The sequence below is a fragment of the Prionailurus viverrinus genome, chromosome B3 (assembly GCF_022837055.1).
Source record: "Prionailurus viverrinus isolate Anna chromosome B3, UM_Priviv_1.0, whole genome shotgun sequence".
Taxonomy (NCBI): Eukaryota; Metazoa; Chordata; class Mammalia; order Carnivora; family Felidae; genus Prionailurus; species Prionailurus viverrinus.
The window spans coordinates 31,817,667-31,888,802 of NC_062566.1; the positions used below are offsets into that span (position 1 = coordinate 31,817,667).

General features: G+C 49.7%; 1 protein-coding gene across 1 annotated transcript; it reads right to left on the reverse strand.

Annotated features, from left to right (window-relative positions):
- Nucleotides 1–9,415: 9,415 nt before the first annotated feature.
- On the reverse strand, nt 9,416–43,534 carry NOX5 (NADPH oxidase 5). Its single transcript, XM_047861782.1, has 16 exons — nt 43,485–43,534; nt 37,957–38,080; nt 36,161–36,311; nt 31,222–31,432; nt 29,104–29,338; nt 27,150–27,303; nt 26,787–26,965; nt 25,668–25,850; nt 24,058–24,190; nt 20,681–20,817; nt 16,304–16,348; nt 15,779–15,903; nt 15,419–15,503; nt 14,649–14,748; nt 10,887–11,053; nt 9,416–9,874 (listed from the first exon to the last, which is right to left on the reverse strand). Exons 1-16 carry the CDS (start codon nt 43,532–43,534, stop codon nt 9,743–9,745), a joined length of 2,211 nt encoding a protein of 736 aa, XP_047717738.1. The 3' UTR covers nt 9,416–9,742.
- Between the last annotated feature and the right edge of the window lie 27,602 nt (nt 43,535–71,136).

Consider the following 71,136-nt stretch of genomic DNA (forward strand, 5'->3'; position numbering starts at 1 on the left):
AGGTCTTAACCGGTAGTCCTGTGACACGCAGGCCCCTCCCCACCCCCAGCAGGCCCCTCCCCACCCTACGCAGGCCCCTCCCCATCCCACACAGGCCCCTCCCACTGCTGCCCAGGCTGTGGGGACCACACACGGGCCTTGAGTCAAAGGCAGCGGATCCCCTGGCTGGAGGCAAGGAGGCGAGCCCAGCCACTCAGATACTTTCTCTCTCTCTCTCTCTCTCTCTCTCTCTCTCTCTCTCTCCTAAAGTAAGGAGAGAGACAACAGCCCCTGTGCAAGAGGTCCTGATACCAGATGGGGCCTGAAGGGAGCAGAGAGCTGAGGCCTCTCACTCCTGACTTGGGTCCATCCTCTCTGGTTCCATCCTGACCATCAACTTCCCTTTTACTAGGGCTGGTTTGAGTGGGTTTTGTGTCTCGCCTTGAATGCCATTGGTGTGGGAAGGCTTGGCCTCCACCCTTTACCCTTCACCCCTCACCCCTTCACCCACCTCTTACCTGCTTCCCAATCTATCCCCCGCCTCCACCTTGCTCCGGGTTCTCCTCCCCCAACTGGTCTCCCTGCATTGGCTCTCCTGCCTCCATTTCATTTCCGCATGTGGACAGTGATCTTTCTAACATGACCCTGGCATGCCCTTGCTCTAAGTCTTTGAGTGGCTCCTCATGGCTCGGCCTTTCGGACCCAGCTCCACCGCTGCCCTCCTGCTCTGCCAGCTACCCCCCCCCAACCCCTCCCCCCCCTGCCGCCCTCCACCACCCCGAGACACACAGTCCCACGGGGAAGCCTGTGCACGTACTTGGACCTGTATGCATGAATATCCACTTCCCTCCACCCCCGTTTCCCACTCCTCTTTCAAGACCAAGGCCTGGGTTCATCTCACCCCACCCTGACCTTGGTTCCCTCCTCTGGCCATCACAGCACTTTATGAGGACCTCCCCTGGTATCTGCTTCATTGTATTGGGACCACACTTGCTGTCCTTGTCAGCTGGCACAAGGCAGGCATTCAACAAATGCTTCTAGAATGAATGAATGAATGAATGAATGAATGATTTTCAAATGGTGAGCCAGCAGGCCTCAGATGATTCGATAGGGTTTTGTTGGGGGAAGAGGGCACGAGGAGGGGGTTTTCCTTCCTGGGAGATTAGCCTCAGTCTAGCCTGGGTGGACAGCCAGGTTCTTTTTTGTTTGTTTGTTTATTTATTTTTGAGAGGGAGAGAGAGAGAGAGAGAGAGCACAAGTGAGGGAGGGGCAGAGAGAGGGAGAGAGGATCCCAAGCAGGCTTTGCATTGTCAGCACAGAGCCCAACGCAAGGCTCGAACTCACGAACTGTGAGATTAGGGCCCGAGCTGAAATCAAGAGTCGGACACTTAACTGACTGAGGCACCCAGGCGCCCCTTGCCGGGTTCTTTTTGAGGCCCTCTTGCCTCCTAAAGCCCACCCCATCTCCCTGCTCATCTGGGGACATGGGGACAGGCTATTTGAAACTGGCCTTCTTGTCCTCAACACTGAATTGAAACCCCCAGGAGAATTTTGCTGTGTTCGTCTTCTGGAGAAGAGGAGCACAGAGCCGAAGGGCAGAGGCTGCAAAATGTGGCTCAGATTTGATAAACAGGCAGGAGGTTTCAGAAGCAATCAGGGGAGAAAAGAACATACATTATTCCTGGAATTCACAATGAACCGCTAATGAGCTAGAGGAGCTATGATCTGATCTTGTCCTGCCTCCTACAGCCCAGGACTGCTGGGTGTGGGACGGGACGCAGGGAGGGGCGCTGTCTGCCGCACCAGCATCCACACGGCCTGGCCAGGGCACCCCCCAGGACGGGAGGGGTGGGGCGGTGGCGTTTGCTGACCCCTGGGAGCCTGGTGGCCCTCCCTGGGATGGGAGGGTGTTTATTAGCCCTCCAAAGGTGGCCGGTCATAAACGACCTAAAGACAAGGACTACAGGTGCTTCCTGACAGCAGTGCCGGAAGAGTGTCCTCCCTAGAACCCAACAGTGCTGGCACCCTGTCCTTGGACCCCTAGCCTCCAGAACTGCAAGAAATAAATCATGTGGTTTATAAGCCCCCAGTCCGTGCTGTTTTGTTACAGCAGCTCAAACAACCAACAGTTATTGAAATGTACTACATGCAGAGGACTGTTTTAAGCAGCTCTCACACATTACCTCATTTAATCCTTACCATTGTCCTATCTAATAGGTACCATTATTATGATTGTGCCCATTTTACAGATGAGGAAACCGAGAGCAGAGACCTTGACCCTTCTGTCCACTGTTGAACTCCAGCACCCAGAATGGTAGGAATTCAACACACTCGTCTGTTTAACGGCACCATGATGTGCTCTAATGGGGGGCTCGGGGCCAACAACCTCCCGGATGATGGCCCAGTGGGACCTGGGAAACGGACTGAGGCTCTGATGCCATTCAAGAGGTCTGCCCCTGCCTCCTGCCCTCTTTTCATCCACGCTTATTTTTCAAGGCCACTTATATGCAGCACTTTCACAAAGAGAGTTATCAGATTTAGGTTTGGCTCCTGAGTAGATTATAATTACAATTTAAATCAGGGATAACCTATGCAGAAAAACCACGGCAAAGTAACAAAAATCACAAAGAGAAGCAAACAATGTGCTGTAATAATTTTCTCATTCGTTCATTCATTCATTCATTCATTCGTTCACTCACTCAAGGAGCATTCAGTGGGTTCAGCCCTGGGATGCAGAGATGAGAGTGATTTAGGTCCCGCTTCCAGTGGGAGGAGGCAGTGAAGGATAGCAAAGGCCTGGGGCCAGCAGGTGAGGAGAGCGGGCTCCAGGCCAGAGGCCTGCCCCCCACATCTCTCTTCTCTCTGCTCTGAGGGGACCTTTCCCCAGAGCTGGTCCAGCCTAGAGTGCAGCCTAAAGCCGAGAAAAGCAAGTCAGTGGACCTTGTCCCAGGCCTTGGGGCTAGCTGACCCCTTTCTGTGTCCCTCTGTCCTCCCCCCTCCCTCTGTGATAGCTGGCAGAGGGCTCCAGGCTCCTGGCCTGGCTGCACACTCATGCACCTGCTCACTCACGCGGAGCCATCTACAGACAGCCCGGCCTCTTCCCCCATCTGCCCACGCAGCTCTGCGGGGTGATTGATGGGGCTGCTCTCGCTCTGGGTCCCAGAGAGCTCCTTTTGAATAATAACTTGGCAAAATTACTCTCTTTTTTTTGCTCTCCCTATTTCTGATTCATTTGTTCTTTCTAAGTCATTCATCTTTTTTGAGTCAGAGGAAGAATGAGGAAGAGGAGGAGGAGGAGTCACAGGTGCGAGGGGCCAGGAGCCCCGCCTCCTCCTGTCACCGACTGCACCCGAGACAACGGCACCTCTCCCGCTAGGATGTCTCTATTACACCTGACCTCTGCCCGTGGGAGAAAAGCCAGTGTGGGAGGTAAGGGAGGTGGGGGAGGGAGGGGCCTTTCTGGACTGCTGAAGCCCCACCTTGAAGGCAGCCGCCTGCTCTATTCACATGCAAGTTCTCCTGACACACTTGGGGTTTTCTCACCCTCAAAGGGGAGCAGCAAAGAAGGTAGGAAGGAGAGATGGGGGTTCAAGTGGGTCCTGTCAGCTTCCCAACACCTTCACTGGCCACCTGCCATGTGCCAAGCTCCAGAAAGACAGACAAACCGATTCTATTCCTGCCCCCAAGGGGTTCGCGGGCTAGTACACAGGTAAGCACAACACCTGCGGTACATGGTCTAGTGGAAGTAAGTCCTGTGCAAGCATATGGAGGAGACTATTTATTCTGTGACAAGAGGGACTAGCAAGGCAGTCGTCACAGATGGGCGGGTGATGAGCTCTTCCGAAGCCTCAGTCTAAAGGTGGGGGAGGATGCTCCAATGGGGGGAGGAAATAGCTTCTTTCTTTTACCAAAAAATGTGCCCTTTGCTCCTCTGCCACACAGAAACTCACTGCCTCTTTCTCTTTATTTTGTTTTCTCCAGCAGGCTGCACGCACACAACTGGGATGGTTCGAGTATGGCCCCAAATGTCCGTGGGCACGATCAGGGAGCCTGTTTGGGGCCATTTGCCGCATGGCTACGGTTGGGAGGCTGGAAGTTTCCTTGAGAGTCAAGTCTCCTTCCAGCCATCTCTGCCATTCAGCTTGAGTATTTTTCCCCCTGGGAAGGATTTCCCCATAAAATAAATGTCTCGTCTGAATTAATCTTATTTTTCAAAGGAGGGAGTCGTCATATTGTAAAGACAGATCATAAAAAGATGCATCAATCTGTCAGGAAGGCTGGTTACTATGAGTATTTGTTTAGCAGAAACAGTGTGCCCCATCCCCACCCCAGACATCTGGCCGGAGAGGCTGGGCTATTGCTGGGCCCAGCCCCATGCGGGCAACTTCTCCTGAGTGCCCCAGGCCTCTGCAGTCTTTGCGGACCAGCCCCAGGCCCGGAAGGGGCCTGGCTAGGGTGCCCAGGTTGGCATATTGTGGCAGCCTAACTTTTCAGAAGAGGCCTGGAGCGCCCCCCACTGGAGGGGCCAGTCCCACTGCCCAGACATGTCCCAGGCACTTTCATTCGGGAGCTAATGGTCTTTGGGATCTTAAGGATACTCCAGACAGTCTCTCCATTTTGTTTACACTTGGGAAAAAAAAAAAAAAAAGATTATATAGGCCTTAACCTCAGGTCATAGATTAAAAAGTAAACCGGTTAGGGGCACTTGGGTGGCTCTGTTGGTTAAGCGTCCGACTTCAGTTCAGGTCATGATCTCACAGTGAGTTCAAGCCCCGCATGGGGCTCTCTGCTGTCAGCACAGAGCCCTCTTCAGATCCTATGTCCCCCTCTCTCTGCCCCTCCTTCACTCGCGTTCTGTCTCTGTCTCTCAAAAATAAACATAGAAGGGGTGCCCGGGTGGCTCAGTCGGTTGAGCGGCCGGCTTCGGCTCAGGTCATGATCTCACAGTCCGTGAGTTCGAGCCCCGCGTCGGGCTCTGTGCTGACCGCTCAGAGCCTGGAGCCTGTTTCAGATTCTGTGTCTCCCTCTCTCTGCCCCTCCCCCGTTCATGCTCTGCCTCTCTCTGTCTCAAAAATAAACGTTAAAAAAAAAAATTAAAAAATAAACATAGAAAAAACGTTTTTTAAAAAGTAGCACAACCACACAAGCAATTCCTGAACAGCATGATGTAAAATTTATATACCATAATATAAAACGTACACGGATAATACATGAAATACGAAAGAGAAAAAGGCAAAAGTCCTCCTTCGCCTCCTCTACAGCTGACCACTGTGAATGTTTGCTTATCTCCTAACTCTTTTGACGCATTTCTACTGATGTATCCCCTGCTCCCCACGCATACACGGGGTATTTTGGGTTACATGAAGTTGTTCTTTTTTCTTTTACTTAATATTCTTTTATAAAAAATAAAAGAATAGGGGCGCCTGGGTGGCTCAGTCGGTTAAGCGGCCGACTTCAGCTCGGGTCATGATCTCGCAGTCCATGAGTTCGAGCCCCGCATCGGGCTCTGTGCTGACAGCTCAGAGCCTGGAGCCCGTTTCAGATTCTGTGTCTCCCTCTCTCTGACCCTCCCCTGTTCATGCTCTGTGTCTCCCTGTCTCAAAAATAAATAAAACGTTAAAAAAAAAAAAAAAGAATAAAACCTACAGACATTTATCATAGAAACTTCAAACTTTATGGAGGGTAAAAGTTTTTTAAAAAAGATAAAACGTAAATAAAAAAAAGATAAAAAGCAAAAAAAAAAAAAGAAAGTAAAAAAAATCATAAAAAAAAGAAAATCCTTCCTGTTCCTCATTCCTACTCCCCAAAGCAGATACAAATACATATATATATGTGTGTGTGTGTATATATATATATATATATATATATATATTTGTGCATCTTTTAAAGAAATATATTTTATGTATACACCAGTATTTAAAAAATATTCACATTCATTCTGGGGTGCCTAGCTGGCTCAGGCAGCTGAGCGTCTGACTCCTGATTTCGGCTCAGGTCAAAATCATGACCCCAGGGTCATGGGCTTAGCCCCATGTCGGGCTCAGTGCTGAGTCAGAAGCCTGCTTGAGATTCTCTCTTTCCCTCTGCTCTTCTCCCCTGCTCCAGCTCTCTCTCTCTCAAAATAATTTTTAAAAATATATTCATCCTTTCTGTGTCCATTTTATAGATGAGGAAGTGACAGCTCAGAGAGGTCACAGGGCTTATCCAAGGTCACACAGCCGACTGGGACAGAGGCAAATGTGGAAACCAATGTCCTGACTGTGGCGGGCGGAGGCCCTTTCACTGCACGTCTCCAAGGTGTTTGCCCAGAGCCAGTCTCTCCTGGTGTCTCTAATCCCTCCCTAATCTTGACTTTGTGTGCAAGGCTGGTGACACCTCTCAATATTGCCCGTGTCACCGTCCCCTCCCGTGAGCGCCTGTTGGCTCTCGGTGTATTAATAGACTGCACTTGTGCCTCTCGTCCGGGTGGGCCTGTCTAATCGCTTCACGAACGCCTGCCGTCTCTGTCAGAGCTGTCCTCAGTGCAGAGTGGCCTCGTGGAGCCTGACAAAGTGATTCATTCAGTGGGCTTTTGTTTCCCAGACTACAAATGACACTTATATGCAGAGGACCCTTCTTCCCAAGGATAATTCCAGTTCAGTAAGCCCTTGGCCTTGTGGGAGCTGACATGCGGGGTAGGCCTTTTGCCCCTCCCTCTGTGCTAGATTCTGGGGCCACAGGCCTGACCTTGGGGAGCTCACAGGTTGATGGAGGAGGACAGCACACACCTATATATAATCCGCCCTTTACCGCAGTTCGCCTGTGTTCCCTCTGTTCTCTTTGTGTGTGTCTGCCTTAGCCCTCTGAGACCCAGATGTGTCTATGGAGAACAGTCAGCCAGCCATATGGACACATTCGTTTCTTGTTGATAGCAGGATGGCCCCCATCTGGACGTCCGGCAACATCCAGATGGACACGCTACCCATCGATCCTGCCACCTACAGTGATAGAAGGTGGCAGAGCCTCAGGGCCTACAGGCTCTCTCCACTTACAGATGGAAAAGTGGGAAGCCCAGAACCTGGACAGCAAGGACCAGGAAGGGAGCGCTACGTGGGGGGTGTGGCAGGGGAAGGAGGGTCTGTGTATGCCTTCGAGTGTTGGGGTTAGGGGCCGGCAGCTAGAGGAACTCTGATCCTGAAACTGAATTCTCCTGACTTCACAGAACTGCCCAAGTCTGGGTCTGAAGACTGGAGCCCGAGCTTCGGGGTGGGGCGCGGTCTCCCCCGGCCTTTGATTCACTGCCACTCCGGAACCGGTCTCCTTCCCGGCAAACAAAACCTCCGCGATCTCTGATTCTGCAGCGCCCTCCAGTGGGTAACGGGAGTATGTCTGCAGAGAAAGTCTTAGGACTCCACGTGGTAGGTCATTACTGGATTTTAGAATCTATATGCAAGTTCCTCCACCTGCTCCCCACCCTCTGCGTGAGAGAAAATTCTAAAAGGACAGTTGGCTGTTTGTATGGAGGAGTGGAGAAGGGAAAGTCCCATGCTAAACAGACTCTGCTCTGCCAATTTTCCAAATGACTGTGGTCCATTCTTATTGCATCCCCCAGCCCTAAGTCAGCACACCCTCTTAATTAACTTCTAACTCCAGATAGTGCCTGTTTCCCCCCCAAGCCTTCGCAAGTTTGATGAAACTTGGGGGGGAAACCCTAAACCAGCAGGGGGAAATGGGTTCCAAGACTCTGCGACCTCAGTGAGATAACACAACTCCTCCAGATCCGAGTTTCTCCGTGTGAGCTGCGTGTGTACCCCAAGCGTGTTGGAAATTAAACCTGGCCACACGTGGAGGGGCCCCCAACACCAGGTCTCCCAGCTGTGGGGGCTCCCAGCCAGAGAGGGGCTCAGTGAGGCTCCCCTCCTCCCCACCTTCCCTCCCAATGCGGTTGCCTTCCTTCCCTGCAGGTGCTTGGTCCCTCCTCCTCTCCTCCTCTTCCTCTTCCGCCTCCTGCCTCCTGCTTCTGGGGTCTTGCCCCTCACCTCCTGTCTGCCTCAGTCCTCACGGAGCATACTGCCCTCTCCCCCAGTGGGCCCTTCAACTCCTTCAGCCACCATCCCCTTCTCTCGTGGCTGCTTTGTGAAGAGAACTTTTCCCACCCGCTTTGTTTCCTTGTCACCCATGTGATGCCTCCATCGTCCTCTCCCCTCAGCTGCTGCACACCCCCTCCCCATGCCTGTGTCCCAGCTCCCTCCCTGGATGCCCAGACCTTTTATAAGGGGTGTCATCGTCACGGGTGTCACCCAGCTCCTTTACCTGTTCTCCCTCGGGGTCTTCCGACCCACACGAAAGAAAAGCACTTTCCATGGGAACGTGCCGGACCCCTGGAAGGCAGCTTTGGGGAGGAGGGTTTTAGGCTCTCACGGAAGAGAGAGAACTAGAAGGGCAGGCCGCAACACGGAGGACTCCCAGGAACTGTGGGGTTCACAGGGGCTTGCTGTGCGGGGCAGGTGGAAAACAGCTCAGATCCGAGGGGGTGAGGCCAGCCCACCCTCCCTTGCCCTCAGCCCAGGGCCTCCCTTCCACAAAGTGTCTTCTAGGAGAACTTTGGCATTTGCTGTTTCTGCCAGGTACTCTGGCCACACAGTGACAGAGGGGCCACGAGAAGATGCCGAGATAAAGAGACGGGCAGGGAGGGAAGACACGTGTCCTGAGTACGGACGGTACGGATGGTGATGTCTCCTCTTACTCTCACAACAACTGTGACCGGGGGCGCCATTTTTCAGATGAAGAATCCGACTCAGAGGGGTTCCCAGGGCTACACCACTGGGCCATGTCTGAACTGAGCCTCTGGGAGCCACCTACCCAGTGTCCAGGCACGCAGCCTTGCCATGTCCCCCGCCCCCCCCCCCCCCCCAGACTGTCACCTTCCTATTTCTCTAATGACTCCATGCATGGAGAGAAGGGAGAAACTGACATGTGGAACAAGGGAGGGGCACGGAGGGACACACGCAGGGGAGAGGTAGAGAGAGGCAGGGAGAGAAAGGCGGGGGACGGCAAAGGCACACAGATGGGGAGACAGTGACCTAGAGAGAAGTGGAAATAAGCTGCTTATCTCTTCCTAAGGGAATGAATGGATTTGTAATAAAATATGCCTTCCAGGTCTCATCCCCAGAACTTCGCAATCAGAATTTCTGGGAGTGGGGCCCAGGAGTCTGCGTGGAAAGAAAGCTCCTCTGAACAGCAAAGCGTGCTTTGAAGTGCATCCAAAAGACAAGATGCATTGATGGGTGGAGACAGAACGGGGCAGACGGATAATATGCAGTAAAGCAAATACAGCGGCATGTTAACAGAGGAATCCAGCAAGTGGGTAACCCCGTTCACTGTACGATCCGTTTAGCTGTCTGTATGTTTGAAAATTTTCATAAGAAACTGTTGGGATAAAATCCTGAATGACTGTGCTGATTAGGCAGGTCTGGGACCACTTGTTGTAGGGGAAGGCTTCCTCGGAGGACTTTGGGAGGAGCAGTCGCCTGGCAAGCGCCCTCTGCACCCCCCTCCGCGGCACCTTGGGTCTGATCAGTTTCTCAGCAATCCCAGAATGCACAGCGGCCCCCGCGCAGGCCACTGCCCTGTCCCCTGGGTGCTGAAGGAAGTCCATCTGCCCCTGGGCCCTCCTGTGCCGGGTGTGGAGCAGGACTAGGCAGGCCCTCTGAGGCTGGCCCCTGCGGGGCACAGAAGCAATGTGATCAAATCGGCTGGCGGGGTGAGTTTGGCAGAGGTGAGGCTAGAAGTTCTCTTGGAAGAATCTGAAGCTGAAGTGCTCACAATGGCCCTTGAGCACCTTGGCCAGAGCTGGGGAGCCACAGAAGAAGACCTGCACCTTGCCCTTCTTCTCAGCAGCCACTTTCTGGAACACCTGGAGCCCACACGGGGTTAGGAGAGAGGGAGGGAGAGTAGGCCTGTGGACCTGCTCAGGTACCCACCCACCTGGTGCTGACAACATAATGGTGGGGCGGGATGGCCTTCTGTCCCCACGAGGAAATCCAAGGCACAGCCGCGTGGCTTCAGAGCAGAGTCCAACGTGCAGCCATTAATTTAGGGGCCATTTGCTCACCCCCCAGCCTGACCCAGACCCCAGGAAGGGGCTGGGCCGGAACGACCCAGTTCTTCCACTCCCAGAGCGTGCCTGCGGGGAGACTGCAGGGCTGGAGGGCAACCCCAGAGCATGCTGAACCCCGACTGCTCAGACCTCACACTAGTTCTCCCCTGGTCACATGCCTCCATTGAAATGTCTCTTTCCTAAAGTCCAGCTTTTCCCCCAGTGAGGACCCTTCCCCACCCCACATTCTGCTTAAGGAGGCCACTGCTGAAAGTCCTCTTGGGTGGCCAAGCACCGGCAGCGTCCTGCTCCCTCACTGGGGACAATTGTCTCCAGCACTTTGAAAAGCAGTCCCTTCTGGCACCTCATGCAAACTCTGCACCTGATTGGAAAGTACTCAGCAGGAAAAATCTGAAAACCAATCTGAGAAATCAAATAGAAAGACCGTAAATGTCTGTGCCTTTGGGTCTCATTCTTTTCCATTTGTACCAGAAACAGTAAGACATGGTGCTACTTCTCCAAGACCCTTGTCTTCTCAGGCCTTCTGAGCCTCCCTTCATAGGGAGTTAGGGCTGGGGGAGGCCTAGGAGGTCATATAGGCTAACGTCTCTGAACAGATGGGGAAAGTGAGGCTAATAACACAAGGTAAGCTAGTGATGGCACCAGAACGTAGGTCCCCTGCCTCCCTTTCTGGCTCTGGGATCCTGGTTGGACTCTGAATGCTGGCCATGCTTGGTCCCTAGCTTCCCGGCCCTAATCTCCCAGCCACTGTCTTAGGCTCTCAGCCCCACTGGGCCCTGCAGGCTGTGGGGCCCTCGCTGGCCTTTACCTTCCTCCAGTCAGGCCGCCCAGGCTGGGTGCGTGTCTGGAGGCCCGTGATGGAGTCCTTCTTCTCCTTCTTGGCCAGGAGGTCGAGGGCCATCTGCAGGCCAATGGCCTTCATGTCATTCTTGCCCAGTGCAGAGGTCATGTACATATGCAGCTCCAGGAAGGGGCCTGTGTGGCAGGGGGAGAAGGTGGCACTGAGGAGCTCGCGCCCGTGATGAGGACAGGGTAGGACACCAGCCCCTAGTCCTGGGGCTTGGATAGAGACCAAGAGTGCTCTGAACTCACACCTTCAGCCCACTGCGCTCGCCCGTGACCTCCAAGGGACCAGTGCTTTAGAAAGGAAAGGTGGTCCACTGCTGGAGTGGAGCCTACTCTGTGCATGGCCTACACAAGTGACTGTCCATCCACTCTCTGATGTGCGCCCCACAGCCACCCCAGGAGTAGATGGGGAAATGAATCCCAGGACAGCACAGCACAGCAGTCCTTGGGCTCTGAGCTCATGCCCTTTCCTGCCTCATGGTGTCTGCTTAGTCTGCTTGGGGACACAGGCCAGGCACACCTGGAAATGTAACTGAGAACAAAAGGTCAAGGGTTATATGAGTGGCAAATGCTACTGGTCTACAGGAAATGGATGGGGCAGACTGAGCCGCTTCCTGAGAGGGTTGGGCGGCGGGGGTGGGGGGTGGGGGGTGGTGCTGGGATAGGTCTTGAGAGAGGACCAAGATTCCAAGGTGGGGGGAGGGGATGAATAGAGGGCATCCTAAGAAGGGGGACCAGGTGAGCCGAGGATGAGAGGCCCGAACAGATGTGGTGTTTGTGGGGCATGATGTGACTGCCTGCCTGGAACACAGGATCCTTGAATGGGAGCAAACGCGAGATGGGACTGGGCACCCACTGAGACCAGAAGGTGAAGGGGCTTGAATTCCCAGCCAGCAAAAGGGGGAAGGGAGTGGGTGTTGGAGCAGGGCATGATGGGATGAGAACAGCACCCCAGAAAGGGGAGCCAGAGGACAGGAGGGACAGGGCAGAGTTTGGCCTGGACCTGCCTGGACACTGGTGAGTGCCCACAGCTCAGTGCCTGCAACAGGACAGGTTTGCTGAGACACCGATCCCTTGAGCTCTCAGGGCAACTGGAGATCCCTGGTGGGCACCTCTGGGCTCAAGCACCTTCCTCCGTTTCCCCCGACATGGCGTACAAATGTTCTCATTTCCCAAGAGTGCCACGATGGGGAAAAGGCTGGCGAATGATGCCTTCCACCTGTGCGTTAGTCCAAGCTAATGACAGGCCCCGATTTAGGACGCTGGGTCCACAAGCTGATGATCACTTCATCCTTCTCTCCCAAGACTAAAGGTTTCACACCATGCCGGCTGGCTGTCTACTGTCTTGCGAGATATACCATTAGCCTGCTTTTCCTTTGGCTCAAGGTCTCAGTCACTGTTAAAATGCAAATGGCCCTAGGAGAGATTCCACATTTTATTTCACATATCACTCCAGTTGAGTAGGGCTGGGTGGTGTGGGAGGGAAGAAGATGTACCATAGGGGACGCTCATCTGAGAGAGCCCCGACCCTTCTTCCCCCCTCCCTGAGACTCCCCATCCCCCTGCGAGGGGTAAGGGGGAGCGACACCATGGTGGGAGGGAGAAGAAGGGGCTCTGGAGAATGACCTGACATGGTTTTCATCCTCTCCAAACAGTCGTGTAGGAGACAGTCAGGCTGTTTCTGGGACACTCTCTTAAGGAAACACTTGAACTATGTGCACACACATATTAATTGCAGCTTTAAATATATATATATATATATATACACACACATATATACATATACATATATACATATACATATATATACATATACATATATATATACGCTCCACTAATTATATATATCTATATCTATATCTATATATCTATATATATATAGAATATATATATATAGATAGATATATATAGTGGAGCATCAGGAATAAATATAGTGTCTAGTAGCCGAAGCATGGCAAACCGTTAACTGGATCATTCGTTATACAGCCATTAAATGCTGCTGTTAGTGGTGACGCTGAAGCTTTTCTTTCCAGGAGGTAACTTTACTGGTGCCGGCACAGCTCACTTGGGTTTGCACCTGAGCCCCGAACGCCATGGGGCGTGGTTTTTTATGTAGTTGCTACTTCTTTGTCTCCCGTATCTGGTAACGTACAAACGCGCAGTCTGATTAAGTGGTCTCAGGTTACAAGGTCATGAGGGATGTCACGTATGCACATAGCCAGCTTGGCCCGAGTTTTCCTTTTTTATCCTCCCAGCAGCCCTATGGGGTAGGCGCTAGTTGTATCCATGTTTTTTTTTTGTTTTGTTTTTTGTTTTTCACATGAGAAACATAAGCAAGGCAATACCATGCCCAGGATTCTACAGCGATTACAGGATAGAATAAAAATTAAACCCAAACAGAATGTTCGAAGCCGAAGCTACAGAAACTAAACACGATGAACCACAAATTCTAGGACTCAAAGCTTGGTAAATAATTAAAGACGAAATCAGAAGTCGCGGGCTTCAGCTGCCGTTAATGAGAAGCCTTGGAAGAAATGTGAGGTAATAAAGTTGTTGACTCAAGGGGCTTCGAGAACGCAGAGCACCAGGTTGGCTGTTACCCTTTGTTTATACAGATTACGAAGAAGCAAACGGCAAATATTTATAAACCAGTAACCAGGAAACTTAAATGAAATCTAAACTTTCCCCCTAGCTCGTCATCATAAAAGTGAGTTTCTAATGAATTAATATACATAAAAGCATTTAGAGCAAAGTCGAGGCTCTATAAATATTTGCTATAATTGTTATTTACAAGAAAGAGCGAAGAGCTTTACTGTAACATTCTAAAGTTTGCCGATTCCATGGCAAACACTGTTGACTTGTGCTTTATGGCTTTGAATATTTGTTGTAGTAAGCTTCGTCTGTTTAAGCATTTCTTATAGAAAACTGCATCTGAGTACTTGAACTTATAAACTGTTTTTCATAGGAATTTGAATTCGCTCATGGCAGCTCTAGGATAATTAAACAGCCAAATAAAATCTGGTTCCACTGACCTCAACCAGTGTAAGAAAAACCCGCCAGTTTTCTAAAGTTAGAAACATATCTAAAGGTATTCCTCCTCATGTTAGTTATTCCATAAGGAAAACGAAACCGTCAGGCTTTGCACTGACAGTGCAGAGCCTGCTTGGGATTCTCTTTCTCTCCCTCTCTCTCTGCCCCTACCCCGTTCATGCTCTCTCTTTCTCAAAATAAACAAACAAACATACAAATATATATCTTTTAAAAATATAAGAAAATATATCAGGGGGTCCTTTTTAAATTTTTCTAAATATATTTTTTTAATGTTTATTTTTGAGAGAGAGAGACAGACCGAACGTGAGTGGGGGAGGGGCAGGGAGAGGGAGACACAGAACCTGAAGCAGGCTCCAGGCTCTGAGCTTGAACCCCCGAACCATGAGATCATGACCTGAGCCAAAGTCGGACGCTTAAGGACTGAGCCACCCAGGCGCCCCAGGAGGTCCTTTTTTAAAAGACCGTGTGCATAGCCTGATGGGATTATGAATACATTTTTCTCCTCTTTTTTTGGTTTCACAAATGTTACATTTTAGTCGGGGGGGGGGAGTCATCCTCCCCCATTCTCCCCCATTTTGCATAGAAATGGAATAATCTAGACACGCTCTTAAAAAGACCCTGAGCCTGAACCGCCACCCTGCTGCCACGCTCCTCAGCCCCGTCCTTCCCCTACCCTCTCGTGTCTCCTCGGCCTGGTCCAGCTCCAGTTTGGTCAGCAGGCTCACAAACCACTCGAAAGACCGCTGGTCTCGATTGATCCAGATGAAGTCCACCTAGGGGGAGGGGCCCTTCTGCTCAGAGCTGGTGCTGCCTTGCTCACAGCACGCTCACACCTGTGGTCCCCACTGCGGGACGACCACCTGGGGGTCGGCAGGGCACACGTTATCACCCCCATTTAATGGAGGGGGAAACTGAGGGTTGCAGAGGTAGGAACCTTGCCCAGGTCACAGGGCAGCGTGCGATCAGGACCCAGGTTCCTGACTGCCGGCTCGGGGTTTTCTGTAATGATCTATTTGTTTATAGCAAGCAGGGTTCTGAAATAGGAAGCTTAGGAAGAAGCCAACAGAACATTAGTTAATTATTTTTTAGAAACTCTTTTCAGTGGTCTATAGAAAATAATGAATTTTCAAAAGGCAAACGTTTTCATTTTTAAAACCACCACCAGGCAATGGTAAACACATCATGGCTGTAACTGGATCCCAGGTGCCTGACTTTCGGGCTCCCAGGTCTTTAGTGGGATTCCATCTTCAGGGCCCGCAATGCCTCTCAGAAGTGACAGGGGAAGGCCTGGACGCTCAGGAGGCACCATAGGGACCAGTGGATCCAAGCAGGGGAGAGAGCCATCTGTCCCTTCCCCTCATCTGCAGCAGAGAGCCCACTGTGGTTCAGGGAGGTTTCCGGGACACAGGGCCCAGAGGCCTGCCTGGAGGAGGTGGCGCTCACCTTGTGGAGCTTCATGTCCTCATCCTGGACGTTGTCCATCCAGGAGTGCTGGCAGCTGGGGCAGATGTGCTTCCTCTTCTGGTGCCTGGGGGGAGGTGATGAGGGATTTTGAATTTGGGGTGAGTATAAGACTTCTCAGGACCCCAAAGAACAGTGCAGGGGGCAGGGGAAAAGGGTGGGGTGGCAGGGCCCAGCCTGTGAGGAAGCGGAGGGATGAGAGCCAAAAGAGAGAGGGAGGGGGAGCAGGGGAGGAAAGAGAAACAAGGGTGAAAGGAGAGGAGGGAAGCGCAAGGGGGAGGGAAGAGAGGAGAGAGGAGAGTGTCTCTGGACTCTGTCCTGGGATGCAGCCCACCCGCCCACCTGTACATGATGCTCTGCAGGATGGAAGCGAAGGGGGTGATGCCGATGCCTGCTCCGATGAGCACCGCATGCTCAGAGGCAAAGATCCTGCGGGTGGGGGTTCCGTAAGGGCCGTCGATATAGCACTGTGAACAAACAGGAGGGCATTCGAGGGGAGGGCTGGAGGCATGGGGGAGAGCTGAACCCCAAGGCTTCAGCATCTCCCTTTTACATGCAGGCAGTCACCTCCCGGGCTGGAGCCCAGATCGAAGTGGCTCCCACTGCACTGCCTGGAGCCCAAATCTGGGAGAGCCCTGGAATATTAGAAGGCAGAACTGGTGAGAGTGGGACCCAGCCAGCATCCCTATGTGCACCTGCAAGGGGACGGGTTCGATCCCCTTCTCTGGGTACCGGGAAGTCAGGCCCTGGGGACTTGAGGGACTGGGGTACCCGGGGCCACGGCAAGCCCTCCCTGCAGGCAGAGGCTTCATATCCTCTGGTTGCGGCAGGGATTCTCGGTCATGTCCACCTGCTGGAGCCTCCTACCTTGATGTTGCAAAACAGATGGTTCTCAGAGGACATCTCGGAGACCTGCGATGAGCAGAGAGTTGTGGGTCTCTGGGAGTGGAGGGGTCAGGCGATTCTCAGAGGCATCCTGGCCTCTGCCAGTCTGGGCACCTTCACAAAAGGGGAATTGCTTTTTCTGCCCCGAGCATGGCAGGGAGCATGGAGTGTGCCGGTAACCCGGCTCTTCAGGAAAAGAAAACAACAACACGCTCCTGACTCCGTCTGGAGATTTCTGGTAGAAACACTGCCATCACGGCGGCCACCATAATGACTGTGTCTAAGAACCGGCTCTCAAAGCTCCTGAAAATCTAACAGTTGGCTCTTGTGATCCAATACAGACCAGCTCCAGTGGGTGACTGGAGAACACTCCCTCCCCCTATCTCCAGCCACTACTATACCTTTCGCGTCTCCAAACACACCCCCTGGCCTTGACCATTCTTTTCCCTCAGCTGAGAACAACACCCTTTCCTCTTCCCCAGCTGGCAAATTCCTATGCATCTTCCAGAGTCCAGCTCATCTAAAGTAGCTGCTCCTTCTTGAAGTTCTGCCCGGCTTCGCCAGGCAGAAAAGCCAGTGGCTGGCCTGGCTCATGGCTCCACTCTGCCCTTGGGACCCTGTCCTGGGCTTGCTGATGGGAGCCACTGGGGGCAGGGAGGAGGCTTCTTCTGTCTGCTCTGCCTGATTCCTCCAGGCCTGAGCACATGACAGACCGGATTTGGGAGGTCAGCGCACTTCCTCCCACAAGGTGAAGGAAGTAGAACCCCCCCACCCCCCCACCCCAAAACAGGCGATAGGGGCCTGTGATAGTTCCCTGTCTGCTGCTGGAGGGCAGAGTTAGGAGTGACCTTCACAATTACCCAGAGCAATGCCTCACTTGACAGAAAAGGAGCCCAGTCTAAGAGTGGGAACAAGCTCAGGGAACAAGCCTGGGTCTCCTGCTGACCGTCCAGTGCCCGTCACACTACAGCATGCTGCTTCTTTGTCCGGGGGCCACTGAATGCTGTGTCCCCCACGGTGTCAGACTTCAACTACTTGTGTAGGAGGTACCCTGGACGAGAGCTACTCTCCTTTCCGTGGTCTTTAAACCTTCCAATTGCAAGGAGAAAGCCCACATCGCGGTTAGTAATCTTTAACGTGCTATGCTTACCAAGCCCACCTCTTTCTTTTTCTTGTACTAAAGCAAGAAAGAGAAAGAGCATGAGAGAGAGAGAGAGAGAGAGAGAGAGAAGGAGAAAGAGCAGCAGAGTGTGGCTTCAGGCTCAGAGCATCAGCAGGCAGGAACATCTGGCCAGAATTGATTAAGATCGGCTTTTATTGATTTTACTTTTTTTTTCCTAATTTTTTTTTTTCCTTAATGTTTTTGTTTTTTTGAGAGAGACACAGAGTGTGAGTGGGGAAGGGGCAGAGAGAGGGAGACACAGAATCCGAAGCAGGCTCCAGGCTCTGAGCTGTCAGCACAGAGGCCGTCGCGGGGCTCAAACCCACGAACTGTGAGATCATACCTGAGATGAAGTCGGACGCTCAACCGACTGAGCCACCCAGGCGCTCCTTGATTTTACTTTGAGAGTTACCTTCTGATTATGGCACACGATACTAGTTTACCATTCAAGATAGCAATCTACAGCGTCCTTTTAAATGCAAGCAAGTTTATCGGGACACCTGGGTGGCTCAGTCGGTTAAGCGTCCGACTTCGGCTCAGGTCATGATCTCGCCACTTGTGGGCGCGAGACCCGCGTCGGGCTCTGTGTTGACAGCTCAGAGCCTGGAGCCTGCTTCGGATTCTGTGTCTCCCTCTCTCTGCCCCTCCCCTGATCACACTCAGTCTCTCTCTCCCTCAAAACTAAATAAACATTAAAAAAAAAATGTTTTTTAAATACAAGTAAGTTTAAAGTCATGTTGGGGTGTGAGAAGAGAGACCAGGTAGGAAATATTCCCAGTGAGGAGCGAACACGGCAGAAGTTAGGAAGGCAGTGTGCACATGCCTGGCTGCAGGAGCACCACATAATATGCACGGCTTCGTGCGTGTGGCTGCCCTTAAGGACCTCTCTCCTGAGTCCATGGATCCACCACCCCTGGGGACACAAAGGCCGGCTCTCCCGCCTCCAGCCCCAGCTTCCTGAGCCTTACCAGACCCCACTCAGATGTGGTTCTCCGCTGTGCCTGAGCCGATTCCTCTGTCCCTGTGGGCACTGGGTCTGGGTCCCCATGCTGTGGAGTCCCCCTGGGCCTGTACGATGTCAGCTCCACGATGGCATCCTTGCTGGAGGCCACAGCTCCCTGCACCGCGGCTCCGGACTGGACGGGCTGGCACTGAAAACTCTGTTTGGTTTCGAAGTGGAAATGGCTTTATTATTTAAATCATGAAACTAGGGTGCCTGGGTGGCTCAGGTGGTTGAGCATCCAACTCTTGATTTCGGCTCAGGTCATGATCTCGTGGGTTCGTGAGTTCGAGCCCCACGTCAGGCTCTGTGCTGACAGTGTGGAGCCTGCTCGGGATTCTCTTGCCCTCTCTCTCTGCCCCTCCCCTGCTCAAGCTCTTTCTCTCTCTCTCTCAAAATAAATAAACATTTAAAAAAATTTAAATCATGAAATCAATACATGTTAGTTTTTAAAGATTCACATGTTACAGAACTATAAAGAATAAGGTGAAAAAGTACCCTGAATAAAGTGGAATCACTTCTCTAAACACTTTTTTCTATGTCCTTCCAGACTTTTACTCTCTCTCTCTCTTTTACATAAATGAAACATATTGCTTTGTAACCTGCCTTTTCCACTCATTACATCTTGACTAGCTTTCCGTGCTAATGCATGTACATTTACATAATCTTTTTTAAGGAACTTCCTATTCCGTGATAAGGGTGATCAGTAATTTATTTAGCTACATCCCTAGTGTTGGACAATTTTGATTATCCCCATTTTCTCATTAGTGTTAATTAACAACCACCATATAGAAGATAACATCTTTCCCATCTCTGTCCCTTTACCCTGATTTATTTTTCTTCATGGCACGTATTATCACCTGACACATTATGTCTGTATTTTGTTTGTTTATTGTCTACCTCTCCCTCTGGAAGGGAAGCAGGCACTGCATCTCTGTTGCTTACGGATTTATCTCCAGCATCTAGAATAGTACTTGGAAAACAGGAGGTGCTGTGCTCAATAAATATTTGCTAAATGCAGGAACAAGGTGATTAATGTACTTCCTGTGCAGCTACCCAATTAGCTTTTTAGGACAAATCCCTGAAAATGGAATGGCTGGGCCTGTGGGTACACATATTTAAAATGTTGACACATGTGGCCAGACTGCCTGCCAGAAAGATTATGCCAATCTATTCTATGGCGGTGGTACCTTAAGGTCCTAAAGAAACACAGTCTTTAACGTATCTACCCACAGATTCCTGGTGTGCATGACTCTCCCGGTTTTCAAAGCCAGCTTCCTCCTTCAGAAAGGTTCCCCTGATTAAGAACAGAGAACGTTCTGCTTGTTTCTACTGACCCCTTCATCTCCCAAAGCTTTGCTCTGGGCATCTTTCTAGAGGGCTTCGTGATCTGGCCTGGCAGGATTCCGCCTGGTTTTTCTCCCCTCGGAGTTTAAATTCCACAGGGGCACGACAGGGCTGAGCCAGGCCCGGGGCTGCTTTTCCTTTGACCTTCAGCAGGGGCTTCCCCACATTAACATGTCTCCCAACTGAGCCGTACAGCCTACTAGGTGTGGGTTCAGGCGCCTTAGCCTCCTTTGTCCATTCTCACTGTCATCTCGCTGCCCTCCTCCAAAACCTCCCCGAGTCAGTATTCGTTCCAGACACTGGCAACTTGTCAGCTTCGTGGGTTCATCAGGGCTCAAAAGATAACAGTGCTGCCGCTGATGCTGCTGATGCTGATGGTGAATGGTCCACGTGGACCGTGCGGTCCCGTTAGCTCAGGGCTTTCCCTGCATTCATTCCATCATTGGCCCTTAAAAAGCATCACGTGAGAAAGGGAGGCCAAGGACGGGAACCACCTGCAGTTAGTCCATTGATGACTAAGCTAAAGTTCGAGTAAGCGAAGGGACATACAAGGCCGTGCAGTCACAAGGTGCTGGAGCAGGGACGTGGAGGCGGGGTTTTCCGATCTCAATCTCCCCTCTCTTTCTATTGTCCACCTGGCTTCTAACGGAGGACTTGGGACTCGGGAGGTCCTGGGGCGGGTGGGCTGTTGGATCACACTGTCCACAGTTGCCTCGCCCCCTGTGCTGCCTTCCAGCCAGTGTATACAGCCGTTGCTCAATGATTGATGTTCACCATTGAGAACATCAGCAACTCGGTCCCCACTGGGTTTGACTCCACAGTGGACCCTTCCTCCCCTGAAGCAACCTACCTGGGGCTTCCTCTGGCTCCTTCTCATCCTCAAACTCCTTGACAGCCGTTTGGAGTCCACAGGGTCTGATGTCTTGAAGGACTCATACAGCCTGTTTGTCCACTGCCCTTGGGACCGGACGTGTAGCCAGATGGTGTCTGAGCAAGAGACAGGACAGGGGGAGAGGGGGTCAGCGCCGGCCTCCAGCAGGGAGCAGGCCCGTCTCACCTGAGGGACTGGGGCTGGGCATCTACTGCTCAAGCTCCAGACTGAATGTCCTTCTGCGGGCCCAAACTAGCAGTCCCAGCCCTGGGACTTGGAAATCTCATCTCTCTGGTGCAGATATTGTAGTCTTCGTCCATGAAGTCAACTTAAGCCGTCTGCTCTGCCAAGACCAGGGTCAGAGCGGCCCTGAGCACACTAGAAGCTCCGTGGGGGAGGGGGCCCTGCCTCCTCCATCAGGCCAGGGTCTCACCAAGGTGGCGACCACTCCCTCCCACATTCAACCAGGTGCTTGTCAACGGCTCTGCACACAGTAGGTGTTCAGCCTGTGGCACGAACAATGGCTTTCATTGTGCCCAGTACCTGGGATGTAGCTTCTCTGCTGAGGGGTGACCGGCAGAAAGGTGGTGTGGGTGGCCACCCCTCTGCTGAAGGGTATCAGAGAGAATCCACAACATTTGAACAAGGAGGCCCCCCCCCGAGAGATCTCCTGCTCAGGCATTCTTACCCTTTAAACAATTTCTTTAAACCATGGGGGCGCCTGGGTGGCTCAGTGGGTTAAGCGTCCGATTTGATTTCAGCTCAGGTCATGATCTCACTGTTCATGAGTTTGAGCCCCACATCAGGCTCTGTGCTGACCCTGCAGAGACTGCTTGGGATTCTCTCTCTCTCTCCCTCTCTCTCTTGCTTGCACTTTCTCTGTCTCTCTCAAAATAAAGAAATAAACTTAAAAAACATTTTAAACCATGGACTCTCTTGGCAGTCCTGTGAATACAACGGAGAGACTCCTTCTCAGAGAAAGGTTTTTTAAATACACAAAGTCACACACATGGAAATCACAAATGAAACAGCATGTATTTGTTTGCCAAAAAACCCAAAAAACCAAAAAACAAGCACACACCCCCCCCCAAATGTGTGATTGAAGAATACGTCTGCTTCTTTGCCAACACAGGACTATGAGGTCCCGCCAGAATTGCGTGGCTACGGAAACCTGACGTCGTTGATGAGCATAAAGGATATCCCGAGGTGCCGGCAACCATGACAATGCGATCTCAAAGAACCTTGTGATTTTTATTTTGAAAGAGTCACAGGTATTGTTAATGCTTCTGTGGCTGGCTGTGGGCATTCACAATCGAAGAAGATGCTAAGGTTCAGTTAATTCTCCGAGGCTTCCTCTCCCTTGATCCTACAAGTGCCAGGGGGGCTGGGCTGTGCCTTGTTTACACAACACACTCTGAGGCGCCCCACACAGTGAGTGCATGTGTGGGGGGAGGTGGGGGGCCTCCCTAAACGCTGGGAGAATGCAATCAGTTACTACTGGCGACCTGAATCCACCCCTGATTTCTGTGAGCCAGCTCCGTAAACCAACTTGGAGTATGTACCAGCCCTCATACGGACTCACTCAGCCCACCACAGGAGGCTCAGGGCCCGAGAGACAGGCAGGTCCCAAGCAAACGTCCTGAAGAAACCCCATTCGAGAATCGGCCAAGTCAATGGCACATCCATCTAGTGTATGTGGTCATTTTAATCATACTGGTATCACTATACTGGAATACTATGCAGCCATGCAAAGGGAAGTTCTTATTTATTTTTTTTGTGTTTTTAAAAATGGTTATTTATTTATTAGAAAAATTTTTTTAACGTTTATTCATTTTTGAGAGACAGAGAAACAGAGCACAAGCCAGGGAGGGGTAGAAAGAGAGGGAGACACAGAATCCGAAGCAGGCTCCAGGCTCTGAGCCCGATGCAGGGCTTGAACTCACGGACCGTGAGATCATGACCTGAGCTGAAACCGGACACTCAACCGATTGGCCCACCCAGGCGCCCCTTGGAAAGTTTGTTTTTTTTTTTTTTTAAAGAACTGACATGCAAAGACTTTTATGACATACTGCTCACAGAGAAAAGGCGGGCTGCAAAACAGTGTGAAGAATGTGACCCCGTGTAGGCAAAACCATCTCCACATCTATAGAACCACGTGGGTATATAAAGACAGATCTGGAAGACTGTTCACCAGAAGACTGACAAGGGCTTTCTCTGGATGGAATTGTTTGAGGGATTTTAATTTTCTTCTGTGCATATTCCTATACGGTTTGAATTTTCTGAGAGCAGATCTCTTTTGGAGAAACAGAACAGGAAAGAAAAATAGGAAGAAAAGAACCTTCCCCCTCCTGCCTCCGCCCCCACCTTTGCCCCGTTGTACATCCAAGCCACCACTCAGGTGACTCCGGGGCAGGTGGTACGTAGCCTCACATGAGGAACCCTTGCCTGGGGTCTGAACTGTGGGGGCTGGGCCACGGGTCCTGTTGGGCCGGCGCTGGGAGGCATCCTAAATGGAACTAAAGTTTTTAATAGGGATGGGTCAGAGGACACAGGCAACCAGGACCCTTCATTCCTCATGAAGCCGAGCAAGGGTCAGGCAAGCCATTCGCTGCCAGAATTACCACTTAAGGTGGAAAGGCTATCTCTGGCCTAGGAAGAGGGCACAGGTCTGGGTGCCGGCTCAACAACAGTCCAGGACCAGAAGGATGGCACGTACATGGGTGGAGGCCAGAGGTCCACTGGGTGAAGGGAGGATCAGCTGAGCAGTTCCACGGGTGTGCTGGTGACCCAGAGAGAGATGGGAGTGGTCCAGGGATGGGGAAGAAGGATTGGAGGGATTCTGCTGCCTTGGGGCTCCACAGAGATGGGGGAAGCCTGGCTTCCCGCCACAGCGCCCTTGAGAACTCCCTGGCTCCTCTGAGTTCACTCCTTCTCTGCCTCAGACCCCTGCGGGCTCCCAAGTGCTGGCACCAACCGTCCCCATTCAGAGTCCCTCTCGGCCCCACCCGGGCTCTAGCCAGCTTTGCCAGCCACCTTGTCTGCCTTCCACCTCTTCTCTGACCCTCTCTCCTGCCTCCCCGCCCTGTCCTTCCCTTCTTCCCTCCCCGCCCCACCCTCGATGTAGCGCCGACTACATTAAATTGCCCTGTGTTCCCAGCTTTCCATGCTGTTCCTCACGTCTTTTGCTCTGTCTCCTCCCTCATCTCCTTCTCTGTCTAGTAAGCTTCCTGGAGCTTTTGGAGGTCGACTTTGTGGCCCTGGCCTTGCTGACGTCCGGGTTCCCAGTTCCCAGCCCGCACCTGGCACCAGGCAGAACTCGGTAAATGCCTGCCGAGCGAGCAGCGGGGCTGGCGTACCTTTCTGCTCCGGCGCGCTGCTGATGGTGAACGGGTGCCACTCGTAACGCGCAATGGTGGGGACGTTCAGATACAGGTAGTCGCCCGGCCTATAGTGGAACAGAGGGGGCCGCTTGATGAGCAGATGGGTGACCTGGGAAGAGAGGAAGATCGGGGTCATGCGTGCAGGCCCAGGGGCCCCTGGGCAAGAGGGCAGAGGCTGGGTCATCCTCCTCCGTCACACACCAGGCCAGCCCTGGACGTGAGACCCTCCGGCCTGTGAGTGGGGCTTGGCCTGTGGCACCTCTGCCAGCCAGGGGGTAGGTGATGATCAGAGAAAGGGACAGTAGGGTTTGATCCTGGTTTGATCCCACTTCTTATGGGGTGAACACTGCTGGCAGTGGCCTTTCTCGGTGAAGCCCCCTGACTGCTGTAGCCCGTTTCTTGCAACTGCTGTAGTATTTGGCTGGCATCCAACCACTAATGGGCATCTCCCCCAGGAGAACAATATCCCCCTGGACAACAGCTTCTGTTTATTGGGCACCCACAGCATGCGAGACCCGCGCGAGGCACTTAAAAGTGTCATCTCTGGTCCTCACGGCAGTTCTCTGAGACGGATGCCATTCTTTCTCCGCTTTATAGATGAGACGCTAAGGCTCAGAATGGTTAAGGAGTTTGTTCAAGGCCACCAGCTAGGAAACCATGGGATCCGCAGCTAATCACGGCGGAGGCTGTCCAGAGCTGAGCCACCCAGAACTGCCCTCCCTTTCTCCATAAATGGCCCGGTCACTCAGCCACCCAGGAGATGTCCTAGGCTCCTTCCTCTCCCCGACCCCAAATGTAGCCGGTTACCTCTTGAGTCTTTCTGTGATATGCCACCCCTTTCCCATCCCACAGCCACTGCCCCTGTTTAGGGTCAAGGCCCTCATGAGCTCTCGTCTGCATATTGTGCAACAGCCCCCAAATGGTCCTCACTGGACCGTCTTCCACAGAGCCACTGCAGAAATCTAGCTGGAAAATAAACTGGCTTACTACCGCCCCCCCCATCAGGCGTTCCACCAGGCCCCGCCCACCCCTCTCCCTGGCACCTTGGCTGTAGCTGTGCTAAATTACCCATAGTCCCCAAGGACAGCACCCCTACCACAACTCGGTGCCTTTGCTCAGCCCGTTCCTTCCCCCAGGAGTACCCTTCCTTATCTTGTCTACGCAATAAACTCCTGCTCATGTCTCAAAACCCCGATGGGGCATCTCCTTCCGCATTCTGAAGCTTTCTCTGACCTCTCAAAGATAGTTTCATACCTCCTGACACTCTGCTGTCACCCATACAGCCCTACACTGTAACTAAAGGGCAAAGCAGGACAGTGCCCAAGCCGTCTTTGTGACCTGGCACAGGGCCTGGCAGTTTGCAGGCTCTTAAGACTGATCTTTCATGGTATCCTGCCTACCTGTCATGCCGCTTCCTAAAATGTCCCTCCTGAAGGCTAGACCAGATCCCACACTTTGCTTGTCTCCTCTGCTGTGCAGGGGCCATAGCTACGCTATTCCCTGCTTCCTTGCGGGTCTAGCAGGGTACCCAGCTGCTGCGCCCTACCATCCGCAACGCCCCTAGGCACCTCAAGCCCCCTTCACACCTTGGAGGGAAGGAGATTGACTTCCACGATGCACAGGGCTGCCATGCGGGACACTGCTAGCCCGATGGCCTTCTCCAGGAAGAACAAGATGCCAGGGACCAGAAGCCACTTCCAGAAGCTGGGCCCGTGCACAATGAGCAGGATCCACATGGGGAGGTAGGACAGATGAGTCCAATAGAACACCTGCGAGGGTGAGGAGGGAGGGGGCAGTAAGCTTCCAGAGCTCAAGTCCTGGGGGTGGAACAGGGAAGCCCCCAGAGCCTTGGTCATGCACTGCTCTCCTGGGGACAGGGGCTGGGGCTGGGAAGCTTTGGGGCTTATTTATTCTGGGCCGTTGGCCCAGGGATCGTATAAGGGTTCCTGGAGCTCACACCAAACATCCGAAACCTCTGCCTGGGGATGTTCTGGGCAGAGTGGAGTGCCCCCAAAGGGCTCATGAGCATCACGGTCCCCATCACATTGACCCTTTCTCAGGGGGACATGAAGACAGCCATTTCCTGAGCATGGAGAAGAAAAGAGCAGAGCACCGAGCTGGAATGCCTGCTCTACTACTGGCTGTGGGAGCGTGGGCTAGGAAATTACTTGTCTGAGCATCAGATTCCTTGTGGGTCAAGCGAAGATGCAGATTCTGACTTCAAAGGATTGCTGCTGGTGCTCTCTCTCTGTCTACCTGATGTGGTTTGGTTTTGGGCTTCAAACCAAATCTGTGACCTCCTGCGCAGAACTAACGCTCCTCCGCTGGAGCATTGACGTGCCAGGTGTATACTTAGCGGCTTCACATATAGTATCCCATTTAATTCCTAACATAAATTCATAGGTAGAGAATTATAGGGCCATTTTATAGATGGGGAAGCTGAGTGAGCCTGTGTGCCTTCCCCTTCCTAGCTTAATCCCATTAGGGCAGGGGGCATGCCAGCAAACAGGCAGAATCTTCCAGAGCAAAACATTTTTCGCTTTGCAGACATGAACTGCAGCCCAGGGGAAGAACCCAAGTCGCGGGCACATAACATGCAGAGCAGCCTGGGCACTTCCTGGGCTCTGGAGTAAGTGAGGGGGGACACGGCATGAAACGAAGTTGGGAGGCCAGCCTGGGAGAGCAAAGGGGCAAGGGCCTGGCACCTCAAAGTGGCCGCTCCTTCGGATGCAGGAGCTGGAGCAGACAAACATAAGGAGCAGCAACAGCAGCAACGCCACTCCGGTCGGGGAGGCGGAGCCACGGACCCAGCCGATGCCGGGCCTCGTGGTGAGCAGCAGTTCCCAAAACCGGAAGGGGCTGGCCCCGGACTGAGCCTGGAGCGCTGGAGACAAGCACAAGACAAGCTGTTCCCTCTCCACCTTTCCCTTGGGGTCCCCACCCTTCCCCATCAGGCACCCACCCAGGCAGAGACCCCTTCTCCACCCACCGGGCATGCAGGGCACACAGGGCTGATAATGAGTGGTTTGTGGGTGGCCCACCGGGCTCCCGGCCCCCAGGCGACTCACCGAAGTTCGCAACGTGGGCCACGGTGTGCACAAGGGAGAGCCCAACCACCACCCAGCCCATGAGCTGGTGGAACTGGATGTTCTGGTCCAGCGGCAGGACCTGAGCCAGCCACGTGGCCCGCAGCCAAGTAAGGCAGCGTCTGAGCATCAGCACCTGGCCGGGCAACGTGGCGGAGAGCCTCAGCTGGCGCGCTCGCGCGCGCTCGCGCTCTCTCGCGCTCTCGCTCTCTCGCGCGCTCTCTCTCTCGCTCTCTCTCTCGCTCTCTCTCTCTCTCTCTCTCTCTCTCTCTCTCTCTCTCTCGGCCCCGTTGTCTTTTCCCCGGCAGCCAACTCCCAGCCTCTTTCTGGGCTGTGTTTCCTGCACCGGCCGCTTCCCCATCTCCCCTGTCCCCAAGCCTTCACTGCCCCCCTAGGTCCACAGCTGGGGTGTCCAAAGCAGCGTCTCCAGAGTTGGGGCAGGAACAGAAAATGTTGCAGAATGACTGCTGGTATTACTTTGATCTAAACACAGGAGGAGTACATAAGCTTTTTGGTAATATTTAATATCTGTGTTGACATGGTGCCCTCATTTAGTCTTCACGGCAGACGTCACATGTTATGTCTAGTTCTCAAGGTGTCCTGGAGGAGAAAGACTGGCTTTTCCAAGGGGCTTTTGACAAGGGCTCCCTCCTTGCTCATTTGCTTTCAATGTACGTGTGCCCAGATATGTGGACTTGTAGATTACATTGTCTGATTCTAACAAAGCTAAAGTACCTCTCACAGAAAGGACAAGTAGCTTAAAAAGATTCCCTGCAGAGAAAGTGCTGATTGAAAGCAATGTTAATTATGCAAGAGCAAGTGACCAAGAAAATAAGTCATGGGTCTCCAACTCCCACACATAGCCAGTTCTGAGGATAAAAATAAAACCCACGGGGCACCTGGGTGGCTCAGTTGGTGGAGCAACCGACTCTTGATTTCAGCTCAGGTCATGAGCTCAACTGTTCAGTTGGTGGGTTCGAGTGCCGAGTCGGGCTCTGCACTGGCAGCATAGAGCCTGCTTGGGATTCTCTCTCTTCTTCTCTTTCTGCCCCTCCCCTGCTCACACTCTCTCTCAAAATAAACATTAAAAAAAAAAAAAACCCACATAAGAAGCTGATATTATCAAGAAGAGTATTTGAACTAAAGCTGTACATCCCTGATCATTAAGGATAACTCTTGCCATATAGTGTGCCGTAAGTCTAATAGCTAATGATAATAGGGTATGCACATAATTACAAGTAAATGAGCATGAATTGGGTTATTGGAAGGGATTTTTGTTTTAATTGTTGGAGCAGAATCGAAACCACTTGGAGACCCCACTCCCTGGCCCAGAGTATCATATTCTGACTCATTAGCCTGGCATTCAAGGGCTCTTACAGCGTGCTCTCTGCTTGGAGCCCTGCACAAGAGCCAGCCCCACCTCCTCCAGGGTCCACTATAAGGCTATTGTGAATACCAAACGGAAAGTGCTTAGCCCGGTGACTGTACAGAGTAAGTAAGTGCACAAAAATGCCAGCTGTGTTGGGCACCTGGGTGGCTCAGCCGGTTTGTGAGTTTGCCCCCCGCCCCCTCCCTTAGCATGTCAGTCTCTGTGCTGACAGCTCAGAGCCTAGAGCCTGCTTCGGATTCTGCGTCTCCATCTCTCTATGTCCCCTACCCCGCTCACGCTCTCTCTCTCTCCCTCTCGAGAACAAACTTAAAAAAAAAATTTTTTTTTTTAATAAAATAAAAACGCCAGCTGTGTTTTACGTGCTGCGTGACTATGGACACGTCACTGCCCCTCTCTGGGCCTCATGTCCACCGCGTATTGCCCCAGCTGACGTCTGAGGTGCCATCCTGCCCTGAGGCACCCCAGGTGTCCACCTGTCGGTCTATGAGGAACCTACATCATCAGTTCTCCCGCCCGCTTCCCTGCCCTAGGACGGCGGAGTGTTACCACGATGAAGCTGCAGTCAAAGTTGAGGCACTGGCCGCAGCCCTTGGCCACCATGACGCTGGCGCCCAGGGCCCGGTGCGCGCAGGCCGCCAGAGTGAAGAGCAGCACGTGGAGGCCCGCGTAGGCGGCCAGGCAGAGCAGGTGGCTGCGGTGGTTGTGCCAGTAGGCGGAGGTCAGAGGGCGAGGACGGCGACTGCGCGGCCGGGCGGCAGGGGGCGTCAGCCAGTGGGCGGCGCTGTGGGAAAGGGGCTCCGCTCAGGGGGACTCCGCCAGGCGGGCTGCGGCGGGCACCACCGAAGTCGGAACCTAGAGATCCCCCCCCACCCCCCGACCCTTGTAACCCGCCAAGTCTCTGGAGCCTCGTGGCAAGTGGGCCGGTTTCCCTTGACACCAGGAAACAGAGAGGTCAAGCGACTTGCTCACAGTCACACAGTTAGGTGAAGCCGAGATGGAACTCCCATCTGTCCGATGCCGCATCTACCATGGCTATTTTCAATACCTCCCTTACTTGCCAATTGAGGGGGGGGGGGGGGGGGGGGAGGCAATCGAAAAGGATGGAAGAATCTGAGACGTGTTGTGGTGAATAACCCACAAGTAAGTTAATACACGAAAAGAATGAATTACAAACCCGGCACTTTTCAGAGCTCGGAGTCAAACTTGGTGTGTTGTTACACCACGTCTATTTTATTTCCTCCGCAGCCCTTACCAATTTAGTACTTCCCTAGTTTATGCATTTGTTTATTGGTATCAATTACATATAAATTAACGGTGCCTGCTCCATCAAGCTGAATAAATGACTGCCTTTGCTAATTATTTGTGTGACCCCAGGTAAGTTACTTCAGGTGAGGTAAATAACTTCCTTTGGGGCGTTGCTATAAAATGCACTGGTATATTTGTATAAATGCCCAGCCCACAGTAGGTGCTTAATACTGTGAGGTTGATTCTGAAAAGACATTGTAGAAAACGGAGGCAAGACCATAGCTGCCCCGCAGTACGAGACCTTTGTCCCCTATGAAAAAGAGGGCAAAGGCCGGACTTGGAGGGGCTAGGCAGAATGCAGCTGGGCGGGGTTGGGCGAGGGTGGGGCGGGCCGGGACTAGGCAGGGTGCGGAGTGGTGGGGCTGGGCAGGGTGCGGCGAGGTGGGACTGGAGCATGGTGGGGCTGGGGCTGGGCTGGGCAGGACGGGCCTGGGGCGGGGCGGGGAAGGGGACGGGCAGGACTGGAGAGGGCCACGGGTGGGGCGGGCCTAGGGCGGATTGGGGTGGAGCGGGGCTGGGCGGGGCTGGAGCTGGTCACCGGTAGGGCGGGGCTGGAGCTGGTCACCGGTAGGACGGGCCTGGGCGGGGTAGGGCGTGGTGGGGCTGGGCCTGGGCGGGGCTGAAGCTCGTCACCGGTAGGACGGGTCTGAGGGGGGTCTGGCGGGGCGGAGCGGGGCCGGAGTGGGGCTAAGGAGCGGCTGGAGTGGGGCTGGGGGGGGCTGGGCGGGGCCAGAGCGGGCTGCCGATGGGGCGGACCTAGGCAGGGTAGGGCGTGGCGTGGCGTGCCTGAAGGGGGTGTCACCGGTGGGACGGGCCTGGGCGGGGCTAGGGAGGGGCTGGGCGGGGCTAGAGCGGGCCACCGGTGGGGCGGGCCTAGGCAGGGTGGGGCTGGATTGGGGTGGAGCAGGGCTGGGCGGGGCTGGGCGGGGCAGCAGGGGGGGGGGGTCACCGGTGGGACGGGCCTGGGCGGGGTAGGGCGTGGTGGGGCCGGGCCTGGGCGGGGCTGAAGCGCGTCACTGGTAGGACGGGTCTGGGCGGGGTCGGGCGTGGCGGGGCCGGAGCGGGGCTAGGGAGCGGCTGGAGTGGGGCTGGGCGGGGCTTGGCGGGGCCAGAGCGGGCTACCGGTGGGGCGGGCCTAGGCAGGGTAGGGCGTGACGGGGCGGGGCTGGAGCGGGCCTAGGTAGGGTAGGGCGTGGTGGGGCGGGGCTGGGGTGGGCCTGGGGCGGGGCTGGAGCAGGACTGAGCCGGGCTGGCCGAGCTGGGGGCGGAGCTGAGGGATCCCCGGGGCCTCGGGCCCCTCTGCGCACCTGAAGGGTAACCCCTACGCGGGCAGTGCCCACGCTGGAGACAGGGCCGCACCTGATGGTCAGGTTTTCCATGACCCCGGGGAAGCGCTGCAGCTCGTTCCGGAGCTCGTCGAAGGTGATGGCGCCGTTGTTGTCCTTGTCGGCCGACTCGAAGAGCGCCAGCGTCAGCTGGTCCAGCTTCTCGTCTGGCAGCGAGATGGCGCTCTCGCGCATGCACGATTGCAGCACGGTGCGCAGCTCATCCGCGTCGATGGAGCCGCTGCCTGTCCCAAGTGGGGATGAAGACGAGTGGGGGCCTGCCCGGGACCCCACTCTGTACCCGCAGACTCCCCTTCCCATACACAGCCAGTGCATCGAGTGGCGAACGTTCCCTAATCGTCCACCTCCAGTTTTCTGCGAACCAACTCCCTTTCGGGGTATAGACCAGGCAATCAAAAAATACACACTATCACCCTCCTCTCAGAAACCTTCTATGGCTCCCTACTGCCCAGTTCAGGACAAATAAACTCCTCTTAGCCTCAGTGCATGTCTTTCTCGAGAATCTGCAGCCTCCTAAGTACTGAGCTTCCAAGACCATCTGCACAGAAGATGCACTTGCTTGCTTAATTTGTAAGGATTACTCTGCTTAGAGTATTAATTATCCGGAAGCAAACTGTACGTGGGGTGGTGGTGAGGGAAAGTTCCCTGTTGCTCTCTCACTTGAAGCAGATCTTCCTCTTCCATGTTGTCCTGAGAGGCCACAGCTGGGCACTCAAGTCCAGCCACATGACTTTACATGAATATGGGTGACTGAGAGTGTGATGGGAAAAAGAAGCCAAATCTCTCCACCGCGATGAGAATTAGAGGCATATTTTTTTCTGTGTGTATTTCCATTCTTCATGAGCAGCGGGCCTGTGATTAATGAGTTCTAGGCCTGTTGGGATGTAGACACACTTGAGGTAGCTTTGGATTTCTGCCCCTTACTAACTGCTGGGGGGCTGTAAGTCCTTCTGAGTGGTGAAACTTACTTTGCTCATCTATAAAATGGGGATCATAATTCCTCCCTTTCAGAACTGGTTCAAGGATGATAGATCATTATATAGCACTTACTGCAGTATCTGGAAAAAAGTAGTTGCATATAAATGGAAAGTCTTTACTGGTATTGTGATCGTCAGGAAGACCCAAAGCCAAAGTCTCAAATCACATGCCAGGGCAGAGTCTAAAGTACCCCTCTCCAGTCACACTCCTGTCCTCGGCTTTCCTAGTCAAGAGCCACCATGCAACAGGTTTCTAACCACATCTGGAGCTCCAGTCCCTCCCCTGTCCCCTTCACACCCTGTCATCCATCCAACTTTATTCTCTCCTTGGCTAATTTCAAAACTAGGGTCCTCCTTCATAATTATTCTCAGACACACATTCTTCTTCCTTGTCCCGCTGTCCTTCTATTCCAATGACCTAAAAATATCCCATCTCTGAAGGAATCTAGCCACCTGCTCTCTCCCTTCCTGCACCAGGGCAGCTAATAGGACACTCCTGAAGAAAAGCACCCAAGAGGGCAGGAAGCTTTATCCCCAGCCAGAGCAAGGCCTTCAACTTGCCCTGCAACCCTCTCCTGCTTCTCTAGTGTAGTCACTCTCCTGCTGTCTGCAAGGACCACTTCTCACCTCCATGGCCATCCAGTCCCTCGCTGGATCTCAGAGAAAGCAGAAGCCACCGGAAGGGAATGCCCTCTAGTTCCTGCCAAAAAACTGCAAATCTCCTTTCACCTGCCCTGCCCTGCCTTCCTCCCCGCCACTGCCTGCTAGGAGAACGTGAGTGTGCCACTCCTCCCGTCACAAACCGACCTCTCCATCTGAGGTCATCAGTAAACCTCAGGAGCGAGCAAAGCTTGATGCTCAGACAGTGAGGACTGTCCCATGGAGACTGAGTGGGGTCTGAGGAAGATGTTCAGGAAGTGGGTATGGCCAACTGCCCACATACTAGGGGAAGCGTCAGGATACCCTTGGAACATCATAGAATACGCCCTGGACCCAGAGAGTCAAGACCATTCCATCCTGACTCATGGGATACAGACAAAGCCATTCTCTCAGAGGGAAGATGATAGCAACAGGATGTTATATATCCTATTGGGGAATGGGTTCCAGGAATGAGGTCTGGCTAGATTGAGTCAGGTGCAGCGAGGAGCTAGAGAAACCCCATAGGCCAGAGGGCCCTGCCCAGCAGCAGGCCCGCACCTAGGTTGAGCTTTTCAGGATGCAAATCCAGCCCAGTGACTTCCCTGCTCAACACTCTTCAATGACTCCCCGTTGCTAATTGTACTGAGACTCCAAACCTTGGCCACCGAGGCCCGCACAGTCTGGCCTCCCCAACCATCCCAGTCTCACTGGGTGCCTCTTTCTCACTGCAGAATCCCTTCCTCTGATGATTCCAGGCCTTCAGAGATGCTTGCTGCCACGGAGTTGCCAAAGGTTTAAGTGTATTTTTTTTTCAAGTTTATTTATTTATTTTCGAGAGAGACAGAGAAGACAAGCAGGGGAGGGGCAGAGAGAGAGAGAGAGAGAGAGAGAGAGAGAGAGAGAGGGAGAATCCCAAGCAGGCGCCTCAGAGTTGCCAAAGATTTAAAAGCAGGATGTTCATGGGGGCGGCTCAATCGGTTGAGCATCTGATGCTTGATTTTGGCTCCGGTCATGATCTCACAGTTTAAGTTTGAGTCCCACATCTGTCTCTGCGCTGACAGCATGGAGCCTGCTTGGGATTCTCTCTCTTCCCCTCTCTCTCTGCCCCTTCCCTGCTGGTGTTCTCTCTCTCTCAAAAATAAATAAATAAATATTTTTTAAAAAAGTGGCGGGAAGGGGGAGACAAATTGTCCATTTTGGTAATGGAGTTTGAGTAAACAGTAACACATAGTGGCTGACACCTATAAAGGGTGTATCCTGTGCTGGGCACTGTTGTGAGTTTACACAAGTTAACTAATTTAATCCTATCAACCTCATGAATATATACTGTTATTATAACCATTATTCTCATGTGATAGGTAAAAAAACCCTGAAGCACAAAGAAGTTAAGTATCTTGCCCAAGGCTCACCATAATAATAATTATTATTTTTTAAATGTTTATTTATGTTTGAGAGAGAGAGATCAGCGCGAGCAGGGGAGGGGCAGAAAGAGGGGGACAGAGGACTTGAAGCAGGCTCCGTGCCAACAGTAGAGAACCTGTTGTGGCGTCTGAACCCACGAACCGTGAGATCATGACCTGAGCCGAGGTCGAATGCTTAACCGACTGAGCCACCCAGGCGCCCCCACCATGATTATTAATAAGCGATGGAGCTGATTTTGAACTTAGGCAGCCTGACCTCCGAGTCAGAGATCTTAACTCCTAGACTCTGCTGCATGGGACCCAGTATCAATATATACATACAGTGGAATATGATGTGGCCACAGGAAGTAATGCTGTAACCACACTAAGTTACCACTTAGTAACCAGGGTGGCTACAATTAGAAAAACAACAACAACAACAACAACAACAACAACAACAGAATGTAACGAGTGTGGGCAAGATGTGAACAAACTGGAGCCCTCGTGCATGGCTGGTGGGAACGTCATGTGTTACAACCTCTGTGGAAGACTACAGTGTTCCTCAAAAGACTAAAAATAGAACTACCATCTCATCCAGCAATTCTACTTCTGGGTCTATGCCCAAAAGGATGGAAAGCAGGGTCTCGAAGACCTATACCTGTATTCATAAGAGCATCACTCACAATAGTCGAGAGGTGGAAGAAACCCAAGGGTCCGCTGATGGATGTATAAACAAAACATGGTCTATCCATACAATGAAATATTGTCCAGCCTTAAAAAAGAATTAAGTCCTGTCACATAGTACAACATGGGTGAACCTTGAAGACATTATGCCTAGTGACATAAGCCAGTCACAGAAGGGCAAGTATTCTATGATTCCACTCATATGAAATACCCTAGAATAGTCAAATTCTTACAGACAGACAGTAAAAGTGGTTGCCAGGAGCTGGGGAGGGAGGAATAGAAGCTAGTGAGTGTTTAATGGGTATAGAGTTTGGGATGATGAAAAAGTTGTGAAGATGGGTGATGGTAACGATCGTTCAACAAGGTGAATGCACTTAATGCTGTGGACCTGACACTTAAAAAATGGTGAAAGTGGGGGCGCCTGGGTGGCTCAGTCAGTTAAGCGTCAGACTTGGGCTCGGGTCATGATCTCACAGATCGTGGGTTCAAGCCCTGCGTTTGGGCTATGTGCTGACAGCTGGGAGCCTGGAGCCTGCTTTGGATTCTGTGTCTCTCTCTCTGCCCCTCCCCCCTTGCACTCTGTCTCTCTCTCTCTCTCTCTCTCTCTCTCTCTCTCAAAAATAAATAAAAACATTTTTAAAATGGTGAAAGTGGTAAATTTAATGTTATACATATTCTGCTACAGTAAAAATGATGTTACAAAGCAATACAGTCTTACATAAACAAGTGTTTATATTGTTTAGTAAGAAAAGGCAGTATGCATAGTATAATCCCATTTTTTAATTTAAAAAATGTGTGTGTGTGTGTGTGTGTGTGTGTGTGTGTGTGTGAGTGAAAGAGATCAAGTAGAAAGCAGTAGAGAAAAATGTTATGGGTGATTTTTGCTTTCTTCTTAAAACCATTCTGTATCATCTAAAATGTTCACAGTGGACTTAACGTTCTTATTACAATATGGAAAAAGCAATAAAGCAATTTCTTTTTTCAAACATAGAAAAGAACAAAAGAAAGTTCTGGATTCTGGTGAGTTGAATCAAAGGCATTGGTCTCCTGGGCTAGAATGGCCCCTTCTCGCCACCTTCCACAAAAGGGAAGCAGAGATCACACAGAGAGACGGGTCGGGGTCACGCCGAGGGAGACAGCCATCAGCCTGGCCTGGAGAAAACAGTCCTGTTCTGCCCCAGAGACGCTGAGATGGGTCGATTCCTTTTGTCCCCTCCCACTGAGGCCACCCCCGCCCCCCAAGAGCCCTTACCGTCAACGTCGTACACCTGGAAGAGGAATTTGAGTTTGTCCATGGGGTTGCCGTGGATGAGCAGGGTCAGCGCCTCCAGCAGCTCCTGGAGCGTGATGGTGCCACTTCCATCGGAGTCAAACAGGGCGAAGAATCTCTCGGCAAAGAAGGACTGTGGCCAGAGAAGGACGGGAAAAGGCACAGCGTGGACTCGGGGCCTGCGCTTTGAGGTCGCGCGGTGTGCGCGCGCGCATGCGCCCTGGGGTGGTGGGATTCCGGCAGGACTCCGTCCGGTGCTTCCGGTGCGTGGGGTGTGATCGCAGGGTGTGATCTGTCCGCTTGGCCACACTAGGGGGCGGTGTCCATGGCCCATCCTGCCTGCCTAGAGCAAGTTCGGACTCCCGGTGGAAGAACTATTCAGATCCCTGCAGGGAGGATGGACTTGTGTCTGGGCCTCAGGCCCTCTGCCGGCACGGCAGCCTGGTCATTTGTATGGACTGTCTGTCTCCTACCTGCCATCGCCCCCATCAGCCTTGCAGTTCAGACCCCTCAACCTGCAAAAAGGGTCAAACAGAAGGTCCCCTGCAGGCTCCTCCCAGGTCCTGTCTCATCCCCTTGGGGTGAACACGAGGGATGAGTGAACCAGGAAGGTCTTGGAGGATGGTGCTTGAACACGTGTGTCTTTCCTGTACTAACTGTTTAAGCTGCCGGTAGCCTACACTTCAGGCTTGTTCTTAAGCGCCAATTCACTCAGTCCATTCATTCATTCATTCATTCATTCGGCAGCCATGTCCCACACAACTCCTGCCTGCCGGGCCTGGTGATAGACACTCAACACAGAAATTAAGACACGCTGGGTCAGAGCCCCAGATATACCAAGCGCAGACGCTCCCCTCGGGGCAGGGGGAGGGGTTCATAGGGATCAGGTCTCACCTAAAGGGACCGTGAGGAGTTTACAAGCGCCAAGTGGGGGCCAAAGTCGGCTGTAGACAGTCAGCCCTGCCTTGGCTCTCCTCTTTCTTCCTTAGAGCACTGGGTAAGACCTTAATCAGTCTCCACCATCTTGAATGGTCTTTATCTTAAGGTATTTTGCAGCCTCCTGTTGAGAGTGTAATGTTCTGCCAGGCAGGTCTTTTTTTTCCTTCCCCATGTTCACTATATAGAAGGAGGCATGGCATTTAGAGCTCTTAGCAGCATCCCTGCTACCAGCAAGTGAGGGGCCCTCTGGTCCAAACGGGGACATGTAGATGGTCCCTGGCCCGCCCCTATCAAGGACACAGGCCACCACCAGATGCCAGCCCACAAAACAGGTGGGGAGAGGTTGACATTTGTCGGCTCACTCCCCCTGTCTCTCTGTGGATGTCTCCCCAGTCTGCCCAGCATGCAGGCTGTTCCAGGGATGGGCAGAGACCCTATCAACTGGGAGAGGACCGGGGACAGTGTGGGTGTCTCACGGATACAAACCATTGGAAAACATTATTTCTTGGAAGGAGGCTTACGTACACGATAGCATCAACTCTGCCCGTGAGGCCGGTGGAAAATATGAGGCCAAAAATACTTCTTAAGATTTGGCAAGCTGCTGATACCCAACTTCACATGTTGTTTTGAAGACCCCAGGAGGCCATGGCTACCAAAGGGACGGACGGGCATCGGTAGCAGAGACAGAAACGTCCTCCGATCCTGCTTAGAGGTGGGGTCTTGAGCCCCGAGGACGCCCAGGGAGCGATCTTTCCCTCCTTGTGACGTACTGTGTCCCTGAGAGCCGGATGGCTCTTCCTTTATGAACGCGGGGCCCTACTTCGGGAGCGGACACTTGCCTCTTTCACATTCAAGGCTGTTTTGAATTCTTGCAGGTTGATCTCCCGGTCTTCTCCCGCAATGGTCTCAAACTGGTGTGTCACCCACTGAAGCCACTTGGCGTCCTCCTCGGCACTCATGGTGCTTGAGACAAAGGAGACAGGTTTATGGGCTTGGGGTGGCCAAGGGCTCCGGGTGGTTCCAGGCCCTGTGCCTTCTTCTAACGAGGGCCTCGGGCCTTCCATGGGCTGGATCAGCCTCCCCAGGACTGCTGAGTCCCTGTCTCTCCCTTCCATCTGGCATCAGCCAGCCTGGGCTCGTGTCTCCTTAGGTTTTGGAATGATAGGGTCCCAGTGAGATGGAGTCCAGATTGTGGGCATAAGGTCAGAGAGTGGCACACTCTGGGAATGCCATTAACATGGTGACAATCCTCCCCCACCTCACATTAACACAGCTCTTTAGTGTTTTCCAAATACCTCCCACCCACCACTTCATTTGGTCTCTGTCACCATCTGGTGGGTCACGACACTTTATAAGGAGGAAATAGATTCCGAGCAGTTGAGTACTTTAGCAAAATTTATTCGGCCAGTGAGAGAGAGAGAGAGAGAGAGAGGGAAAGTGAGCGCTCAAATCCAAGGCTGGCGTGTTTTCCATCATTCTCCAGAGCCTCCACCCTTTGCTTGAACACTTCTAGTACACGCCATGCCAGGACTCAGGCCTCGGGTCTTGACTCTCTGGGTCCAGGGCATATTCTATGATGTTCCCTAGGGTATCAGTGGGCAGACACCCTCCCAGATGAGCTAGCTATACAATGACCTGAACAGAGGTTAGTGATAAATGAGGACACCACTTTCTGTGGCATCAGAATCCGACAAACCAGAATTGAGACTGTGACTGAGGATATATAACATCCTGTTGCTATCAACTTCCCTCTGAGAGAATGGCTTTGTCTGTATCCCATGAGTTCAATATAACCTTAAATGATTTAGCTACAATTGATCCTCATCATTTGCAGATTCCGTATTTGTGAATTCGCCTATCTGTTACACTTTACCTGTGACCCCTAAATCAATGCTTGTGGCATTTTTGCAGACATTGTGGACTTGAGCAGAACAGTGATAAACTTGAGCTGCCCAATGTACACGTTCCCAGCTGGAGTTGAACAAAGTGACGCTCTGCCTTCTTGTTTCTTGTTTCAGCTCTCATATTATGAACAAGTGTCCTTCTCATGATCTACTGAGTGCTGCAAGGGTTGAATTTTTGTGCTTTTTGTTGGTGATCTTGCTGTGTGTGTGTGTGTGTGTGTGTGTGTGTGTGTGTGTGAGAGAAAGAGAGAGAGAGGTCTCAAGTGAGCAAGGGCGGAGAGAGAGAGACAGAGACAGACAGAGAGAGAGAAGTGGGGCTCACCCAACGTGGGGATTGTGTTCACCAGAAGCAGGGTTCGTGCTCACCTGAAGCGTGGGCTCAAGTTCACCTGATGTCAGACTTGAACTCACAAACCGTGAGATCATGACCTGAGCCGAAGTCAGATGCTTAACTCGCTAAGCCACCCAGGTGCCCCATTTTTTTCATTCTTAAAAAAAATTGGGGGGACGCGTGGGTGGCTCAGTCGGTTGAGCATCTGACTTTAGCTCAGGTCATGATCTCCCAGTTTGTGAGTTCAAGCTCCGTGTCGGGCTCTGTGCTGACCACTCAGAGCCTGGAGCCTGCTTTGGATTCTGTGTCTCATTCTCTCTCTGCCCCTCACCCACTTGTGCTCTATCTCTCAAAAATAAATAAATGTACAAAAAAATTAAAAAAACATTTTTTTTTGGATGCCTGGGTGGCTCAGCTGATTAAGTGTCTGACTTTGGCTCAAGTAATGATCTCAAGGTTCATGGGTTCGAGCCCTGCATCGGGCTCTGGGCTGACAGCTCAGAGCCTGGAACCTGCTTCGGATTCTGTGTTTCCCTCTGTCTCTCTGCCCCTCCCCTATTCGTGCTCTCCCTCTCTCTCAAAAATAAATAAATTAAAATGAAAAAAAATAATACTAAAAAAAATTTTTAGGGGCGCCTGGATGGCTCAGTCAGTTAAGTGTCTGACTTCGGCTCAGGTTATGATCTCACGGTTTGTGGGTTCGAGCCCAGAGTGGGGCTCTGTGCTGACAGCTTGGAGCCTGAAGCCTGCTTCAGATTCTGTGTCTCCCTTTCTCTGTCTCTGCCCCTACTCTGCTTGTGCATGCGCACTCTCTCTCTCAAAAATAAATGAACATAAAAAAATTCTTAATTATTTTTTTCTTACAGGGGACACACAATGTTACATTAGTTTTCAGGTGTCTAATGTATCTCTACATGCTATGCTGTGCTCACAGCGAGTGTTAACTACCATCTGTCCATCTGTCACCATGTAACATGATTACAATGTCATTGAATACATTCCCTGAGTTGCACCAGGGATTTTGCTCTTTAAAATGGCCCCAAGAGTGATGCTGAAATGCTGGCTAGCACTCCTCAGCACAAAAAGGCTGTGATATGCCTTATGGAAAAAATATGTGTATTAAGTAAGCTTTGTTCAGACATGAGTTTTAGCATTGTGGACTGTGAGTTCTACATTAACAAATCAACAACTTATATTCTTTTTTTTTTTTTTTTTTTACATTTTATTTATTTTTGAGAGAGAGTGAGCACAAATGGGGGAGGGGCAGAGCGAAAGGAAGACACAGAATCTGAAGCAGGCTTCAGGCTCTGAGCTGTCAGCACTGAGCTGGACGTGGGGCTCAAACTCACAAACCGTGAGATCATGACCTGAGCCGAAGTTGGATGCTTAACCGACTGAGCCACTCAGGCGCCCCTCAACAACTTACATTCTTAAAGGAGGCTTTAACCACAGGCACACATAAAACAGGGTTATATATTGAGGGGTGCCTGGCTGGCTCAGTTGGTAGAGTGTATGACTTTTTTTTTTCTAAGTTTTATTTATTTATTTTTTGAGAGAGAGAGAGAGCAGGGGAGGGGCAGAGAGAGAGGGGGGCAGAGGCAGAGGATCTGAAGCAGACTCCAGGCTCTGAGCTGTCAGCACAGAGCCTGACACGGGGCTTGAACCCACGAATCATGTCCCATGTGGGGCTCGAACTCACGAACCATAAGATCATGATCTGAGCCGAAGTCAGACACTTAACCGACTGAGCTACCCAGGCACCCTGGAGTGTGTGACTCTTGATCTGGGGGTCATGAGTTTGAGCTCCACATTGGGTGTAGAGATTATAAATAAGTAAACTTAAAAAAAAAAAAAACCAAACAAACCCAAGGCTATACATTGATTTTTTGACAAAAACGTTGCACCCAGATGTTAGCAAGGACTTAAGCCTGTATTTTCCCTAGGAGCAATGGCTCAGAATTCCCTAATTCATTGTTTTCAATGACTTTATAGGACACAACTGCCATGAATAATGAGAATCAACTGTATTTATATATTAAATTTAAAAATAAACAAGCTAACTTTCACTTAAGGAACTGGGAAAAAATAAAATACACACACACAATAAATAGAAGGATTGACTATTAAGTAGAAAGTCTGAAATTCAGGAACTAGAAAACTGAATAAAGTCAAAATAATAAATTTATTTTGATGAGGGCAATGATTTCACAGATGTATCCCTATGCTAAAAGCTCATCAAACTGTTCGCTTTAACTATGCGGTTTGTGTTTTGTCAATTACGCTTCAACTCAGTGAAAAAAGAAGTTGGGTCTTGGAAAAGCCTGAATAGAAAAACACGATTAAAGGAAAAAAAAGTGAAAGAAATACATTAATATTGAGAAGGACAATAAAAATGGAGGTGCTACAGAAATGGAAGAGTATTGTGTGTAGATTTTTGGTGAACTCAGGGAAATGAATCGATTTCAAGAAGTAACAACCTGAACAGACCAAAAATCATTCAAGAAAGGAGAAAGGCAGTGAAATGTTAACCCTTTACAATAATATCAGGCCCAGCTTGTTGTTACAGCTGAGTCCTATCCAATCTTCAAAGAATAAGTCCAATGCCAAATCATCTCAGACGGTAAAAAATAACGGTGAGACTCCCAATTTACTTTACAAAGCCACCATTACCCAATCCCGATGAAGATAGCATACAAAAAAGCAAGCAAGCAAGCAAGCAAGCAAGCAAGATAGATGGATAGATAGAAAATTCTAGACAAATGTAACTTGTAGAGATGCAAAACTCCAACTAAAATACAACCAAGCTAAACCCTGGGGTTTACTTAAAAAATAATAGGGGCGCCTGGGTGGCTCAGTCCGTTGAGCGTCCAACTTCAGCTCAGGTCATGACCTCACAGTTCGTAGGTTCGAGCCCCACTTCGGGCTCTGTGCTGACAGCTCAGAGCCTGGAGCCTGATTCAGTTTCTATATCTCCCTCTCTCTCTCTCTGCCCCTCCCCTTCTCACACTCTGTCAATCTCTCTCTCAAAAAAATAAATAAACATTAAAAAAAATTTAAAAAAATAATCCACCTTTATCACGAAGGACTTTTCCCAGAAATACAAGGATAGTTAGTTCACTGTTAAGTAATCTATGAAGTGCCCTCTGCTGGCCAGTAGTGCAGTATGGGAGGAGTAGTGATTCCCAAACTGTGATACATGCCTGTCAGAAACAGGGAGGGCTTTGCTAAGATGCCCATTCTGACTCACCAACTTTGGCGCGGAGGGGCTGGGAATCCGCACATGTAACCAAGCACCCTGGAAGTTTGCGACCCACGGTGAGTGGTCTAGGCTCACACCGGGAGAACTGCTGCCCTGAAGGTTAAAGCCCCACTTACTTCACCTCTTGGGACCTAGAGGAAGGCATTCCACAGAGCAGAGAGAATTCTGGAAAACAGGCTGCATTGCATGCAGGTGCTAACCAGGGAGGGTGGGAATGGGTTTCTGATGTTCACCACCCCCTTCTCAGAAATATGAGTGTTTTGGGCCTGCAGAATGAGAAGAAATTCTGGGAGGCTGGTGGAGAAGAGGCTGGAACAGCTGGCAGGAAGGAAGGAGGGAGGGCATGGGGGAGAAAAGAAGGAGACAGAAGTCCTCGACAACGAGCGAGGAATCCGGATTTCACAGCTCCAGGGGAACAGTATGCTCACCAGAGGCCAGAATTTTCCTCAGGAGACCAGGATTTTGGGTCCGGGCTTGCTTGGCCCTAACTGAATAATAACTGGCCCCACGCACTCTAGTTTCCTCATCTGTAAAATGTGACAAGCATTCTTCCAACAAGAGCTGCCGCGGGGATCACACGAGGTGCCATTTGGGAAAGTGCAACTGGCAAACACTGTACAAATGCCAGATATCGTCGTTAGAGTGACGATGCCGATGCCTGATTTTACAGATGTGAAAACAGGCCCAGAGAGGTCTGGTGACTTGCCCAAGATTGCACAGCTTGCTAGTGACCAGGCAAGGCCAGGCTCGGGTCTCCTCACTTCTGTCCCGGGCAGACAGTCATCCTTTGTAGCTCACCCCATCTCCAAAGGCAAAGAACCCTTGCCTTTCCCTTGTCGCTGGCATGGAAAGCTAGACAAATGAGCCACTTACCCTCTGCAACTTTCAAGGTCTGGTTGGGCTGGGTCTCCCGGTGTGCTCATCCTTTCTCCTGTTTTCTAGACCACAGGTCCCAGAGAGGCTGTGGTCTGTATGGCAGCCTGCATCGAGGAACCCACAGTTCACTTCTCCCCAGCTCCTCCTCTTCCTGAGTCTTCTAAAGCACTGCTCACACCCCCAGCCCCTCGGTCACCCACGTGCTGGCCACTGGCCAACTTGCTCCTGAGAAATTCCAACAAGGAGCCTATTGCGAGGGTGGGGCAAGGATTTATCTGGAAAGATGTTGGCTGTCTTCCATCTGGCCCGATATCTTGCATTTCCCCTCCCTCAAGGAGATCAATAGGTAGGAGATCTAGAAACGCACCATGCAATAATAATAATAATAAATCACCAATAAGTCAGAGTAGGCTCTGCTCAACACCTAATGAGCCAACTGAGACTTCATTGATCCCAATAGCATTGATTACCAACAGAAATGTTGAAGTACTCACTCTGAGCCATGCAGTGTGCTAAGGACTATATACACAGCATTCAGGTAAATATATAACACAGTCCTGTCTGGTGGGCATTATCATCATTAAGCAACTGAAGAGGAAAGTGGGGCTCTGAGATGTGAAATAACATGTCCAGATGGCGTGGCAGGCAGGCATTCAACCATGGTAGGCTAACTCCGGAGACTGTGTTTTTATTTTAATGTTTATTTATTTTTGAGGGAGGGGAGAGGGAGAGGGGCAGAGAGACAGAGACACAGAATCCGAACCAGGCTCCAGGCTCTGAGCAGTCAGCATAGAGCCCAACACAGGGCTCCAACTCTTGAGCTGTGAGATCGTGGACCTGAGCCGAGGTTGGAAGCTGAACCTTCTGAGCCCCCCAGGCGCCCGTGGAGACTGTATTTAACTACCCAGGGAGCAAAGCTCAGTCCCAAAGTACTGAGTAAAAACATATTGGAACAGTCCTGTGAATAGGTTGCCAGTTCAAGGGACCTGGGGAGGGAGGGAGGTCTGTGAGCTCTATTTGCTAAAAACCTAAGAGAGATTATACAAACACAAAGCCATGCCGCAACTAAAATTTGAAGTGCTTTTTACTTTTTGTCCTTCCTGCCTGGCAAGAGATCAGCTGAGGCTGAACATCTGTGGCAGATTAGGACCCCTGACTGGTGATTTTAGAGGTCTCTGGTTAATTTCCAAAATGAGGGCAATAATAATTGTTTGGTTTATTTATTGTGAGAGACAGAGAGCAGGAGAGGGGCAGAGAGAGAAAGGGGAGGGAGAATCCCATCAGGCTCCGCGTTGGCAGTGGACGCTCGGCTAGAACTCACGAACTAGGAGATCATGAGGGGGAAATCAAGAGGCGGACACTTAACCAACTGAGCCACCTAGGTGCCCCAAGGAACGTGTAGTTTAAGTTAAATCTCCTTACAGTTTGCAGCCCGTTGATAGACACCTGAAACATACAGAACGTGACCTTCCTCCAAGAACTCATGGCTGCCTTAGTGCCTTAATATTTATGTTTGATATTATTAAAGACTAAAAGTAACTTTAGTTACTTAACAGCAGCTAGCTTCTCAAGATCCTGAAAGCCCTGCTTCCAAATTCCTTAGAGACTTATGCTCTCTCTAACCCCCCCAATTAAAAAGTATATAATCAGTCACTCCTCACAATCCCAGCACGGCTCCTTCTGCCCACGGGTCCTGTCCCTGTGCCATAATAAAATCACCTTTTTGCACCAAAAACATCTCAAGAATTCTTTCTTAGCCATTCTTTCATGAACTCCAAACTTCCAAATTTCATAATTTCATCACCATGATCTTGGTTTAGGCTTCATGTGCTTTCCTTCGGCTCAGGATCAGAAAGACCTTCAAGGTGGTAGAGCTTAACCAACCTTTTTTTAGCTTAAGTCTCTCTTCCGTCCTTCCCCAACCACACTTGGTGGTCGTCAGCCCTGACTTTGCACACCCCCAGTCACAGGGGGATCACTTGCTTGGGAAGCAGCAAATGGGGGGCTATTCTGAGTATTCAAATAGTGTTCTTCTGTTCTAGAGTGAAATAGAAACTTCCATTAAGTGACTTTAGAAACTATGTGTAGGAAATGGAAAATTCTTTTGAAGAAATAGGCAAAGCAGTTAGTATGAATTATGCTTTCAGGTGGTAACCAGTTAGGGAAGAAAAGGAGGACTAAGAAGAGGTGAGACAGAGCTGCCCCTGTCCTGGAGTCACTGTGATTACCTGTGTATGATTCTCTGTCTACTCTCGCTGCACTGTGAGCTCCTAAAGGCAAGGACTCTGGCTCATTAATTTTGAATTTTTTTAATGTTTATTTATTTGTGAAACAGAGACAGAGCATGAACGGGGGAGGGACCGAGAGAGAAGGAGACACAGAATCCAAAGCAGGCTCCGGGCTCTGAGCTGTCAGCACGGAGCCTGACATGGGGCTCGAACCCACAACCCGTGAGATCATGACCTGAGCCGAAGTCAGATGTTTAACCGACTGGGTCACCCAGGCGCCCCTTTGGCTCATTAATTTTGAATCCCAGGAAACTAGCACAGTGCCCAACACATGGTGGGCACTCCAGGTGTATTTGTGGAATGAATAAACCTGCCTCGATTTGACAAGTATTTATGGAATACCATGTGCCATGCGCCATCTGGGTCTACAGAGATGAGTAAAAGAATCCAGCACGGTAAAGGCAGATACAGAAGGGCCAAGAAGAGAGTATCAGGAGGACTCCCCAGTGGAAGTGACTGGCCTGAGATGGGTTTTAGAGTATGAATAGGAGTTTGCCAGCTGGAGAACAAAAAGGACATTCCGAGCAGCTGGAAGATCGAACACAGAGGCACGAAGACAGAAATGCATACTGTGTTCAGGAAGCCAGAGGCAGTGCAGGTATAACTGAACAGCGACATGGGGAAGGACGAGCCTGAAAACGGACCCAGAGCCAGGAGCAGGAGTCAGATCAGGAAGGGTCTTGTACGAGGCAAGCTAAAGAGCTAGGACCCTACCCTGGGATGTGGGGTGCCAGTAAAAAATATAACGCAATGGAGCAATGTGATCCGATACTTGCCAACGTTCTGACACATAAAAGTCTAATTTATATCCTAGTATCTGGGCAAAATGCAAATTTTTAAAGGGATGATAATAAACATTGTGAAATGTATTTTTAAACATGCCTTCCTTTTCACAAACATTTGGGGAGGATAGACTTTTTTCCCTGGTTACGTTTTTGCAGGATCACAAAAATGATAAACATTAATTATAGAAAAAAAAAATACATAAAAGCGAGCACACACACACAGATTTAAAAAAATCACCGTAAGCCCACCCACCCAGGTAAAGTCTCTGCTACAATGAAGGGTTCCTTTCTAGTCACATTCAGAAGATAGCCCAACATGGGATTCAGAGTGGACTAGTTTCTGAGGAACCCATTTGTATGAGCTGGTTTGCCTTTTGAAAGGTGAAATGGAATGGGATGGCTTAGGACATGGGGTTTTACCCCATGGGGTTTTACAATGGAGCTGGGAGGCCATTAAGGAGGTGGGCCTGCACACTTCACCAGGTAGACCGTGAACTTCTGAACCGGGCCAAACCACAAATATTCTAAGGATCCAGCCTGAACACCTGCAACTTGCTACACAAAGAGACTTCGCTTAGCGATAGCCCTAGCAACCAATTAGATCCAGCCAACACTGGTTTTCTGCCACCAACAGAAATTCTTTGTAAACAACTTATACAAGCATTCCCTTTTGTCTTTAAAAGCCCTTGACTTGGGTTCCCTGGGAGGGCACCCTTTGGGTCACTGCCTACCTCTGTTTCCCTGAATTGCAATTCTGAGAGCACAAATATATGCTTTTGTTTTATTTTATTATTTATTTTAGCGAGTTGGCTCAAATATTTTGTTTGGTATTTTATTTTAGCGCAGCCTCTTTTCTGAGCCGACAACCTTGTGGGAAAGGCTTGGGGTGGCACCTGGGAAGAGGAGGAGGAAAGCATGGGTCTGTTCTACCCTTGACCTCTGGTCTGAGCTCTCGGAAAGCAGAGATGCTCTTCCTGCTTCTGCAGGGAATGCAGGTGGCCCGGGTACGGTGTGGGCTCAGGGAGTCTTGAAGTTTCAGAGGACCTCAGTGGCTGAGCAGTGGAGAGATGTCCTCAAATGGCTGGCTGGTGGTGGACAGCTCCGGGAGCATCAGGGTGGCAGGGATTTGAGCAGGCTGGCTTGTGAGCATAAGCGACAGCAAAGGCCCATGGGAGAAACCCCTGGGGGAAGTTGGAAGTCGAGTAGGGAGGCCAAGATCCACAGTGAGAAAAAGGTGGGCATGAAAGCTAATGTGAGTTCCTTCACACCCGCAAGCTGGGGTCAGAAAAGTCAGAAGATGCAACTTGGGGCTCCTGGTTAAGGTGGCCCGAACTCCGCCCCTGGAGGACCCCTCGTCTATACCACACACAAAGCAATGACAGATAAAATACTTTAAAAAATGTAAAAGACCGGCTGCTCTCAAAAATAGGATAAATATCCCTGTCGGCCAGAGATGAAACAGAAACACACAATGGCTGTAAAATGGAATCTCTTGTCTCGCTCGCCTCTGGGAGCAGAGGCTTCTAAGAACTCTGCTCCTGGGGTAGGATGCGAGTCTCCCGACTGATGGATCAGGGCTGAAAATAGCTGTGACCAACCATTGCCTGGGATTGACTTATTTTGTACTTGGGAGAAAAAGAGTTGACATTGTCTCCTCACCCAGACCTGGACAGGCCAATGCCTGTTTGGTGACTGCACTCCCAGTGTCCTCAGATCTCCATGGATGGGAGCTCTGGGCCACCAAGGTAAAACCAGTATTGAATTAGGGAGGAGGGGAAAGCAGAAAGCTGGATGGAAGCAACAGTGAAACGTATAGAGGAAGACTGAGCATGAACACACACACACACACACACACACACACACACACACACACACCACTCAAGATGAGCCAACAAGCTAGGATTCCAAAAGTCCCCAAAAGAATGAATGCTAAGAAGACAGCCAATCAAACCAATAACAGGGAGAATTCATTCTGTAAGTTGTGAAAATCATAGACTTTAAGCCTATGTAGATTCCTTGAAGAGAGAAAAGAAAGAAAAACACCCATTAGAAAAAAGAAATAAAGAAATAAAAAATGGACAGAAGGGAAACCAGTTTCAGCCGGTGTGAAGAAAACCCAGCTAGACATAGGGAGAATGACATGGGTATTACAATTCAATAAATAGGATAACGTTTTTAAACTAGACCTAGTTGAAGAGGGAATATACAATCCCTAAGATAGCATGGAATCATTCATTTGTCATACTTCTATAGCTTTTTTTCACTTACCAACATATTCTAAGCATTTCTCATTATTGGCAGATATGAAAGTGTCCAAATGTAAGCTAGTGTTCAATGTCTAGACATTTGATTTTTCCATATATATTCCATTACTGTAAACAAGTTTCTGAGAAATCTTGTGATTAATCTTTGCCCAAGTTTTCTTTTTTTTTTTTTTTATGAAATTTATTGACAAATTGGTTTCCATACAACACCCAGTGCTCATCCCAAAAGGTGCCCTCCTCAATACCCATCACCCACCCTCTCCTCCCTCCCACCCCCCATCAACCCTCAGTTTGTTCTCAGTTTTTAACAGTCTCTTATGCTTTGGCTCTCTCCCATTCTAACCTCTTTTTTTTTTTTTTTCCTTCCCCTCCCCCATGGGTTCCTGTTAAGTTTCTCAGGATCCACATAAGAGTGAAACCATATGGTATCTGTCTTTCTCTGTATGGCTTATTTCACTTAGCATCACACTCTCCAGTTCCATCCACGTTGCTACAAAAGGCCATATTTCATTTTTTCTCATTGCCACATAGTACTCCATTGTGTATATAAACCACAATTTCTTTATCCATTCATCAGTTGATGGACATTTAGGCTCTTTCCATAATTTGGCTATTGTTGAGAGTGCTGCTATGAACATTGGGGTACAAGTGGCCCTATGCATCAGTACTCCTGTATCCCTTGGATAAATTCCTAGCAGTGCTATTGCTGGGTCATAGGGTAGGTCTATTTTTAATTTTCTGAGGAACCTCCACACTGCTTTCCAGAGCGGCTGCACCAATTTGCATTCCCACCAACAGTGCAAGAGGGTTCCCGTTTCTCCACATCCTCTCCAGCATCTATAGTCTCCTGATTTGTTCATTTTGGCCACTCTGACTGGCGTGAGGTGATACCTGAGTGTGGTTTTGATTTGTATTTCCCTGATGAGGAGCGACGCTGAACATCTTTTCATGTGCCTGTTGGCCATCCGGATGTCTTCTTTAGAGAAGTGTCTATTCATGTTTTCTGCCCATTTCTTCACTGGATTATTTGTTTTTCGGGTGTGGAGTTTGGTGAGCTCTTTATAGATTTTGGATACTAGCCCTTTGTCCGATATGTCATTTGCGAATATCTTTTCCCATTCCGTTGGTTGCCTTTTAGTTTTGTTGGTTGATTCCTTTGCTGTGCAGAAGCTTTTTATCTTCATAAGGTCCCAGTAATTCACTTTTGCTTTTAATTCCCTTGCCTTTGGGGATGTGTCAAGTAAGAGATTGCTACAGCTGAGGTCAGAGAGGTCTTTTCCTGCTTTCTCCTCTAAGGTTTTGATGGTTTCCTGTCTCACATTTAGGTCCTTTATCCATTTTGAGTTTATTTTTGTGAATGGTGTGAGAAAGTGGTCTAGTTTCAACCTTCTGCATGTTGCTGTCCAGTTCTCCCAGCACCATTTGTTAAAGAGGCTGTCTTTTTTCCATTGGATGTTCTTTCCTGCTTTGTCAAAGATGAGTTGGCCATACGTTTGTGGGTCTAGTTCTGGGGTTTCTATTCTATTCCATTGGTCTATGTGTCTGTTTTTGTGCCATTGCCCAAGTTTTCAATGTTTCTCTCTATTCCCCAAAAAGGGATTGCTGAGGGTAAAAGGAATAAACTTTACAAAGCCTTTTGATAAAGCCAAAGAGCCAAATTGCTTCCCCCAAACCTTGGGCCAGTTTTCTCTCCCACCTATGTTTTATTTTTTTATTATTAAAAAAATTTTTTTAATGTTTATTTATTTTTGAGAGAGAGAGACAGACTGTGGGCAGGGGAGGGGCAGGAGAGAGGGGCAGAGAGAGAGGGAGACACAGAATCGGAAGCAGGTTCCAGGCTCTGAGCTATCAGCATGGCTCAAACTCACGGACCTCAAGATCATGACCTGAGCCAAGATCATGACCTGAGCCGAAGTCGGATGCTTAGTTGACTGAGCCACCCAGACACCCCTCCCACCCATGTTTTAAGAGAATGCCTACTTCACCAAATACTTGTGAATAATAGGGATTATTCTTTAAAATACTCATCAACCACTGGGGCGCTTGGGTGGCTCAGTTGGTTAAGCGTCTGACTTTGGCTCAGGTCACGATCTCGCAGTTTGTGAGTTCAAGCCCCTCGTCGGGCTCTGTGCTGACAGCTCAGAGCCTGGAGTCAGTTTCAGATTCTGTGTCTCTGTCTCTTTCTGCCCCTCCTCCACTCATGCTCTGTCTCTTCTGTCTCTCAAAAATAAATAAACTTAAAAATAAAATAAAATACAATCAGGCAAAAAAATGATACCTTACAGGTTTTGTTTGCCTTTGTCTGATTACTGAAGAAGTGAAACGTCATCATGGAAGGAAAAGTTGTAAAATGCTCTTTTTCTTATCTTTTTCTTTTTTTTCAGATGAATTGGGACATGAGCTTCTTTTTTATAGTCATGTTCCCAACTGGTGGGTTTTTTTGTTTTTTGGGGTTTTTTTGGGGGGAATAAAGTACCTTTTTTTCCCTACTTTTTTTTTTTTTTTCCGAAGGCATGACATGTTTTCATTCTATCCCTATGGCAGATGGCTGATTTTTGGGCCTGATTTTGAGTCTCGAGTCTGTAGCCCATAGATACTTCCCTGCTTGCTGGAGGATGGAGACACTGCTATGGCATTTCCTTCGCCAGGGAAAGTCAGGGAAGGCCGCTGAGATGTGGACAGAGGGCAGGGGAGACCGTGGGTCACTGGCCTGTGCTCCTCTGGGTGGCTAGTCTGCCACCTGTGTCCTGGAGCCCGAATCTCCTTACCCCCTCGAGGTCTCCGGCTATTGCCCAATTTCTCCTTAATAGCAAAACTTCCTGAACGAGTTGCCTATACTCAGTCTCTACTTCCTCATTTCCTTTTTTTTGGAGAGGGTGGGAACCCACTCCAATCAGACTTCTATCCCAAAAGAAGCCTTTCTTAATGAGATTACCAATGAGCTGCCCATGGCTATGCCCAGGGGTTATTCTCAGTCCTTAGCAGCCTTCAGTGAAGGTGAGGGCGCCCTTTCCTTTTTGAACCTCGCTCTTCATTTGACTTCCAGGATCTCGTCCTCTCCTGGTGTCCTTTCTAACTCACTGTCTCCTTCTCGGTCTCCTGCTATGGGTACATACTGTCCTTTCATCTGACTTTGAAAGTTGGGCTCAGTCCTCAGACCTCTTTTCTTTTCTCTGTAGGTTAGCTTCCTGCTAAGTGCATCTAGCTGTATGGTTTTTAAGTGCCTGCTCCGTGTCTCCACTTAGATGTCAACGTGCATCTCAGACGGAACGCCTCCCAAATTGGACCCCCGGTGTCCTTAACTCTGAGTCACCTGGCGTGAATGATCTCAGTGAATGATCCCCTCTCCATTTTACCTAGCTTTTCTGACGATAAACAGCGGAGTATTCATCTACTCTTTTCTTCCACACACCGGACATCCAACCCACAAGCAAATTGCTTCTACATTGGAAATAGATCCAGAATCTGACTGCCTCTCTGCGGCCATCACCCCAGCCAAAGCCACCATCACCGCTCACCTGGACTCTGACAGCCTCATTCACTTCCCTGTTCCACCCCTGTTTTCTACTCAGCCGCCCTGGAGATTCTGTTCAAATGTAAGTTAGATGAAATCACTCCCTTGTTTAAAGCCTTCGCGTGGTTTCTCGTCCTGCAAGGCCCCCCCGTAGTCCCTCCATGACATGGCCTCATGACCTGGTGCCCTCATCTTGGGCTCTCCCCCTCACTCATTCAACTCCAGCTACACTGGCCTCCTCAGTATTTCTTTCTTTTTTTGTAATGTTTATTTATTTATTTTGAGAGATTTTGAGGAGGGGGGGTGGAGAGAATCCCAAGCAGGCTCCATGTTCAGCACAGAGCCTGATACAAGGTTCTATCTCACAAACCTGAGATCATAACCTGAGCTGAAATCAAGAGTCGGGTACTTACCTGACTGAGCCACCCAGACACCCCCTCAGTATTTCTTGATCATACCAGGCACACTTCTGCCCCAGGGCCTTTGCACTGACTATTCCCTCTACACGGAACACTCTTCTCCCAGACATCTACCTGGCTAACTGCCTCACCTCCTTCAAGCTTTTGCTTCCCTCACACCTTCTCAGTGGAAGTCTACCCAGAGCACCCTATTTTAAAATTGGGTGTCAACTTACCCCAAACTGCTAATTCTCATTGCTCTGCTCTCTTCTTTCCACAGCATGTATTATTTTCTAACATACTATACAAAAATATACTTCCTTATGTTTGTTTTTTGTCTGCCTTCCCCCCAACTAGAATGTAAGCTCCAGGAGGGTGAGGACTTGTCTGTTTTATTAGCAAATGAATCTAGAGACTAGCACAGTACCTGGGCTGTGAGTACCCCGTAGAGGAGTCTCCCCACTCCAGCCGACCGTTCCCAATGCCCCACTCTGGTTCTAAGGAGGGTCAGCAGGAACTGAGGGCCACCCAGCTCCAGGCATTAGTAAGGAGAAGTGGCCCCTCCGCCCAGCCTGCTAACTCTCTGCATGGCCTGGAAGAGCCACCTCCTCTCCAGGACTCGGTCTCTCATCTGCTCAATGGAGACTTTTTTTTTTTTCCTGTGCTCCCTAAATCAGGACATAGTGTAAGAGTGGGTACGGAAATGCGTATTTTAAAGCCAAAACAAGTTGACCTCATTATGCAACTCACATCTGGGAGAAAGGCTCACAAGGCTCTGTTTACAGACCATTTGCTGAGGGTAAGGCTCCTCCTGGAAGCCTGTCCCCCAGATTGGCACCTCTGGGGTCAAAAAAAATATATATGCAGAAGTTCATTTCCTGCTGCTGTAAGTAGGGTTCATTCCACTGTGACGTGAAATATATATGGTGTATCCTTCCCAACTCCTCCCCTTGATCTTTCCATGGAAAAACAGGGCAGGTAAGGTCACCTAACACCATTCCAGAAAGTTCTGTTATGATTTTGACTGATATATACAATTTCAGAGGGTATTTCAGAGGGTATGATTTCACCAGTTTTTCTTAGCTCCTTTGTAGGACCTGGAAGGCTGGGACAGGTCTTCCTTCTCTTTATCCCCTGCAGGGCTCGGCCCGCAGGAGCAGCTCCACCAGGGGTTGCTGATTTGGTCCCTGTCGGTCTGTTGGGCCCCTGACTTGCTGTCCCGCAGTTTGAGGAAAACGTGGAAAGAGCAAATACTGCCCCTGGACCGGCAGCTTTTGCAGGGACCCCCGGGATCGTGGGGGGCATTAGCATTAGCAGTCCACGTCTCAGACTGCAACATGCTTGTGCAAACACTTTCCAGGAAGTCCCAATAAGACCCCAGTGGCATAGACACTCTGAGCCTCTGTTTGTCAGACAGACAAACTAAGGGGCAGAGCCCGGACCAGGATGCTCTGAGCCCCGCCAGTCCTGCCCGGGCTTCCTTCCCTCTTGGCAGAGATGTATCCTTGGCTGGGTGCTGAGTGTGCCTTGCTCACTTGCAACGCGGAGCCCTTACAGGAACTGCCTCTCTTCTGGACAAGCCCCTGGGAGCTCTCCGCCCCGCAAACTGCAAACCAGGCTCATCTGTCAAGGCCCGGCCCAACTTTGGCCTCCTGGAGACCCTGACTGCTGTCCCTAGCCCTGAGTGTCCTGTGTTCCTGCAGCCCTTACTGGCTGCACCACAAACTTGGCCTGAACATGTGCTGTCTTGCAACATCTCATACCATTGCTTTGTATGGTAATTTAGTCCTTGGGTCATAATTTCTTTGTGTGTGTGTGTGTGTGTGTGTGTGTGTGTGTGTGTACCTCTTCTCTTCCCCACTAGCCCATCAGCTCTAGAGAGGCGGAAACCGTCTCCATTCATTGTTTATTTCACTCATCCATTCCTTCAAGAGGTAAACTGGTGATCAAGGGAGACACGGTTCCTGCCCTCACAGAGCTTTTATTCCCTATTTATTCCTTATATCCCCACACAACTCAATATAATCCAGCTATATAACCAGCAGGCAAGAGTTCATGGGGACAGCCTCTAGTCGGCGAGTTCCAGCACCGTGTGTCCCTTTGGTCTGGTCAAAGCCAAGCAGGAAGGACCACAGAGACAGAGTCTGTGTGGGGCACGTTCTAGGTGACAACCCCAGAAAGGAATTCCTTCTGGGTCCTGCTCCGGGGATACTTTGGGGCCCACCCATAAAAGGGTCAAAGCCCTCAGGCTTTAAGGCTCACCAAGGGAACATTTCTTGGCATAGAGGGGGAAACCGAGGCACCTAGAGGTCTGTAGTCACTCTCCTAGCCCAGTGCTCTTCTCTGAGGATCCCACTGAGGTAGGATTTCCTGCCGAAGAGAAGGAAATCCTTCTCGTTTTGCTGCCTGGCAATTGAGAGCAATTCTGGTGCACAGGAGTGTGTGGGTGGAAAGAGACCCCCCGAAGGCTGAGCTCTCGGTAGTGGGGCTCTGTCCACTCTGCCCACCGTTCTCCATGCTTGGGAGGATTAGATGAAACGCCTGGCCCAGAACAGACACTCAATTCGTTTTCACTCGTTCAGAAGACCATTTTGATTGTTTTCAACCAACTTCCTGAAAAAGAACCCTAGTTGGTCTTCTTTTTTTTTTTTTTTTTAATTTTTTTTTTCAACGTTTATTTATTTTTGGGACAGAGAGAGACAGAGCATGAATGGGGGAGGGGCAGAGAGAGAGGGAAACACAGAATCGGAAACAGGCTCCAGGCTCCGGGCCATCAGCCCAGAGCCTGACGCGGGGCTCGAAATCCCGGAACGCGCGATCGTGACCTGGCTGAAGTCGGACGCTTAACCGACTGCGCCACCCAGGCGCCCCCTAGTTGGTCTTCTTGAAGCAGAAAGAGCTGAGTGCACGTGACCTCAACTGCCGCCCCAGGGGTCTCGGTCCTGATGCTCCAGCTCACCCTACCACCCACACAATGGGCGCTTTGGGTCCACCCCTTGATGTCTGAGGCCAACATGCTCCTTTCCCTATTCCTTGTTTTCTTTGCCTGTTAAAAAGGGGCTGCTCAGCCCTGCTGCCGTGAGGTTGTCAGACTCTGCTGAGATGCCACCACGAATACACTTCTCTGCAGGTGGCACTGGATCATGCTGACTCCTGTCCCCTGTGGCTTCTCCTCCTGGAGGAGTCTGTTCTCTAGAGAGAGTGGGGCAGGGTTCCAAGGCTGGGTGAGGGCCTCTTCTCCTTGGCCACCCCCACCACCCCCTCCCAGCCGCCTTCAGAAACACACGCGGCCAGAGCTAACAGCTGCTGCCCCCACTGTTCAGCTCAGGTGACAAGTGTGAGGTACTTTTTCCCATCGGTAAAAGAAGGCAATGGGAGGGCAGGGGTTTTTGTGGGGACCCCTTCCCCCTCCTTCCTCCTTGCTTTATGAGCTTGGAGAAGTCTAGAGACTTACAGAAATTATGTCTGCATACAGCCTTGGAGATGACGTATTCCAGTGGCTTCCAAACACTTAATATTAATTTTTAGCTCCTTGGGTCATGTTTTAACTGACCTCAGTAAAAAAAAAAAAAAATGCATACAGATTTTTTTCTATGAAAGATCTAGTACAACCTTTCCTTTCTAGAAGGGGAAGGTGAGGCCCAGCCCGAGGAGTGGGTGTGGCTTCCTAGAGGTAACTCGGGAGTTGATGTGGCTGGGACTAGATCCCTGGTCCCCTAACACAGCATTCTTTCCAGTAGCCTTAACACTGAGGAGGTGCCTGCAAAACTGAGGCTCGTCTCAGCATTGAGAAGGAGGAGGGAGACAGGATGGGGTACTTGCAGCTTACAGGAGAAAAGAATCTTCAGCTAATCCAGGAACTCTGCAGATGTGTATCTTAATCCGGTTCCCTAAGAATTGGTCCTTGGAATAAGGCTAGCAGCTGTAAACTCAGACTTTTTATCGGAAGAAATAAAAATATTATTCTTGCCTTTTGTCGTTAAGAGGTTTTGTTAAGAGCCACTAGGCTTTGGGAAGGCCAGAGGAAGGAAGTGTGGGCTCAGATGTTAGACTTTGGAGAATGTCTATCCCTGGTTCCCACTGTGAGTTGTGGCCTGAGATCTTCACCAAAGCTGACTTGCCTTGACTTCCCCTCTGCCCCCCGCTTCCCCCCTGCCTCATTTCTCTACCTTGCCTTGTCCTTCCTTTTGTCCCTTCTCTTGTGTTCCTTTAACCCTTTAATTTGCACCCATAGGAACCACAGCATGAATGGCAAGGCCTTACTCTAAGGCAATGGCCCAGCCTGTGCCCAGAATGCTGGTTCCACAAGAGAAGCAATGGAGCATCTGGTGATTTGGGGTATATTGGCATATTACAGGCTCCGTGTTGACCAAACATGTCCTAGCCAATGACAAGAGGGCATTGCCTCTCTCCAGACTCAGAGTTCACCTGAACCTGCTCCTTAAATCCTGGAGATGTGGAAGGGTTGGGGTCTTAACATAGATAGTTAAGGATATCTTAACTAGATAGTTAAGGATATCTTAACATAGGATAGTTCGGGAAGGCTCTAGATAGAGTCAGGCCCTTGGTTTAAGCACCAAACATATGATAGCTCTCCTCCTCATTTCTTTACCTAGTAAACTCTTTTTTTTTTTTTAATGTTTATTTATTTTTGAGAGAGAGACAGAGACATTTCGTGAGTCGGGAGGGGCAGGGAGAGGGAGACAAAGAATCGGAAGCAGGCTCCAGGCTCTGAGCTGTCAGCACAGAGCCCGATGCGGGGCTCGAACCCATGAACTGCGAGATCATGACCTGAGCCGAAGTCGGACGCTTCACCAACTGAGCCGCCCAGGTTCCCGTAAAGGTGCTTTTAGATGAGAGACGTTTGTCTTCAGAGAAGGTACACCGTGCAGCACAGAGCACAGAATACAGAGTCCTCCTAAAATAACACTGCTGACTCACTCACACACTAGTGATACTAGAGGCATCTTTTGAACACTTGGGACCCAGATTGGTGTGAGGATGCTGCTGTCCCAGGGGGGAGGGGGTGTCCAAGCCCCCTGCACACAGGCCAGGCCTATATGTTGTGTCACCAGGAGCAATGGCTGCCATGGAAACTAGAGGCTACAGACCCCCTTTTCAGACTGCTAAATCCTGAGGGGGAGCTTTTGCAAACCCCGGGGAGAGGAGAAAGCAAGGATATGACAATACGGAACTTCTGTTCAACCTTGCTTAAGGAGGGTCCAAATGGGATTTAACTTCCTTTTAACGAAAGCCAGGCGTGAAGAAAAATAAATAAATAAACGAGGCATGCATGCATGCACATAATGAAAACTGGAACAGCACAAGAGAGTAGACAAGGGAAAAGGAGCCCCCCTCCCTCCTCAGCCCCTGGTCTCAGTTTCCAGGGGTGAGAGCATTCGTGGTGTTATGTTTGTGGACTTGCACACAATGGATGACCACAGAGCCACCTGCACGCACCACCTCGTTCTTTTTAGTGGCTGCAAGCGTCCCATTTCCAGTCCCGTTTCAATGGACTTCCTCGATTTAGACACTCTCAGGAATGTTACATTAGCTGCACCTGGAATGATTTCATTTCTCCATTTACCTAGGTATTTCTGTCGACATATGTTTATGCCTAATATTCCACATATTGCCAGGATTTGTAATCTGCATCTCCCTCCCTCCTAGGCTGACCCCCCCACCCCAAAGGCGACATCTGGAAGGGAAAGCAGTGGCCAAGGGTTAGGAATGGAAGGTAGGGCACAACGACAAAAGGGAGGCCCAGGGAGCTCCTTTGTGGCGACTGAACAGCTCTGTACCTGGATCGTGGTGATGAGCACACAAATCTATACATGTGACAACAATACACAGAAGTACGCACACACACATACACACAAAGCTCTGTGGAGTTGTACCAATATCAACTTCTTGGTTTTAATATTACATGGTAGTTTTACTTATGTTTCTACTATTGGGGGAAACTGGGTGAAGGGTACCTGGGACCTTTCTGTGCCGTATTGGCCACTCCCTGGGGATCTAGAATTATTTAAAAAAAAAAGTGAACATGACAACAAGGTTGGAGTCTCCTGCATCCAAGTATTCCATTCCTGGCTCTGGTGCAAACCCTGGCACAGAGATGTGCTCAGTAAATATAAGTGGAAGAAGCAAGGGGTGTCTCATTTCTAGGCCTCAGTGTCCCCATCTGGGAAATGAGGACATGGACTGAATGATCTCCAGTGGCCACACATCCCACACGTTTCCAGTCCCCACATTCCATTCTGTTTGGTCAGCACGTGCTCCTGCCTGTGGAACAAGTCAGCTGACTCTTCTCCTAACTGCTGATCTCCCGTAACGTCACCCCCCTTCCTCTCACTTGCCGGCCCCATAGGCTGATACCCACTAAGTTTCCCAGCAGAACATAATAGTAGTGTGATGAACTCACCAGCCAAATTAAAATGGAAGATGTAGCACTTCTTGAAGAATGATCTTTCTTAAAGTCTCTGATGTGAAGAGCAACAGAAATTTGCCAGCTATGTCTTAGGGTGGCCTGGTTTGCTCGATGGACTGAAAGTATACAACCAAGCGAAAGAATAATGTAATAGTGAAGACAGGGTTCCAAGCTCCAACCTTCCTTCAAATGAGGCTGCCACGGTCTCTGTAGACCAAGCCTCGGGCTTGCTAGGATTTGAGGAGATACTGGCTTATAGTGGATAGTGTTGCTGCTCCACACAGACCCCTTTTCATCATTTCTGTGCCCCTGTTCACATTCTACAGGCACCCTCACCTCTTCTGAGAAAACGGCTGAGGCCAAGAATGCTGGGCTTGGCCTGGGAACCAAAATCTTCCTCCTCTCCCACTGGGTGATGGGCAGGGCAGCATGAGAGCCCAGCTCCCTGGCCCCAGCTTGGGACAGGCGAGTGTCACTTACACTCTGGACTCTCCCTGTGGGATTGGGTGGCACTCAAGAGATAGGTGAGGCCTTTTGTCTGAGGCTGCACTGGCTTGGATTTCCCCTTCCCTGTTCTGCTTCCCAATCAATCCCCTTACAAGTGTTCCCTGGGAGCTTATTAAATGATTTGCTTACAAATTCACATCTCAGTACCCGCTTTTGGGGAATTCATTTGAGCAATGGTGTCCTCAAACAAGTTCTAGCCATTGAGATTTGTCTCAATGCCACTCCTAAAGGGTGGGTGTCATCATGGAGGGCCCCCCTCTCAGACTGAGGCTTGGTGAGTTCCTCCAAGGGTGCAATCAGGCAAGATGGTTAGAAAAGGAGTTGAGAGAAAATCAACAAGGGAACAGGAGCTTTGAATAACACACTGAATCAGATGGACTCAACAGATAAATTCAGAACATTCCATCCTAATACAACAGAATACATATTCTTTTCAAGTGTACGTGGATCATTCTCCAGAATAGATCACATATTAGGCCACAAAACAGGCCTCAACAAATTCAGAAGATTGAAATCATACCATGCACCTTTTCTGACCACAACGCTATGAAACTAGAAGTCAACCACAAGAAGAAATCTGGAAAGACAAAATACATAGAGGTTAAATAACATACTACTATTAAACAATGAATGGGTCAACCAGGAACTCCAAGAAGAATTTTAAAAGTACATGTAAACAAAGGAAAATGAAAACACAATGGTCCAAAACCATTGGGATGCTGCAAAAGCAGTCATGAGAAGGAAGTATATAGCAATACAGGTCCTCCTCAAGAAGTAAGAAAACTCTCAAAAAAAAAAAATGCCTAAAATTATACCTAAAGGAGATAAAAAAGAGCAAAAATGAAGCCTAAAACCAGCAGAAGGAAGGAAATAATATAGATTATACCAGGAATAAATGACATAGAAACTAAAAACAACAACAACAAACAAAACAAAAGAAAAACCACAAAATAGTAGAACAGATGGATGGAACTAGGAGCTGGTTCTTTGAAAAAATAAGATTGATAACCTCCTAGCCAGACTCTTCAAAATGAAGACAGAAAGGACCCAAATAAACAAAATCATTAATGAGAGAGAAGAATTAACAACTAACACCACAGAAATACAATTATAAGAGAATATAAGAAAAATTATATGCCAATAAACTGGACAACCCAGAAGAAATGAATAGGTTCCTAGAAATAGATACATTACCAAAGCTTAGGAGGAAGAAATAGAAAATTTGAACAGGCTGATAACCAGCAAGGAAATTGAATGAGTAATCAAAATCTGCCAACAAACAAAAGTCCACAGCTGGATGGCTTCACAGGTAAATTCTATCAAACATTTAAAGTAGAGTTAATACCTGTTCTCCTCAAACTAAATAGAAAAGGAAGGAAAATTTCCAAAGTTATTGTATGGAGCCAGCATTACGCTGATATCAAAACCAGATAAAGACACAACACAAAAAAGGCCATGTTCTGATGAACATGAACGCAGAAATCCTACACGAAATTCTGCCAAACCGAATCCAACAATACATTAAAAAAATAATTTACCACGATCAAGTGGGATTTATTGCTTGGTTAAATATTCACAAATCAATCAATGTGATACACCACATTAATAAAAGAGAGGATAAGAAGCATATGATCCTCTCAGTAGATGCAGAAAACGCATTTAACAAAGTACAACAAGCATTCATGATAAAAACGCTCAACAAAGTAAGAATAGAGGGGACATAACTCAACATAAGAAAGGCCATATATGGAAAACATACAGATAATATCATCCCCAATGGGGAAAAACTGAGATGTTTCCCCCTACTGTCAGGAAGAAGACAGGGATGTCCACTCTCATCATTGTTATTGAACATAGTACTGGAAGTCTGAGCCTCAGCAATCAGACCAGAAAAGAAATAAAAGGCATCCTAATTAGCAAGGAAGAAGTCAAACTTTCCTTATTCACAGATGACATGATACTATATACAGAAAACCCAAAGGATTCCACCAAAAAATTGCTAGAGCTGATGCACAAATTCAGTAAAGTCACAGGATATAAAATCAACATATAGAAATCTGTTGCATTTATATACACCAATAACGAAGCAGCAGAAAGTGAAATTCAGGAATCAATCCCATTTACAATTGCACCAAAGCCAATAAGATACCTAGGAATAGATCTGCCCCAAGAAGTAAAAGACCTGTACTCTGAAAACTATAAAACACTAATGAAAGAAATTAAAAATGACACAAAGAAATTAAAAGATATTCCATGCTCAAGGATTGCAAAAACAAATATTGTTAAAATGTCCATACTACCCATAGCAATCTACACATTCAATGCAATCCCTATCAAAATACCAGCAGCATTTTTCACACAGCTAAACAATCCTAAAATTTTTTTGAAACCACAAAAGATCCAGAATAGCCAAAGCAATGTTGAAAAAGAAAAGTACACCTACAGGCATCACAATTTCAGACTTCAACTTATATTTCAAAGTTATAGTGATTAAAACAGTATGGTACTGGCACAAAAATAGACACATACATCAATAAAACAGAATAATAGGAAGCCCAGAAAGAAACCTATAATTATATGGTTAATTAACCTTCAACAAAGAAATAAAGACTATCCAATGGGAAAAAGACCATCTCTTCAACAAAATGGTGTTGGGAAAACTGGACAGCCACATGCAAAAGAATGAAACTACACCATTCTTTTTCACCATACACAAAAATAAACTTGAAATGGATTAAAGACCTAAATATTAGATCTGAAAAGAGAAAAATCCTTAAAGAAAGCACAGGCAATAATTTCTCTGACATTGGCCATAGCAACTTTTTTCTAGATATGTCTCCTGAGGCAAGAGAAACAAAAGCAAAAATAAACTAAACAAAAATACTAATTCAAAGGAATACATGCATCCCAATGTTTATAAAGGCATTATAAACAATAGTCAAACTATGGAAAGAGCCCAAGTGTCCTTTGACTGATGAATGGATAAAGAAGATGTGGTAGATGCAGACAATGGAATATTACTCAGCCATAAAAAGGAATGAAACTTTGCCATTTGCAACGATTAGGGGTGGAGCTAGAGAATATTATGCTAAGTGAAATAAGACAGAGAAAGACAAATACCACATGATTTCACTCAGATGTGGAATTTAAGAAACAAAACAAAGGCACCTGGGTGGCTTAAGTCGGTTAAGCGTCCGACTTTGGCTCAAGTCATGATCTCGAGGTTCATGAATTCGAGCCCCTTGTTGGGCTCTGTGCGGACAGCTCAGAGCCTGGAGCCTACTTCAGATTCTATGTCTCCCTCTCTGTTTGCCCCTCCCCTGCTTTCTCTCTCTCCCTCTCTCTCAAAAATAAACATTAAATTAAAATTTAATTTAATTTTAAAAAGAAACAAAGCAAATAATCATAGGGGAGGGAGAGAGAGAGGCAAACCAAGAAACAGACTCTTAACCATAGAGAACAAACAGTTACCAGAGGGGAGGTTTTTGGGGGAGGAGTGAAATAGGTGATGGGGATCAAGGCGTGCATTTGTTGGGATGGGCACTGGCTGATGTATGGAAGTGCTGAATCGCTATATTGTACACCTGAAACTAATATCACAGTGTATGTTAACCAACTGGAATTTATTTTATTTTTTTTTCAACGTTTATTTATTTTTGGGACAGAGAGAGACAGAGCATGAACAGGGGAGGGGCAGAGAGAGAGGGAGACACAGAATCGGAAACAGGCTCCAGGCTCTGAGCCATCAGCCCAGAGCCCGACGCGGGGCTCGAACTCACGGACCGCGAGATCGTGACCTGGCTGAAGTCGGACGCTTAACCGACTGCACCACCCAGGCACCTCAACCAACTGGAATTTAAATAAAATCTTTAGAAAAAGAAAAAGAAAAGGAGCTGAGAGCAGGGACTGGCTGCAGAGGGAAGGGGGAAAGGTGGCTGTAGCAAAAACTAACATCACGTAACTTGCTGTGGATAACTGCAGCCTAGCGAGAGGCCCAGGAAGAAAAGTTGCAGTCTGCCTCTGGGCCAGTGCAGCCAGTACCAAACACGAAGCTGGGCTATGTTTGTCCTCCACTCTCCCTTATGTTCTCCACTTCCCTCCCTGTAGGCCCCCAGCTCCAGGCACAAACTCTCCAGACTGTATTATTTAAATAGCACTACTGAGATATGATTACACGCAATAAGCCACAACTATTTCAGGTGTGCAATTTGAGGTTTTGGCACATGCATATAACCCATAACACCATCATCACAGTGAACAGCAAGTATACTCATCGTCCCCCAAAGTGACTTGCGATCCTCAATCAGTGTCAGAAGGACATAGCAACATGAAGGTGGAAACAGCGAGAATCCAGGGACAAGGGTGCCAAGTGGTGTCCAGATCGCACTGTTCCTGAAGGTGACTTGGCTGTGTTTCTGTCTACCAGCTTCCTTTAGGTGTGTGAACACTCTGACCCTGGGTTTTCAACTTCTCCATCAATCTGTGAACACCCTGATAGCCTAATCAAGTACTGCGGAAGTTACTTATAACATAAAACCTCAACTGACAGATGAAGGGTGGGGAATGGTTGGACATAGGTCCCTGGACAGAGATTTCTAGGCGGGGGTTGACCCAGGGACCTTCAAATCCATCGGTTTCTCTCCTTAAACCTCATGAGCCAATCTCTGCTAACTTCCCAATTTTCTTCGGCAGCCTCCTCACCTCTCAGCCTATGTAGAATTGAAGAGGGTTAGGGCCTTGCTCTGGATTAGGTTTTGGCTTAAGGAAATTTGGCTGGTTTATCTTTCTTTTTTTTTTTTTTAATTTTTTTTAAACTTTTATTTATTTTTGAGACAGAGAGAGACAGAGCATGAACGGGGGAGGGTCAGAGAGAGGGAGACACAGAATCTGAAACAGGCTCCAGGCTCGGAGCTGTCAGCACAGAGCCTGACGCGGGGCTCGAACTCACAGACCGTGAGATCATGACCAGAGCCGAAGTCGGCTGCTTAACCGACTGAGCCACCCAGGCGCCCCTATCTTTCTTTCAGATCACTAAAGCTTTCTCCGTATCAGCAATAAGGTCATTTTGCTTTCTTATCACTCATGTGTTCACTGGAGTGGTGCTTTTAATTTCCTTCAAGAGCTTTTCCTTTGCATTCGCAACTTGGCTAACTGTCTGGCACGAGAGGCCAAGCTTCTGGCTTATCTGTGCCTTCAACATGTCTTCCTTACTAGCCTAGTCCCTTCTAACTTCTGATTTAAAATGAGAGATGTGTGACTCTTGGTTTCACTTGAACACGTAGAGGCCATTGCAGGTCATTAATTGGCCCAATTATGATATTGCTGTGTCCCAAGAAACAGGGAGGCCGGAGAGGGAGAGACACAGAGAAATGGCCGGTCTGAGGAGCAGCAGAGACACATGAGATATGTATCAATTAAGTTTGCCATCTCATATGGGTGTGGTTTGTGGAGCCTCAACAATTACAACGGTAACCCCAAAGATCTCTGATCACAGGTCACCATAGGAGATATAACAATAACAAGGAAAAGGTTCCCAAGTATTGCAAGGATTACCAAAATGTGACACAGAGACACAAAGTGAGTGAATGCCACTGGGAAAATGGTGCCCCTACGCTTGCTCGATGCAGAGTTGTCACAAACCTTTAATGTGTAAAAAAAAAAAAAAAAAAAAGAAGCAATATTTGCAAAGCATAATAAAGTGGAGTGCAATCAAGTGAAGTGTACCTGTACCTGCAGATTCCCAGAAACGGGAGGCATGCCATGCCTCTCAGGGCCACATGGGTAAGCACCAGCATCAGTGGGGAGGTGGAGGGAAGAGGGGAAGCGGTGGGCAGGAGACTTGTGGTCATTTCCATGGGAAGGATGGGTGAGGCAGGGTGAGCAGGCTCAGGATTGGCTAGTTTGAATACTTTTAGCAGGCTCTGGGACATAGGGGCTGTCTGTCCCTAGTTGTCTGGCACCTGGCCCTGAGGTGAGTAGTTTCCCAAAGTGCAAGAGCCCGAAGAGGAGGGGGTTGGGGGGGTGGGGGCTCCAGAGTGGCTGGTTTGCACTGAAAAGTGCTCTCACACTACGGCCGCACCACCTGAATGTGCCCAATCTGTCTGAAAGGTACACTCATATATGTGAGTTATTTGCTGTCTCTAGGAATTAGCTCACCCGGGGAGGGGCAGTTCCTTTAGGGGCGGCAAGGCCCCAGATGTCAAAGATTAAATTTAGAAAATAAGGAGACGTAGAGGCACCCGGGTGGCTCAGTCGGTTAAGCGTCGGACTTCAGCTCAGGTCATGATCTCACGGTTCATGAGTTCGAGCCCCATGTCAGGCTCTGTGCGGACAGCTCAGAGCCTGGAGCCCGGTTCAGATTCAGTGTCTCCTCACCCGCCCCTCACCCGCTCACGCTCTGTCTCTCTCTCCTTTAAAAATAAACAAACATTAAGAAAAAAAGGAAAAGAAGAAGGCATGGGTAATGCACTGATGCATGCCTAATACGTTGTTATCACACTGCTAGGCCATGTGCCACAGGCCTGTAGACATTATCCTGTGCCTTTCCAAACAGCCCTGAGACATCAAGCAATTTATCCAGGCCACAGATCGGTAAGGGACACAGCCAGGACCGGAAACCGTTTGACCCCAGAGCTCCATGCTATGTTGCGTGCAGGCCCTTGAGTGAGCCCCCTTCCCCTGGTGGGCACCCAGAGGGCCTCTTTGGTCGGCACAGAAGAGTGGCTTTGTCATTGGCTTTCTGTCAGGCCTCAGCGTTTAAGGAGGCTTTAACTTTCATCTGAACTGGCCTCCAGCCTGCACACACGAATCACACCGATGCTTCAGTCCACCCCTTCAGTGGGAGATGCAGTGGGAGATGCACCCCCCAGTCATAAAAGGGTGACATCAAGACGTCTGTGAGACTGGGGAGGCTATCAGGACGGAAAGCCATCACCCAAGAGTCTCAGTGCCCCTTTGTGCATCTGGAAGCCCAGGAGAGGGCTGCGGTTTGAAACAGAGGAGCGGCGAAGGTCACAGAGATGAGGATATGTGGGGGGGGGGAGGAGGGAGGGGCCGTAGGCGCATTGAGTGGAACAGATGCATTAAATCGTCCAGGTTGCATTTCCAGATCCTTTCCCCACTGTATCCACCTGAGGAAAAGGTCTGTTTTGGGAGCGCCTGCAGGGCCTAGTTGGTTCAACAACTGACTCTTGGTCATGATCTCACAGTTCATGAGTTTGAGCCCTGTATTCGGCTCTGCCCCTCCCCTGCTCATTCTCTGTCTCTCTCAAAACTAAATAAATAAACTTTAAAAAAAAAACCTCACTTTTACAAAAGAAAACACAAGGTCTGTTTTGTACCTTCTTCTGGACCTCCTACACGGGCGTCATTGGGCAACAGCAAACTGACCTGATAATGGGCTATATCATTATTTACTAGGGTTTCTTTTGTCTTGGTGGGGCCTTGCCACTATAGCTAAAACCAACATGGCACTTCTTCCATTCTCCCTGTGTATGAGTCTCCCTCCCCCATGTGCTCAGATGGGATGATGAGGGCCAGCATGGGCTTGCCTGGGCCCGTCTCTTGTCACCACTTATCTGGATAGGGACAGAGCACTTGGGCTCGGGCAAAATCCCTGCTCACACTTGCATCTGTTGAGCAAAATCAATGGAGGAGACTTGGTGCTACATAGGAACTGAAATGACCCCCCTTCTGGCCTCTTGAGCTGTCCCAGACTAGAGCGATTGGGGCTTTTTCAGTTTAGCAGTAAAAGTCCTGTGTCCTGCAAAACCCCTGGCCCCAGACACACCGGGACAGTTTGTCTCCCTGCTTGGACACTGTTGGATCCTGCCCTCAAGCTCTTTCCCAGAGCAGACCTGCTGGAGACCTTTCCAAGGTGTTCCAGGCACAAGCCCTGCCATAGCTCCCTGACTGTTAGCTTTTGGCTCCAGTAGCAGGTTCAATCCTTCAGCAGTTTGGATTAGATCCTACCAACCAAGACCATGCTGATAGAATGCCGTGAGGTCAGGAAGGAAGTCAAATTGAAACAGGTTGTTTCGAAGGGTATGATTTTGACTTGAGACAAGAAATATGACAGGATGCCCCGGGAGGTGGGAAACTGCATGCTTTTAATAAAGGAAGACAGATATATAGACTCCCACCCTCAGATGGCAGCTAAGATTAGCAGACAGCTTGTGTGTTCAGGCAGGGGTCCCCGCCCAGGACTGCCAAAGAAGACTTACCAGCAGATAGGGACACTGCTAGAATGAGAGCACCAGAAAGACTCCAGTAGAAAGGTTAAAAGCGGGGTGCCAGTTGGTTAAGTGGCCGACTTCGGCTCAGGTCATGATCTCTCAGTTTGTGAGTTCGAGCCCCGCATCGGGCTCTGTGCTGACAGCTCGGAGCCTGGAGCCTACTTCGGATTCTGTGTCTGCCTTGCTCTCTGCCCCTCCCCTGCTCACACTCTGTCTCTGTCTCTCAAAAAATGAATAAACATTTTAAAAAATTAAAAAGAAAGCAAAAGAGAAGTTAAAACCGCAGCTAAGGTTTTGCAAGCAAGAGGACAAGGATAAGGGAGGTGGGTCTGGAAGGGAGTCAGGAGCAAGCGAGGAATGCCCAGCCTGGCTTGAGCTGAGGCAAACAGAGGAGAAGGTACAGAGAACACGGAGAAGGCAAAGCCCTGAGTCCTGGGAGAGGAGGTCCCCACGGGGCTGGGGGGCGACTCACGACTCATTTACTGAGAACCAAACCTAACCCAGGCCTTGCCCAGGTACAGAGCGTCACACTCTTTCAAGGCTCAGATTAGCGGCTCAAGCCATGGCCTGCACGGCCTATGTGGATACGTGCAAGGCTGCCAGGCCGTCATGGTGGAGCACAGTGTACCTTATCACTGGTGTTGTTTGGAATTGCTCATGCATGATGATAACGAAAAGCGGACCACCTTTTACTTCTAAGGTCACAGGTATTACTATCTAAGGTCACAGCTCCTATTAGGAGCTCTCTCACACAGCACGCTCTGTCCCCGGGTTCTGGTAAGTCTCCTTCTCCTCCCCATAATGCGCTGAGGGAAATAATGGTGTCCCCGCTGTCACTTGCCCTGGGACGCTGCACTCTTGTTCGTGGTATCCCTGCCTGTACCTTTGTAAAAGTTTCTTTACTAACTCTCCTAAAATCACCTAATTTGAGAGGGCCATCTGATTCCCTGAGTGGTATGGAATGTGGCCCCCAGAAAGCCCCTCAGAATGGGATTCCAGGGTGAGAGTGCTCACATATTTGTGGAGAACAAGGATATATACTCCTTGCTTGGGAGAAGGGGCAAAGCAGACAATCCACAGAGTATAGTGGTATCATAAATGCTCAAATTATCACCTGAGTGCTGTGGTGGAAATCAGAAGTGCTCTCTGGCTACCTTCTCTGGGCCCATCTCTGATTTCAGCCTCAGATACTCCCTTGTTCTCACCACCCTTTTGCCTCAGGCATTTCCCCTGCGCCAGAAGAACGTGCTCAGCCTGCATGGAAGGAACACCCAGCTTGGACCTGTCGGAGAGCTGCCCTCCACACTTGGGAGACAGCCGTAAGAGTTAAAAGACGGCCACACTTCCTCTGGGGGGACATGCCTGAGGTATATATGTCATGATTTGTTAGAGGGTCCCCAGAGTGATTAAACCCCGGTTGCTCGCAGAAACACCAGCTCAAAAATACTCTTTGCATTTGCTGTCTTTCTCTTCAAACGCCTTTATCCCTGCTCTCTTGGATCATCTGGCAAATAAACTTCCTGTGTCCACATCTTTGTCCTAAACTCTGCTATCTGGGAGGAGCCAAAGGAACGTAATGGGTGCCAGGAATGGCCCTAGAAAGGAGTCCCCTTGGGATGAGATTCTGGAACTGGGTCATTAAGTCAGATGGCAGCACGCTTCTCATTGCTGGTAGTAAGTGGGGCAGTTGCGCCCCCTGGTATGTTGAAGCTTCAGAACTACTAAGAGTATCCCGTGCGGTGAGTTGGCAGGTGGTTAAAAGAGGGAGGGGAAGTACTACACGCAAAAGCTCTACGCTCGGTGTGAGGCCATCACAGAGGGCCAAGACTAAGGTGAAGCAAGTAAGATGTCTGGGCACAGCATCCAAGGAGGTACATATTCTCAGGGTTGTGCAAGTGCGGGGTTGGCATTTGCGAGTGTTTCCTTGAAATCTGCACTTTAGGTGCCTCCACTTGGTCACCCTCATCCTGGCCTGGCATCCTGGCTCCTGGTTAGAGTGGGGATTTAGGACCCCAGGTGGTCAATTGTTTCTTTGCTCGTATTTGTTTCACACTGCTTCCAAAGGCTCCATACACCACCCTCTGGTTATTTCACTGTCCCTGAGTATATTGAGGCAGAGTTTCTTAGTAGCAACTAGTCCTTACGTTGTCTTCCTGACCTGTAGCATTTGGGTCATTATATAGGAAGGGCAAGTGAAAGCTCCTAATTTAGTGCCCCTCCCCCAGCAACCAAGATGGCAAATCAGTAGAAATAATGAATCTTTATGCATTTGCTGAGTGTCACTCTCAAAAATTTAAAGGATGCTGGGTGGTAATCCCCATCACATCCCCCATTCAATTCACTTTTATGGCCCCTGCAAAAACCAGACAGACTGTGGCATCACGTGATGTACAACCAAAAATTAAGCCAAGTGGTAGCTCTAATTACAGCTGCTGGGCCAGGTGTTACAGGTCTGCTACAACAGACCTAATACTTAGTATGTGACTAATGTTTTGGCAAATGCAGTATTTTCAATCTCCATCAATAAAGAAGACCAAACGAGGATAATATTTACATGAAAAAGGCAGATGTACGCATTCATTGTCTTGACCCAGAGCTATATTAAACACTCCTGTTCTCTGTCACGAGACAGTCCTCAGGGATTTTAATAATTTTAGCATTTCACAGAATATCGTGCTGGTCCACTGTATTGATAAAACGTCATGTTAATCCGTTTCAGTAAACAAGAAGTAGGAAGTTCTAGGGAAATGTGCCAGAGGGTAGGAGGTGAACCCTACCAAAATTTGGAAGCCTGTCGTATCAGTGAATAGTCTGGCCATGCCAGTTCATCCTTTCACAATATCAATTTTTTGTACCTCTTTCCCCCGTATCTTTAAGAAAGAGACACAGCACGTGATGGGTCTCTGGATTTTGGAGACAACGTATACTTCATTTGGTATTGCTTCCATTCATTCATCGGGTAACTCAGCAGGTTATCAATTTTGAGTGAGGCCCAGAATAAGAGAGGGCTCTGTTGGCTCTAGGATGTGAACAGCACTGACATTTGGGCCATACGACCCAGCCTATCCAAGGCACTAGAGATAAACAGAGTAGGTAAATACACAATGAGGAGTCTCTGGCAAGCCCTGATAGGAAACCTATGATTCTGACCTATAGGGTTTGGAGCAAAGCCAGGCCTTCTGCAGAAAAACAAAACAAACCAAAATAAACAAAAAAACTCTTTCTGCTT

What these genes read in the sequence shown, in the direction of transcription:
- NOX5 (XM_047861782.1), bottom strand. Translation starts at nt 43,534, where the DNA reads ATGAGCACACCGGGAGACCCAGCCCAACCAGACCTTGAAAGTTGCAGA. An exon ending in GAAGGAGCGGCCACTTTGAG is followed by an intron (nt 25,851 to 26,786) that starts GTGCCAGGCCCT and finishes TCACCCTCGCAG; the next exon opens with GTGTTCTATTGGACTCATCT. An exon ending in GGCCGAGGAGACACGAGAGG is followed by an intron (nt 11,054 to 14,648) that starts GTAGGGGAAGGA and finishes CCTGCCACACAG; the next exon opens with GCCCCTTCCTGGAGCTGCAT.